The 72,089-nt window shown below is 47.0% G+C and overlaps 3 protein-coding genes across 3 annotated transcripts in view; 2 read left to right on the forward strand and 1 right to left on the reverse strand.

Moving 5' to 3' along the window:
* The window catches only part of LOC142256888 (taste receptor type 1 member 2-like), a 17,289-nt gene extending 14,653 nt beyond the window's left edge, over window positions 1–2,636 (forward strand). Inside the window, exon 5 of the mRNA XM_075328850.1 lies at window positions 1,708–2,636. Within this exon, the coding sequence (XP_075184965.1) occupies window positions 1,708–2,636 (929 nt within the window). The remainder of the gene's footprint in view (window positions 1–1,707) is intronic.
* Window positions 2,637–9,250: 6,614 nt separating this feature from the next.
* Window positions 9,251–30,898, forward strand: TAS1R3 (taste 1 receptor member 3). Its single transcript, XM_075327326.1, has 7 exons — window positions 9,251–9,259; window positions 16,045–16,274; window positions 22,593–22,893; window positions 26,803–27,543; window positions 28,059–28,256; window positions 29,795–29,915; window positions 30,000–30,898. The coding sequence occupies exons 1-7, from the start codon at window positions 9,251–9,253 to the stop codon at window positions 30,896–30,898; spliced, it is 2,499 nt and encodes an 832-aa protein (XP_075183441.1).
* A 29,685-nt stretch (window positions 30,899–60,583) lies between these two features.
* LOC142255879 (olfactory receptor class A-like protein 4) lies at window positions 60,584–61,573 on the reverse strand. Its single transcript, XM_075327327.1, has one exon. It carries the CDS (start codon window positions 61,571–61,573, stop codon window positions 60,584–60,586), a length of 990 nt encoding a protein of 329 aa, XP_075183442.1.
* Window positions 61,574–72,089: the final 10,516 nt, after the last annotated feature.

Consider the following 72,089-nt stretch of genomic DNA (forward strand, 5'->3'; position numbering starts at 1 on the left):
TATTTATTGAATTATCTATCCAATGAGAAATAGAGTCTGTCTTTTTGGGACCTTTATTAATTAGCACATTAATTTCTCTAGTAACAGTGTAATGCTTCATTTCACCTGCGGAGGTGCTGCAGGAATATTGACCATTTAAAGCTACAATACAGCTGTGGTTGTGTTTTCAGGGTGAATTTTTACCTTTTTAAAGGGTATAATTTAAAAAAATGACCTATTGTTTAATTAGTTTTGGCATTTTTTTTTAACCATATCACAATCTATCATAAAAATAAAATTAGAAATATTGCACTTTTCACAGTGGCCGCCAGGGTTTTATTTTTAGACTCTAAGTTCCTTTCTTTGGTGCAGGAAACAACACATGTACCTAGCCACAATGGTCAGACCCTTGTGTATTGAAGCATCTAATGAGCGTGTCCAAAGGTGATTGAGAAGGGAGGGTCAGCTGTGACAATGCCTGTTGTGATTGGTGGATCCTGTGTTATCAGCTGTGTGTGACCTATCACCTACCATTGTAAATCTGTCTGCGATGATAAGGAGTCTGCTGAAAACTTTCTGAAAATACAGAAAGTATGAGTTTAAAAGTGTGAAAATGACAATATTAGTATTTTTTTTTATTTAAAAAAAGAAAAATTGCCAAAAACACCCTTCTTTTTGTGTGCAGGAAACAATACATGTACTTAGCCAGAATGGTCAGACCATGACCCTATCTTTTAAGTTGAAGCATCTAATGAGCATGTAAAAAGGGGATTGAGAAGGGAGGGTCAGCTGTGACATCATCTATTGTGATTAATGTATCCTGTGTTATCAGCTATGTGTAGAGATGTCACCTGCCATTGTAATCCTGTCTGTAATGATAAGGAGCTTGCTGAAAACTTTCTGAAAAAACAAAGTATGAGCTTAAAAGTGTGAAAATTGCAATATCAGTATTTTTTTTTTTTCTTTAAAACGAAAAATTGCCAAAAAAAACCCCGTCCTTTTTTTGGTCCAGGAAACAACACATGTACTTAACCAGAATGGTCAGACCCTGATCCCTTCTTTTGTATTGAAGCATCTAATGAGCATGTTCAAAGGTGATTGAGAAGGGAGAGTCAGCTGTGATATTGCCTATTATGATTGGTGCATCTTATGTTATCAGCTGTGTGTAGAGCTGTCACCTGTCATTATAATCCTGTCTGTGATGACAAGGAGTCTGCTGAAAACTTTCTGAAAATACAGAAAGTATGAGTTTGAAAGTGTGAAAATTGCAATATTAGTATTTTTTTTTATTTTAAAAATGAAAAATTGCCAAAAAAAAACCCCTTCCATTTTTTGTGTGCAGGAACTTAGGGTCATGGTCTGACAATTCTGGCTATCGTTTAAGTTGAAGCATCTAATGAGCATGTAAAAAAAAATGTGATTGAGAAGGGAGGGTCAGCTGTGACATTGCCTATTGTGATTGATGTATCCTGTGTTATCAGCTATGTGTAGAGCTGTCACCTGCCATTGTAATCCTGTCTGTGATGATAAGGAGTCTGATGAAAACTTTTTGAAAAGGCAGAAAGTATGAGTTTAAAAGTGTGAAAATTGCAATATTAGTAATTTTATTTTTATTTTAAAAAACAAAAATTGCCAACCCCCCTAAAAAATAGTAAGTTATATTTCTATGATAGCTGACGATATACATGGGCTTGTATTATAACTGTATAATATGTTATTCATTTTTAGGTACCTGTATAAGCTGCAATGCAGACCAGTGGTCCGCGGAGAGCAGTACTGCCTGCTATAATAAGAGCAGACGCTATCTGACCTGGAACGACATTCTGACCATAGCTTTATTTGTGACAACACTCACTGGGATGTTGCTCACCATCGTCATCATTGTGACCTTCATTGTACATTTATCGAGTCCGGTGGTGAAGGCTGCAGGGGGTAAAATGTGCTTCCTCATGCTAATATCACTCACCGTTGCCTATCTTAGCGTCTTGGCCTATCTTGGAGAGCCAACGATACTCAAGTGCATCATGAGACACCCTATATACAGCATTGCCCTCACCATCTGCTTCTCCTATATCTCCATACGGTCCTTTCAGATCGTCTGCATCTTTAAGATGGCTTCAAAGCTGCCAGCCACCTACGACTACTGGGTGAAGCAGAACGGGCAGTACATCTGTCTGGCCGTCCTTTCCGGTGTTCAGGTTTTGATCTCATGCGTGTGGATTTCCATCAAGCCTCCACAGGCAACTACAAAGGACCTGAGCTCCGATGAGGTTCTTGTGGACTGCAGCCAGTTCGGATCCATCTACAACATCCTACAATACGGCTATAACGCTTTTCTCAGTCTTCTCTGTTTTACTTTTGCTTACATGGGCAAAGAATTACCCAAAAACTACAGCGAAGCCAAATGCATCACTTTTGCCATGTTGATTTATTTTGTCGTCTGCATCTCTTTCTTTACCGCTCAACTCATTGATGTGGGGGAATACGTCACCCCAATTAATGCCGGCCTGGCTTTATCCAGCTTATTTGGCATTACAGGAGGCTATTTTTTTCCAAAATGTTACATCATTTACTGTAAGCCTCAATTTAATACCACAAAGCACTTCCAAACAACCATACAGTCCTACACCAAGAGAGGGAGTGGGAGCACAAGGTGAGATCTTCCCAAGGTATTCAAGTTATTGATGAGGCAGCACTACCATGCCTGGGTGCCTGATACTCGTAACTAGTGTTGAGCGCACACTACCATGTTCGGTTGCTCGGTACTCGTAACTAGTGATGAGCGAACACTACTATGCTCAGGTGCCTGATACTCGTAACTAGTGATGAGCGGGCACTACCATGCTCGGATGCCTGGTACTCGTAACTAGTGATGAGCGGGCACTACCATGCTCAGGTGCTCAGTACTCGTAACTAGTGATGAGCGGGCACTACCATGCTCAGGTGCTTGATACTTGTAACTAGTGATGAGCGGGCACTACCATGCTCGGGTGCCTGGTACTCGGAACAAGTGATGAGGGAGCACTACCATGCTCGGGTGCTCAGCACTCATAACTAGTGATGAGCGCACACTACCATATTCGTTTGCTCGGTACTCGTAACTAGTGATGAGCGGGCACTACCATGCCTGGCTGCCTGATACTCGTAACTAGTGTTGAGCGCACACTACCATGTTCGGTTGCTCGGTACTCGTAACTAGTGATGAGCGAACACTACTATGCTCAGGTGCCTGATACTCGTAACTAGTGATGAGCGGGCACTACCATGCTCGGATGCCTGGTACTCGTAACTAGTGATGAGCGGGCACTACCATGCTCAGGTGCTCAGTACTCGTAACTAGTGATGAGCGGGCACTACCATGCTCAGGTGCTTGATACTTGTAACTAGTGATGAGCGGGCACTACCATGCTCGGGTGCCTGGTACTCGGAACAAGTGATGAGGGAGCACTACCATGCTCGGGTGCTCAGCACTCATAACTAGTGATGAGCGCACACTACCATATTCGTTTGCTCGGTACTCGTAACTAGTGATGAGCGGGCACTACCATGCCTGGCTGCCTGATACTCGTAACTAGTGTTGAGCGCACACTACCATGTTCGGTTGCTCGGTACTCGTAACTAGTGATGAGCGAACACTACTATGCTCAGGTGCCTGATACTCGTAACTAGTGATGAGCGGGCACTACCATGCTCGGATGCCTGGTACTCGTAACTAGTGATGAGCGGGCACTACCATGCTCAGGTGCTCAGTACTCGTAACTAGTGATGAGCGGGCACTACCATGCTCAGGTGCTTGATACTTGTAACTAGTGATGAGCGGGCACTACCATGCTCGGGTGCCTGGTACTCGGAACAAGTGATGAGGGAGCACTACCATGCTCGGGTGCTCAGCACTCATAACTAGTGATGAGCGCACACTACCATATTCGTTTGCTCGGTACTCGTAACTAGTGATGAGCGGGCACTACCATGCCTGGGTGCCTGATACTTGTAACTAGTGATGAGCGGGCACTACCATGCGCGGGTGCCTGGTACTCGGAACAAGTGATGAGGGAGCACTACCATGCTCGGGTGCTCAGCACTCATAACTAGTGATGAGCGCACACTACCATGTTCGGTTGCTTGGTACTCGTAACTAGTGATGAGCGGGCACTACCATGCCTGGGTGCCTGATACTTGTAACTAGTGATGAGCGGGCACTACCATGCTCAGGTGCTTGATACTCGTTACTAGTGATGAGCGAGCACTACCATGCTCAGGTGCTCGGTACTCGTAACTAGTGATGAGCGGGCACTACGATGCTCGGGTGCTCAGTACTCGTAACTAGTGATGAGAGAGCACTACCATGCTCGGTTGCTCGGTATTCATAACTAGTGATGAGTGAGCACTACCATGCTCGGGTGCTCGATACTCGTAACTAGTGATGAGCGGCCACTACCATGCTCGGGTGCTCGGTACTCCTAACTAATGATGAGCGGGCACTACCATGCTCAGGTGCTCAGTACTCGTAATTAGTGATGAGCGGGCACTATCATGCTCGGGTGCTTAGTCCCTGTAACTAGTAAAGAGCAGACACTACCATGCTCAGGTGCTCAGTACTCGTAACTAGTGATGAGCGGGCACTATCATGCTTGGGTGCTCTGTACTTGTAACTAGTGATGAGCGGGTACTACCATGCTCAGGTGCTCTGTACTCCTAACTAGTGATGAGCGGGCACTACCATGCTCGGGTGCTCAGTACTCGTAATTAGTGATGAGCGGGCACTACCATGCTCGGGTGCTCAGTACTGGTAACTAGTGATGAGCGAGCACTACCATGCTCATGTGCTCAGTACTCGTAACTAGTGATGAGCGGGCACTACCATGCTCGGGTGCTCAGTACTCGTAACTAGTGATGAGCGGGCACTACCATGCTTGGGTGCTCAGTACTCGTAATTAGTGATGAGCGGGCACTACCATGCTCGGGTGCTCGCTACTTGTAACAAGCAGCTGGACGCTTGGACGGGCGTGACTCGTGTGCTAAGTATAATGAAAGTCAATGGGGAACTCAAGCATTTTCCTCGAAGATCTTCCAGAAGAATGCTTGAGTTTTCCAAAGACTTCCATATAATTGGTATATGAGTTGAGCCCTTCGGAGCGACTTACCTGCTCGTTACAAGTACAGAGCACCTGAGCATGGTAGTGCTCACTAATCACCAGCTGGCTGGTACAGCTGCATTAAATTACTCCAAATCATGATCTCTGCAACATAAGGCTATGTTCACACATAGTTTTTTTGAGTATTTGATTGGATATGCTCCAAATTCCACTTAAAAAATGAAATATTTAATAACAGTTGGAAAACTTGTCCATTTCTATGGGAAATCCACTTAACTGCACACATGAGAAGTTTTTGGTGCATTTCTTTTCCTGAAAGGTATGCTCACCTCAAACATTCCTGCATTTTTTTTGCCATTGTCTTCAAAAATTGCTTTTAAAAATGCAGTGGTATGGCTGTTATTTTGGAAAATTATGGCAAAAACCGCAAACTCACATCGTACAAACATTCCGGGAAAGGTTTTCAAAAATACCTGGTGGGAAAGTTCATGTTTCTTCTGTACAGCAGGAAATGATGTAATCCCCTCATATATATGTACTGTCAAATCAAAAGGCTGCAAAAAATAAATTCTTAAAGAAAAAAAACTTTTAAGAAAACTTTTCAAATCTACTTTAGTAAACAAAATATTCCCCCCAAAAAGAAGCATTTCCCGATGTGGTTTCTCCAGGACTTTTTTTTATCTAAAAAACTTCACGGGAATGTAGATTAAGGATTTATACATTTTGTAAGGCATAAAAAAAAGTTATAAAAGTGATGACTCTTTTTAAAGAATGTCCATATAAATATGTGGTGTATTTAGAAAAGTCAGATTAATAATACAAAGTGACATAAAGATTGATATAACCTAAGTACTGCCAAGTTTCGTTGCTCTTTTCTGCTAGTCCATTACTAGGACAACCAACCCCTTTTCATACTGTCATGAGTGTGTCACAGCCTGATGTGATCTCGTTGGGATCTGGGTTCAGAAGGGTCACTTACTATTGTTGATTGCAGATCCATTTTAGTGCCCACCCATTGTTTAACCTGAGTTGGAACGTATTTAATTCCATCCAGTACTGAAGGGGTTAAAGTTAATTTCTATCCTGCAGTGATCCAACAGTAGTTGTAACCTCAGCTGCAGCCACTATAAGCATCCGTTCCTAAGTCCTCCCTATACCGGCTATAGTTCATACCTATGCTGTCCATTTTGAAGGAGCTTGTCTCTGCATAGCTGTGGTGTTGATTCTGTTGCAGCTGCAAAATTCCTGCTGAAGAAACCTAGGAGTGCTTTTTGTTGTGTCTTTCCCCACTCATTTGTCTTACTTTCCTCGTGTTGCCTTATTGGAGTGACAAGACTAGTGAGATTGAGTTCAGAGCCAGTGAAGGCCTATGGACATGCGGTGCATGGGGGAAGGAGCATTCTAGGGACGTTTATTGAGTGCAGGGATTAGTCTCAGGTGAATGTTAGGAGGTGACCTCACTCCTCTCTCACTAGCGCCAGGGCCTTTCATTATTGCTACCCTGGTGTTCCCTCTGTGCTGCGCTGCTAACTGGGAGTCCTCTTCTACTGGGCAGGACACCTACAGTCACACCGCGACACATGACCCATTGAAATAAAAAAGCTTATATGTGGTGCCCCTGAGGCTCAGTCGCCACAGGGTATTGCATCTCACTTAAGATGCAGTACTCGTCCTTGGTAAGGAAGAGGTTAACCACTGGTGTTTATCACTTACACAACACATGCACAGTTTAGGTACTTTCCCAGCTTAGCAGCCAGACACTGGAACTGGGCTAAAGGTGGTCACCATAAGAACAGGTTTTACCCAGCCACTAGTGAGTCATCAGGAAGGTGGGGGCAGCACAGAGGAAGTGAGAGAACACACAGTTTTTACCTCAGAATAGTCTGAGACTCAGAACAACATGGTCGCTGTAGAGAGTGCTTCAAAGCTTTTACAGTTAGAACCGGGCAGACTGGAAGGAGTAGGGGACGAAAGTGGAGGAGCTGGCTGACCAGTAGATCCTGTGGGACGAAGGAGAAACACGGTTGCCAAGGGGAGAGTTTCATTGGAACTGGTGCAGTGCAGGGTTCAGAGCCCTAGGGTGGAACATACTCTACGTTGGAGCACCAGAATCTGCCGAACAGGGGTATTCCACGTCCCTCTGGCCACCACAAGATCCCGGAGCACAGTGGCACATAGGGTCCGGAGTCGTGATTACAGGCAGGCTCCACACCGGATCTACGCCACCTGCACATGGGACAGGACCTTTAACACTGAACAGGGGTCCCTAAGTACTTCATATCATGGGGATCCACACTAAACAGCACAAGGAGGAAGGGCCCACAGACTACCGCACCAGTTCTGACCTTTGACTTACTTGGGATCGGCTGGAGTCCATCGCAGTGAAGACCGGTGCCTCCGAGCAGCCCACGAACTGTGAGTAAAAGACTTGGAACCGCAACTTCTGTGTCACTCCTTCATTGCCGTCTCCCCGCGCTTCGCACCAACGGCCACTGCTACCCCCTCGTCATCCTCCCTGCGGCCTAGTTTCACCTGCGGGAAGCTTAACTATCCTAGCTGCGACACCACCTGCCCCAGAGGACAGCGACCGCACTAACGGCTAATCCCTGGTCGCATACCGCAGGTGGCATCACAAGACAACTACTACTCCCGACACCCTTCATCCTCATCATTCTATCCATCCCTTTTGGTGTACACCTCGGGGCCACGAAGCCGGGCAGAGCCACCCATGACATCCCAGACCCAACATCACCGGCCCGGCGACGAGTGTTTCAACCCCTGCCCCGTGGGTGCTACATATACTCACCTTCTGTGCCGGTGGTGGGGAATTGGAAGCCAATGAAGGGATTGACAGAGGGCAGAGGATAAGAAGTAGAGAGAGGACAGGTGGATTAATCCGGTAGCAGATTTAAGGATGGACTGCAGAGGCACAAGAGTGTTAGTCAAGAGGCCACAGAGAACGATATTGCAGTAGTCAAGGTGGGAGATTCTGAGGGCCACATTAACATTTGACATGTAGATTTAGGGTTGAGGAAACAACATAATCTGGAAATGTTTTTTAAGTTGGAGTTGGCAGGAGGAGATATGGGTTTGGATGTGTGCTTTGAAGGACAGAACAGAGTTAAAGGTTACTCTGGGTTTGTGATACAGGAAAAAAGTAATATCATTTATTGGGACGAGAAGGTCTAGTAGGTGGGTTGAATGAGCTAGAGTTAGGTAAAGCGGGCTTTACACGATACGAGATCGCTACAGCGATCTCGTTGGGGTCACGGATTTTGTGACGCACATCCGGCCGCTGTAGCGATTTCGTTGTGTGTGACTCCTAGGAGCAATTTTGGATCATTGCAAAAACGTCCAAAATCGCTCCTCGTTGACTGGGGGTCCTCTCCCAATTATCGCTGCTGTCGCTTGGGCAAAGTTGATCCTCGTCCCTGCGGCAGCACACATCGCTACGTGTGACGCCGTAGGAACGAGGAACCTCTCCTTACCTGCCACACGCCAGCAATGAAGAAGGAAGAAGGTGGGCGGGATGTTCGTCCCGCTCATCTCCGCCCCTCCGCTTTGATTGGGCAGCTGCTTAGTGACGTCGCTGTGATGCCGAACGAACCGCCCCCTTAGAAAGGAGGCGGTTCGCCGGTCACAGCAACGTCGCCGAGCAGGTAAGTACGTGTGAAGCTGCCGTAGTGATAATGTTCGCTACGGCAGCGATCTTCACATATCGACATAACGATAGGGGCGGGTGCTATCAAGCTCGCCATCGCTAGCATCGGCTAGCGATCTCGTAGCGTGTAAAGCCACCCTAAGTTGTATTTGGTGTGAGACATCCCTTTATGTCCAAACTGGCACTGCCCATAGAGCATGGAAGAGGCAAAAAAGCATAGATATGCAAAAAGCTACTGGCACCACACTCAACCCACACGTCACTTCACTTGAGCTCACCACTGAGTCCACCGTACTCGTTAAAAAAGTATAATGGAAAATCCAAAAAGACAGATATACAACCACTCTGGCTGTACTTTAATGTAACCAGCGGGCAATAACATACACGTTAATAGCCTTATACATGGGTGAGATTCCAAATTCAATTATTCTCGTGATTAAAGAGCGAAAAAAAAAATATAGAAGCATTTTCCTTATTTTACATGCTCGATGCAGTAAAGTTCATTCTCGAGGATATGTCAAAAGTAAGAGTCCAAGTTCTTTAAGCCAAAAACACAATCTCACACGGAAGTGGTGGAGCCGCCCTGACCGACCGATTACGCCACAAAATACTTCTGTCAATACGTCAAGAACTGCAGTTACGTCTCTGCCTCACTACACCGGATTGCCTGTACATTGGCTAACATTGCAACTTAGCGCCATTGAAGTTAATGGTGCACAAAACGAGAGAGCAGATGTTTTGCTGTTTTTTTGAGTAAAGACGTCTTGTTTTAAGAAAGGGAATCTGTCAGCAAGGTTTTGCTATGAAATCTAAGAGAAGTGAAGGAAGGCTGTACAGACTTGTTCACCAATGAGCCCTATGTGCATGTATGACTTTGGGCGGGTGGTGCAACACTTGCTGGTTTCTTCAGGCCGGTGTCCATCGCCCCGCTGCCGATCCCCGTTGTAGACAAAGTAGTAAAACACGCAACACCAGATTTCTCTCTGCAAACCAAACTTGTTTACCTTATTCTACACAGCACTATGACAGACATGGCCTCACTTCTGACGGTTCTGCTGTCTATATTATTGTTGAGTACGCTCTCTTGACCTATCCCCACTATCTTGGATCTCGTCCTTAAGCTGTTGGGCACCTGCATCTCTGTTCCCCCTCTTCCTCACACAGTCAATCGCTTCTGGGCCCCCAACGGCTGTCTAGTCGTATGACTTCCCTGAGCCTGCCGGGGTAAGCTGTAGGCTATGGATCTCTCGAGATTACCTTAGGGTTCCCAGAGACTAGCCCTGACACCGTAGCCATGTCCTTTCTTACTCAAACTCCAGAACTGACTCCCAGCTCTCTGTAACCAGGAAGTCTCTCACTCTGCTCAACACTAGTTCCACCGACCAGTGAGCTGAAACTGACATTAACTGTTTCCATTGCTAAAAAAAGTCTATCTACATGACAATCCTGTATTTACTGCTTACAAATTACATCCTAAACCTTTACCTTACAATACATCCTACTTAACATTCCCCACTCTGCTATATCTGTTAAAACCTATGTCTTAATCTAAAGCTTATCTAATTAATATACTCCACTACAAATTATTATCCACATCACACTTTCCATGACCATACACTTTACATTGCTGGGGGCTCTAAAACCCAGTACAGAAGCATGATGTAGGGGCTGAAACCTTGATGATTCCAGCGATGTGTCTCTTGCTGGTCTGCATGCTTCAGTTCTGATAAAATCATAGTTTTCTTTACTGTAGATCTAGCAGTGCTCTGAATGCTGAGCCCTGTATAACCCTGCCCACACCACTAATTGGCAGCTTTATGTATACACTACATACATAGGCACGAGACACCTAATCCTGTAGTGATAGTCTCCTGCTGATTTAATTGAGACAGCAACAAACAGCCTAATAAGTGACTCATCACTGGAACCAGGGTCTCAACCCCTACAGATTACATAGCACAAACCTGCTGATAGATTCCCTTTAACTTTTTTGGAATTGAACCTTTAAGGTGGCCCCTTGCTAGTCATATACAGTACATATATTATTCTTTATATGTAAACACCGAGGTAAAGTTCCCTGTTTGCCTTAGACTATGAAAATAAAGCATTCAAATAAGCTGGAGAGCATGCAAAACTGAAATGAGGCTTAAAAAACCTGTCTGTTTTATGCAAATATGGTGAAATGATGTGCAAAGCGAGACTCAATCTACTCTGTATACGGCATCCAGTGTCCTGGCTCCTCCAATACAGAGAGTCGTAGCGGATCCTATGACAGTTATTAGTGCTCTTGTGATATTTATTAACGCTCAGCCTGAAATCAGGTAGGTGATCTTTTTGACTTATGAAGGCACCTTACTTAAAAACCTGTAAAAAATGTGCTGTATATAGGAAAATTGCTGTAATCCGGCTTCTAGTTGAGCAATTAATCAAAGTACAATTTTGGTGACTAATAAAAATCAAAACTAGGGTCATATATTTTGTGCGTTTGATTGTCTTCTATGCTTTTAATTAAGAAATGTTTATTATATATATATAATTTTGTATGTTTTCAATAATCCAGAATGTGATAATGATCAGGTCTCATTAATGCTGCTTTAAGGGAACCTGTCAGGTATAATATGCACACAGAGCCACGAGCAGTTCTGGGTGTATATTGCTAATCCCTGCATAACCCGTCCCTGTATACACTAGCATAGATAAAGAGATCCATAGAAAAAGTATTTATAAAGATCCTTTATGATATGCTAATGAGCACAGGGACTAGTGTTTAGTTGCTCTGATTAGTCCGCCCTCGTACCCTGTTAGCACGCTCACAGGGGCGTACTAATATGCTATTCAATACCCAGCATCATTGGCGATGCCGCATGGTGATTAAAGTCATACCTTCACTTTTCAGATTGGATCTTTGATTGAAGAAAAAACGTTAACAAAGGTCCTGAAGTTGGTGCATTCTTTGATTGACGTGTGCAGCGGGGCGGGCCTATATGGGTCGGATCCTTTGTGTAAATTCTGTGTCCTCCTGACTTGCCCCCTTCTCTTTATGTAAATTACACGCTGCACTGCAATTGCCGCTGTTGATGGCGCATGCGCATTGCAAGTGCAATGATGTCTTCCTTAAAATGGCAACGCATGCGCATACCAAGGGCTCTGGCGCTATTTTATTGAAGACATTGTAGAAAAGCTATGAGTGATATCGTCACATACGCAGATTGAATTTTTTTTTTATCATCTGCGCATGCGCCGATGACGCTTATAGTCAGTAGGCCCAGATAGCATTCCACTGGTAGAAGCAGAAGAGATCCAAGGTGCCACTCATTAAGAGCAAGCATTGTGCTATGTCCTTTAATTGATAAAGGGGTTTTCCAGGCTTGAGATACATTTCTGCAGATTGGCAAATCCTCCCAGTGTGAACTAAACACACTGTCAGGATTCTCTTTAATTACCAGATTAAGTAGGCCATCATGTGACCAGCAGTATGCAATCTATATACTGGCAGACACGTGCCAGCTGGATTATCATCTGATTCTTTCAATTTTCTCTTGAGAAAAATAGATGAGAATCTAGTTGACAAATTGAATACTGGCAGTCATGTGACCACCTAACGGATCTGGCAATTGAGGGGAATCCTCATAGTGTGCATAATGCACACTGTCAAAACTTGCCAAGGGGTAAGTAGAATTAATTATTAAGCTGTGTAACCAGGGATATACAGCGGCCACAGAGGGGCAAGTAAAGGGCTCCATCCTGTACTGCAGTAGGGTTAGATTGTCCCAGATGGAGGAGACCAGCCCACCTGCACTAGAGTGCCGCCATTAGAGGCTACCACAGAGCAAAGCAAAGATGCCTATACCAGTGAATGAAGAGTGCATATGCCATTAAGGTGACATTTAGTCATCCACAAGAGGCAAGGAGAAAAACCTGAGTAGTGTGAAATCTGGTACTTGACTGTAAAGGAGAACACCACGTCAATGATGGAGAAGAGACTGGTGTGAAGGACTCATCCCTAGTAATTGAATTGTACAGCAGTGCATTGCTGCCAAAGAGAGGTGACTGAGAGAGGGGCTGAAGCAAGCACTGAGAGAGCGCATAGAGAGACTGTACACCCAACGACTATGCTAGAGCAACCTGGGAGCTGCCAAGGAGATTGCCACAAGCCTGTGAACAGTGTTGCACGTGTTAGCCCACCATTGTTATTACCAACTGTATTCATGTGTTTAAACCAAACTGTTGCCTAGTGTGAAAACCTATAACCACCAAGTATGTTGCCTCTTGTAAGACTCTGTCACCGCAGTGCTTGCATCTTCACAAGTAAAACAGTTCCTAGGCGGTCTCCAATGTAAGTCCGAATTCCTTCCTTTATCCCTGAGAGGGAAACGACTCTACCATTAAAGGGAATCTGTCATCAGGTTTTTGCTACCTCATCTGAGAGCAGCATAATGTAGGAAAAGAGACCCTAATTCCAGCTATGCATCTCTTATAGCTAATCCCGCCCAAATCACAGCTCATTGTGTACATTGTCTATTGACTGTGAGTTGCTTATCAGTGGGGGGGCATGGTTGGACTACTGCTCTTGAGTCTGGTGGTCCAAGCAGTGATAATTTGCTGGTGATAAATCCTTCATTGTGTGGAAACAACAGTACACAGCCTAGTAAGTGACACATCCCTGAATTCATTGTTTTAACTCCTATATCATGCTGTCCTCAGATTACATAGCAAAAATCTGCTGACATATTCCCGTTAAGTTCCATAGAATCCTATATACTTATCAAACCATTCAAAACCACCCTGTTTCGCACACTTTTCTGTATGTTATGGGGATGTGGCACACAATTTGGCATTGAAGGATTAAATAAAAAAAACACATTTGTCTCAAGAAGAACAATTTGATGTTCATAATATAGCCAGATATTAAATGGGTTGTCCAGGTTTAACACGAAAATCTGCAGTCACTCTATGTGACTGTAGACTTGTGAAACTTCACAGCATGAACAGTGTGCACTGTCAGGATTCTCCGGTGCTAGACCGAAAAGTCATGTGACCACAAGTATGTGATATGCTTACTTCTGGCTACATTCCAAAATTGGTCTGTTGTCGCCATCATGGACTCTGAACATGGCCTGCTGCTCACCGCCACTGCCTTTCTGCTAAAAACTCTGTACTGGCCATTTTTCCCTCTGTTCTCTTAAGTGGCCAGTGCATGCCCTTCTTCCAAGTCAATATCTTGCCAGGATTTTTGAAGGTTCCTTTCCCCAATGCTCATTTCTTGAGGTTCTTTTTTTAGTCCCTGCATATTACAAAGGTGTTCTTTAGTTTGTCTACTGGGATATTGACTTTAACACATTTTCTGTCCTTGTCCATCAATCGGCTGCCTACCATGGCCTGATGTGTGTCTACGGTTGTATGAGAACTATGCCTGCCTGTCACATGTGACTAGGGGACACAGGGAGACTTGGCCCTAAGACTGGGGCTCCTGCGCTCACCCACACCCCGGAGGTACCCTTAAAGGTAGGGAGGTCTGGGCCCTCGACCTGGCCCTGTCTCCTGTCTGGCACTGACCTAGTACCCCACACACCCTTACCTACGGGTGGGCTGGAAAGAAAGTATTAAACCTCCCACAAGACAAAAACAAGGGGGTAAAGCTGAAACTCACGCACACATCAAATTTGCACAGAGGGGAGACAATAAGACACTGGAGGGGATAAACTAAAGGGGTAGGAGAAAGTCACCACAAGGAACTTTTCATATAGCGCAAACAACAAGTTGCTGGTCACCAAAAGGAAGATCGCCACGGATGGCGGGATATCGCAACAGTTAAGCAAATACTATCTTCAGTGATAACTTAGAAAATTCCCCAGACTTAAGTGGGAGAAGACCAGCCGAAGATGGTGATTAGCAACCTGGTTCTCTGAGTAGCCACACACTGCTCCAGGAGGCATTCACTCCTAACATGCCTAAGGCCTGTTTCACACGTCAGTGACAATTTTTATACGTACCAGAATCATGGATATACGCAGACCGATAAAAATCAATGGGTCTGCGCACACATTAGAGATTTTTCACTGATCGTGTCTTTGTGCGGCGTAAACACGTGTCCGTGTTTCCGCACGGAGACATGTCCGTTTTTTTCTGGCATCACTAATTTCACACAGAACGCACAGTTTGTACATACCAGAAAAACACGTACATTTAAAATAAAAAGCTTTTTAAACAAACCCGTCACCAGCGATGCTGTCTCCGGCCGCTGCTGTCTCTGCTTCCATCCCAGCTAATTATTCTCATGCATATGCAGTTATGCACTGCACAGCCGACCCGGAAGTAGCTGCAGAAGGGAGACAGCGGCGGCCGGTCACAGGAGAGTCGGAGATTCAGCACCACGGACAGCAGGAGCGTGGACAGGTGACTTTGGAGTACCTGATCTCCATATGCTATCATGGATCACGGATTGCACATGGAGAACACTCGTGTGCCATGAAATCACGGCACACGGAGGGACATATGCGTTTTTAACACGTCAGTGAAAAACGTCTGTCTTTTTCACTGATGTGTGAAAGAGGCCTAAAGCCATGGTAATAAAACAACCGACGCCCGGCACAGCAGAGGTCCTATATAGAATGCAGGTTGCCTGTTGGATTCTGAAGTGTGCACAGAGTCCAGCCTGGTAGTAGCAACTGTGGGTGCCGATCCGGGTAGCGCATGATAGGTTGTTTGTTGGATTCAGTAGTGAGGACAGAGTCCGACATGCTAGTAGCGGATCCAGACCACACATGACACCACCATGATCTTTACCTGCCTGACTACGCTTGAATTCTTCTGTTTTGATGACATGCATATGAATCCACGACCTTTAGCTATTGTTAAAGGGGTTTTTCCCAAAATTACAATCAACCTCTTATCTATGGGACAAGATTCCTAAACCTTTCCTAAATTTAAGATGGGCAAAACCTTATTCTCTGGATTTCGGAGCCAGATTCAAGGGATCCTGGTGGCCAAAACCCCCCAGTGATCATCAAGTAAGATGATAATTTGCTGTTTCTTTTTAATGTGCATGTGTCTTTCGTTGAACTTAGCTTGTAAGTTGTGTATTCCATTATTTTCAGGTCTCCAGTGAATGATGTCATATCTGAAAACCTCACAATTTGACTGCAAATTCTGACTGTCTAGTGCAAGACGAAGATTTTCAATTACTCAAATATTAGGGTCAGTGACACAGGACTTGGCGGATAACAAAGATTATTGACTCTATCATATTACCACCTATTGTGTTCAGTCAATAATACTGAATGAGGCTGCGTACGGTGACACTAGTAGTGTGTAGTCCATTGTCATCTGTTGACTCCATCCACCATCAACGTAATGATCTTCTACCTCGTCTTGTTGTTAAGGTTTAATGAGAGGGTCGTGCTGACGACCTCTGAGCCTGTGGCTTACCAAATATTTAGGAAGCCAGGAGAATTCATGATTGGAGGTTTGTTTCCTTTTCACACCAAGGTTGATGACTTCGAAAGCCATTGGAAGCCAGAACCTCTGAACTGTTCCAGGTAAGACTTGAAATAACTCCGTATGGACAGTAGATTGCCGATTGCATGATTGAGGGACCTGGTCACCTATCCCTTCCCACCACAACTGTTCTGGCTGTTGAAAGGAGCCATGGTTATAGGGTCTATGGAAATACTGAAGCCTACTTTTGTGGTGTGGTCATCTTTTCTAGCCATTGGTGGTAACCGAGTGGTCACCAGTCAATCACTTATTACCTATGCCATGGATAGATAATACATGAAACCTCAATATTGCCTTCTTAGACCAATTATCTTATGGGTGATGGTTCCATGCATGTAACCCTTATATTAGGGAGGAACTGCTGACCCTAAACAGACATCTATGGTGGCCGATAATTACTGCATTCAGTTGCAGACTGAAAAGAGAGACGATTATGTGGCACCATCTATTAAGCTTAATCATGACCACTTCTTAACTAGTTATATAGTTGGGTGCAGCTGCTTCACCGGAGACCCCTGTGGACCCGGTTGGTGGGTCTCACAGAATTTTCTGTTTCCACCTGATGGTTAAATCCTTAAAGGGGTATTCTCAAGTTTTCAAATAGCTTGAATCAGCTAGACAGCATTAAAATAAGCAAGTCTGCAATTGACTTACCTTTTCTTTTTGCTGTTATTCTGCTCCTGTGAGTGCTTTTATCTTACTTAGTGTATAACTTGTGTCCATGGAGACTGGCTGAGAGTGCCTGGCTGAGAGTGTGCAGTAGTTACATTCCAGGAGAAGGGGTTAACTCCTAACATCCCAGCCACCTCTATCCAGCCCATTGATTTATATGAGAGGGGGTTAACCCCAAACATCCCAGCCACCTCTATCCAGACCATTGATTTCTATGAGAAGGGGTTGACTCTTAACATCCCAGCCACCTCTATCCAACCCATTGATTTCTATGAGATGGGGTTGACTCTTAACATCCCAGCCACCTTTATCCAACCCATTGATTTCTATGAGAAGGGGTTGACTCCTAACATCCCAGCCACCTCTATCCAGCTCATTAATTTCTATAAAGAAGCTGGCTGCTCACAACCCTCCCTCAAAGTTTCTGAATATGATAAATCTGCAAAATCAACTGCCCTGCAGCTTTTAGTGCTGTCCTCCTAACCAAGACTCTCTTGCGATCAGCAGCTGTGTGCTTATTCAAATGCCCTGTTATCTCTATGAGTGAATATAGTAATAATAGTGTAGACTCAGAACTAACCACTGATAGCTGAATGTGTTACAGCAAAACTTGTCCTGAGCTTTGTTGTTCTGCTAATAATACAGTTCTACTATTTGCTAGAGCTATCACTCAAGGAGGAGAGCACGCCCTACAAGAAACCAGGAAGTAAGGAGACTACAGCACTCTGAGCTGCTCAAGAGACAATTTGAGAATACCCAGTTGAGAACAAATATTAGCAAGGATCCCACTTTATGACACCAATAAATTTGGGTATATTAAAAGGAGTCATTGAGAGCCAAACTTACCAGCCAGTGAAACAAATGGTGTAATGTATAGTTGGTTCTCTGTTCTGCCTAATAGACTGTGTTCTAGAAGAGTACCTGATAGAGTATATTGCCAGGGCCGGCTGCAGGTTTTTGTGGGCCCCAGGCAAAAGAGTCTCAGTGGCCCCCATACACACACAGACACACACAGATATGTACACATACAGGTGTATGTACATATACAAATTTCAAGACAAATTCACAAATACTGTATATATATAAACATACTTAAATATATGAACAGTCATACACACTGACATACATAGACAGTCATGCATGCACACAGACAGACACATTAGAGGTATTCTTAATACGGGGAGTCCAACAGCAGCCTCACCTCCCCCAATTGTCTCCCCCCAGGCATGTGGCTGTGCAGGGCGTACTGCTTGATGGCAGTCACTAACAAACATGGCCGCGCACAGTGTATACAGACTGCTGTATATACATTACAGGGAAGGCTGGGAGCATACACAATACTGGGGGGGGGCAAACAGCTCTGCGAGGTATACAGCACTGGGGTGGGGGACACACAGCTCAAGGGGGGGTATACAGCACTGGGGTGGGGGGGACATACAGCACTAGGGTGTGGGGCATACAGCCAGTGGGTGCGGACTACAGCACTGGGGTGGGTAGACATACAGCACTCGGGTGGGGGACATATAGCTCTGGGGTATACAGCACTGGGGTGGGGGGACATACAGCTCTTGGAGGGTATACAGCACTGGGGTAGGGAGACATACAGCCTCTGGTGGGGTATACAGCACTGGGGTGGGGGGGCATACAGCCACTGGGTGGGGTCTACAGCACTGGGGTGGGTGGACATACAGCACTTGGGTGTAGGTGACATACAGCTCTGGGGGGTATACAGCACTGGGGTGGGGGGACATACAGCCTCTGGTTGGGTATATAGCACTGGGGTGGGGGGACATACAGTTCTGGGGCAGTATAAAGCACTGGTGTGGGGGACATACAGCTTCTGGGGAGTATACAACACTGAGGTGGGGGGGACATAGAGCCTCTGGAGGACATACAGCACTGGGGTGGGTGGACATAAAGTTCTGGGGTTGTATATGTCGCGGGCGGGGAGGAGGGCCGCTGCGCTCACCGCGCTTGGGTCCGGCTCTGGGCTGCTGCTTGCTCGGCCGCTGCTCGGTGGCTCGAGCGGTGGGCCGGATCCGGGGACTCGAGCGGCGCTCCTCGCCCGTGAGTGAAAGGGGTGGTTTGGGGTTGGAGGGTATGGTCCGTGATGCCACCCACGGTTTGTGGTGAGATTGGGACACCACCGCTGCTCTGAACGGGGATCCCGGGAGCGATGACAGGGAGCAGCTGAGATGTTTTTCTCCCCTCCGTGGGTAGGGGGTTGGTGGTCCTGGGGCCCGGTGAGGTGTCGGGGGAGGCAGGGTTGGCGAGGTGCAGGGTCGCGGGGGCAGCGCGGTGCCTGACGGCACGGTGGTACTCACTCAGCCAATGATGAATACAGAGTCTCCGGTAAAATAAACGGCTGGATGGACGGGTCCCGTAGCCGGCTGCGGTGGTCACTCCCGGATGGGTGGTGGTGGCTGCCTTTCCCTGCACCTGCTGTGTGTCTTCGGTCCCGATGGCTTCCCACCGGTAACCCGCTCTCCAGCTTGGATGTGTGCTGGAGCAGCCCCTTTTGCCTGCAGGCTCCGGCCCTGGGAATTCCAGCTGTGGCGGCAGCTGTATTTCCCTTTCTCGGTTTGGACGGTTGCCTTCTATCGGGTCTTTGCTGCTAGGAAACCCCGGAGGTTCCAGTCGCTAATGGATTTGACCGGGTTAACGGCGACTCCAAGCCTGGTCGGGGTCCGTAGGCCCTGCCGGTTTGTGCTGGCTTCTCTTCGCTCCCCGGTTCGGTACCGGCGGGCCACCTCCCGTCCCCGGTCCTACGGTTCTGCGTCGATCGGCCTCTCCTGCAGACGGCCACCACCGTCTGCCAACCTTGCTCTTGGTGCCCGGGCCACGTACCCGGACACGGTCAGTCTGCTCTTTCTCCTCAACTACCACTTCTTGCTCTGTCACTTTCACTCTCCTTAACTCAACTCCAACTCTGCCCGAGCTTAACTGACTTCCTTTCCCGCCTCCAGGACTGTGAACTCCTCAGTGGGTGGGGCCAACCACCTGGCTCCACCCCACCTGGTGTGAACATCAGCCCCTGGAGGGAGGCAACAAGGATTTGTGTGTGACTGATGTGCCTATCTCGGGGTGTGGGGTGTGTTGTTGCAGTACCTGTGATGACCTGGCTTGTCCAGGGCGCCACATATACAGCAAAGGGAGGGACATACAGCACTCTGGTGGGGGGACATATAGCTCTGGTGGGGTAGAGAGCACTGGGGTGGGACGGCACACAGCTCGGCGGGATGCTGAGGTTGTGGCTCCTCTCTCTGCTCATCTATGAGACAGGAGAACCCTGTTTACTAGCTCCGCCTACAGATTATTTTCAATGCACCTGTACACAGTGTTCAGCAGTGACCACTGTGTGTAAGTGTGGATTTAAAGGGCCAGCAGGCAGAAAAGTACGGCTACTGGCCCAAGCACCGCGGTCCCTGGAAACCGGCCCTGGGGCCGCAATAATTCATCACCGCTCCTGCCGACGGCGAGTTGGCACCCCCCGGCGATCCAGGGCCTTGGCACTTGCCCGGGTGCGCCGGATGCTGAGGCCAGCCCTGTATATGGCCGTGATACAGATACAATATTAAATTGTATACAGAGTAACCTAATTTAGAACTGAATCCGAAGAAATGTAAAATGTCACCGCATGTGCCGCCTTTACTCTAGATGTCTTCTTTTCAAAGCGTTTACAATTTTTGCAACTTATAGACCAGTTTATTGCCCCGGCCGATTGTCCTTGACGTCTCATTCAGTTTTACGACACAGAGAACTGCACACTCGTTCAGTATTACTGCTGACTATACGAAGCTGGAACAATGAGCCCTAAAGAGAAGAACATTAGGATTCTTTAAGCACGGATAATAGGGGAAACGGCCGTGTTATAACATACACAAGCATTTTCGGAAATCAATTGACACATTGGCAGTAAACACTAGAGATATACATTTCAGTGCTGTAAACCAGTTAGGCTGTGTTAAATGTCACTGCGGCGCAGCCAACTGGAAGGTTCCCTGTATCACAACTGAGAATTAAAGGAATTGCGAAGGATTAAAAAAAACAGAAAACACCAGTCCCAAGCACAACCCAAGTGTAGGGCTATTATTGGAAGACAAAACAACAATCAAGCTTTTCAAACCTTGTTCCTTAGTGGTCTCCGGCGGCCTTTGTTGTTTTTTCTGCAGAGGCGCCATATCGTACATCCATTTGATTGCTGCAGCCACTCACAAGCATTAGTGGTGATGCTAGTGTGTTCAGCAACAAGCGATTGGCTGCAGTGGTCATGGTATTGTTACAAGTGAGTCTAAAGGGGAACAAGAGAGCACTGGAAATGTAAAAATTAGTTGTTCTTTAACCACATTTTCTTCATTTATAGTGTTTTTTTTTACTATTGTTGAAATGAGGAATTACATACTGTATATTGTGTTTCCTCAAAACTAAAGCCTGCTTTACACATTACGATTAAGCATACGATATCGTATGCGATCGTACCCACCCCCATCATATGTGCGGCACGTTCAATTTGTTGACCATGTTGCACAAACGATTATTTGCTGTCACACGTACTTACCCGTCCATACGACCTCGATGTGGGCGGCAAACATCCACTTCCTGGAGTGGGAAAGACATTCGGCGTCACATCGACGTCACGCGGCAGCCGCCCAATAGAAGCGGAGGGGCGGAGATGAGCGGGACGTAAACATCCCGCCCACCTCCTTCCTTCCGCATTGCCGGCGGGAGCCGCGGGACACAGGTAAGATCTGTTCATCGTTCCCGGGGTGTCACACACTGCGATGTGTGCTACCTCGGGAAGATTGAACAACCTCACGTTCAATTTTTAGGAATTGAACGACGTGCATGCGATGAACATTCAATCGCACATAGCTGTCACACATTACAATATAACTTACGATGCCGGATGTGTGTCACTTACGACGTGACCCCGCCGACGCATCGTAAGATATATTGTAGCGTGTAAAGCCCGCTTAAGACAGGACCTTAGATTTTTTTCTCCAATCTGTCTACTCTTCAGCTATAGATTCCTGCAATTAGGAGACTTTTGGTCACATGACGTGATGTCACAAAGGTCCCTAAACAGTGCTATCATCAGAATATAAACGGTGGGGTACCTAGGAGAATGGGGGCCCTGTGAAATTGCCCATTTTGCTCTCTCTTCCCCCTTATGCCAGTGCTGCATACCAGCCTGTCTTCTGTTCAGGTCTTTTAGTCTCCTGCAATTAAGGACCTTTGCTTACATCATGGTCACATGACTGAAGTTCTCAAAGGTCCTTAAACAATCTTAACGTTGAAATACAAACAATGGGGTCCCTAAGAAAGTGGGGCCCGGAAAAATTATTCAGTTTGTCTCTACCTAACTCTGGCCCTGACTGTAACTAGGACTTATGTTTGGAGTAGGGCTTATATTTCAAACATTCTCCAAAAATCCTGTAAAAATCATGTTAGGTCTTATTTTCAGGGAAACAGGGAAAATATAAATATATATATATATATATATATAATGCATGGATGTGTTGGGTCCTCTAGAAGAGGAAATGCTCTTTGAAGCCATTCTTCACCATTGATTAAATATCAAGGTCATCAATTTGGGAGGGGGGGGCGGGAAACAATTATTAAGACGTTTTATTAAACAGACAACATTTTTAATAATTATTGGTTTTAATAAACATTTTTTGCTGCAGCTTGAATCCTACGGGTTTTCTCCAGGCTTTGGCAATGAAATTTGCTATGGAAGAAATCAACAATAGCACCGTCTTGCTCCCGGGAGAGACTCTGGGCTATGAGATCTACGACACTTGTCTTAACTCTGTAGCTATTCTACACCCTGTGCTGCTTTTCTTAGCTAGAAATGGGACAGAAGACGTGGAAGTGAGCTGCAACCTTACCGAGTACAGAACCCGAGTTCTCGCTGTGATCGGACCTTCATCCGTCGAGATAGCCACCGTCTCCATGAAGTTTTTCAGCACCTTTCTAATTCCACAAGTAAGATAACAGTAATTTTTGGCATATATCTTTGGAATATCAAGTATAACTTTACACTACTTATCACTTGGCTCATTTTTTAGGGGAATTTATTAAGGGTTTTATACTAATTTTTGGGGTCCAAAAAGTCACAAATTTTTGTACATGTCATTTCGCTTTGGGTAAAAAAAAAAATGCTCCATGCACTGTTGTGCCTTGCATCTTTCCGATGAAGGACACAGTTGCAACAGTGTCTAAAATGTACTAGTTAAAAAAATGCAGAGGCGCGAAATAGGGTCTTATCCAGGTAAAACAGTACCAGCTGCTGCAAAATCCAGGGAGGATTTGAAGAAATGCCAAGGAGGATGGATTTATTTTGCGCTTCTGATGAATGGAATCTAAGGGGCACTTTGCACACTACGACATTGCAGGTGCGATGTCGGTGGGGTCAAATTGAAAGTGACGCACGTCCGGCGTCGCAGGCGATATCGTAGTGTGTAAAGCCTTTTTGATACGATTAACGAGCGCAAAATCGATGTAATCGTATCATCGGTGCAGCGTCGGTCATTTCCATAATTTCGGAAGGACCGATTTTACGATGTTGTTCCTCGTTCCTGCGGCAGCACACATCGCTGTGTGTGAAGCCGCAGGAGCGAGGAACATCTCCTACCTGCGTCCTGCGGCTCATGCCGACAATGCGGAAGGAAGGAGGTTGGGGGGATGTTTACGTCCTGCTCATCCCCTCCGCTTCTATTGGCCGCCTGCCGTGTGACGTCGCTATGACGCCGCACAACCCGCCCCCCTTAATAAGGAGGCGGGTCGCCGGCCAGAGCGATGTTGCAGGGCAGGTGAGTGCATGTGAAGCTGGCGTAGCGATAATGTTCGCTACGGCAGCTATCACCATGATATTGCAGCTTCGATGGGGGCGGGGACTATCGCGTGCGACATCGCAGCATCGGCTTGCAATATCGTAGTGTACAAAGTGCTCCTAAGAGTCGAGATATCACAAATACATGTGATTGTCCTGATGAAGAACTCAGATGGAGTCTGAAACACGTTGACAAATATACCAATATTCGAGATATCTCGACTCTTTGATTTTATTAATCAGCAGGGCAAACTAAATCCATCCTCCTTGGCAATTCTTCAGTGACTCAAAAGGATAATAAATGTGGAACAATGTGTGCAAGACAGTATTTTGTCTTCATGACCTCCATTAAATCCAATAAAGTAAACATATATAGTATGCTTTGTGTGCATTTGATTATTTTTACATTGGTAGTGCCTCATCATAAGCATCTTCATGTTTATTTTCCGCTTTGGATAATCTCTACTTGTTAAAGTGTCCTTTATTGACAAGTGTAACGCCTACGGCCGCTGCATGCAGGGGCAGCGAGCAGGATAGGTGGATCCACTGGACCTCAGGGGGACCCAGGCTTACCCTTTAGTGGGTGGGGCCTAACTAAGCGCCCACCGCAAGGCGGACACCAGGTACCACTCCCAGGGCAGTTACCGGTACTGTGGTAGCTGACCCCCAGGGCAGGTAACAGACATAGGAATAGATGTGTACAGGCAGGGTGACTGAGGCAGGCTGGACAGGTGGGTATGGACAGGAATGGTGGGTGGGCATGGCAGGTATGGGAAGGCAGGTATTGGAGACGGACACATGGATAACAGGACAGAGGCTCAGGACCTGACAACTAGTTAGGTATCAGACTGACTGACTATCTAACTGAAGGCGTTGCTCAGGCATCTCCCCTAATGGGAGGCTGCCTTGAATACACTATGCCTCTCAGCCTATGGCTGAGAGGCATTTCCTGGAAATAGTACTCCGGCCCTTTAGAAGGAGCGCCGGTGTGCATGCGCGCGTCTTAGGCTATGTGCGCACGTGTGCGTAATTCATGCAGTTACGCTGCGCTTTGTAGCGCAGCGTAACTGCATGCGTCCTGCGTCCCCTGCACAATCTATGGAGATTGTGCAGGGGCCGTGCGCACGTGGCATATTAGAACGCAGCGCTTCGGCTGCTGCCCGAATCGCTGCGTTCTAAGAAGTGACATGTCACTTCTTCCGTGCGCTTTGCCGGCAGCCCCTGCTCTGTCTATGGCAGGAGCTGCAGGCAGAGCGCACGTTCTCGCCGGCACCATGCCCTTCAGAACGCAGCTTTTCAGCTGCGCTCTGAAGCGCACCTTTTCGGTGCGGTGCAGAGCGCACACGTGCGCACATAGCCTAAGGTGCACTCCTGGGAACCCTGTGGCGCATGTACAGGTCCCGGGTGGGGAAGGTGGCAGAATCACACATGGATGGCTGGGGGAGTGCAGGGAAGGACGAAACATCCAGGGCGGTGAGTAAGTCAGTGTCGTCTCTGCAGAGACCCCGGCGCAACAACAAACTGATCACAAGTTGTCCCGATGCGGAGTTGGTTGACTCTAAACTCTTGAATAACAAGTCTTTTAAATTCCTGCAGTAAGAGAAATATGCAATACACAATGCCCATTGGTATTAATGGGCTAAGTACTTTGCTTTGAACTTTGACTAAAGGCCTTCAGACACATTAGATTATAGTTGGTCAAAGCCATCGATTTTGGTGAGTTTAGATGTCAATCTAACATGTATACCGGCCTCCTGCCTCTTTCAAAAAAGACAAAATCGGAAGGAAATTCAAAATCATGAACCTTTTGTTTTCCCGTCAGATAAGCCATTGACAGCAGCTTATTTCACTCTACCCATAAAGAACCCATAAAAGCTCAGTCAAGAGTTTATATGTTTGTAATAGGGTATTTCAAAGAAGACCTGTTGGCAAGTCAAAAGTGCCCAGCTTTTGCTATTATTTTATTCCTAAAGAGTCACACTAGGTACCAGGAAGTACCAAGCGATCCGCGAAAGGGGAGGGAAACCCTGTGACTAGTGAAGGGTGACCCCTGAGCAAACCTACTGCTGGTCCCTGGGGTCCCTCACCATCCTAGAGAGGTTCCGCACCTATGCCCTGAGCTGGATACCTGACCCTAGGTATCCCTAGTGCTGGGCCCTAAATAGGGAATGGGTGGGATGAGCTCTTCATCAACCCCACTAAACACTATAGATGACACAAGGAGGACACATGGAGGAAAAAAGCATGAACTACCTATCTACAGATGACACAGGTAAAAGTTCAGCAAAGTTTTCAGCAATGATACCACAGAGGAATACAAGTCACCTGCTTGCAACCAGAGCTAGAATAGACTTAATAAAATCACCAGCACCAGTCTAAGGAAGGAAGGGGTATTTAAGCATCAAGAGAATACTGATGATCAGCAGCTGGGTGGAAGGCGAGCTCCTGCTGGGTCTAAAAGGGAAACAGATGAATCCAGCAGGAAAGCCACCTATACCAATGAATACTGACAGCAGGAACAATGGAAAGTCAGGGAGCATTTTATTGCCAAAAACCACATGACTGTCTCCAGTGACACATCCTTGTCATAATGCTTCCGTGAGTAGTCCATTTTTTTTTCAAAATTCAACATATAGTTTAAAAAATATGGCCAATTTTATTTCTTTAGCAAGGGGGCGTGGTTCATAAGATCCTCAGGGGCGTGTATTCAGGCTCCTATGCATAATTACTCTGTTAACCACAACTCCTTGATAAAGGCCATAAAAAAGCACTTAATGAGAACTCCCATATCTCTAGAACTATATGGCAGATTTAAATAAAATATATAAATAAATAAAAAATAAAAAATAATAATAAGGGGAGCAGCAAGAATAAAATATCAACAAAAATAGGTCACATTTGACGTCCTCTTTAAAATGGGTTTTGTGAATTTGACATCCCCTTTCGGAGTGTAGGTACTGGTAGAAACATTGTATGAGGAAATTGCGTCCCCTTAGGTAAGGTGTCAATACTTTTGACGACATCTCAGTAGGATGTTTTCAATATGCGCTTATTTTTTTCAGATCAGTTATTCCGTGACTGCTGATGTATTTAGCGATAAAAGCATTTATCCAGCCTTCTACAGAACTGTGCCAAGTGATCAGAAGCAAGTGTATGGTATGGTGGCATTGATGACATTCTTCAAATGGAATTGGATAGCTGCAGTGGCCAGCGAGGACGATTATGGCGAAACTGCTCTCCGACAGTTCTCTTCTTTTGGCATGGCCAGTGGTATCTGCCTTGCTTATGAAGGTCTAATTCCAACGTACCTCTCCACCTCTGACACCAGTACCGTTATTGAGGAGATATTAGACAAGATTGAAAAGACTGATGTGGAAGTAGTGCTGGTGTTTGCATCATTGACTCAATCAGTCGCATTCTTCAAGGAGGTTATTGTGCGCAACATGACAAGGGTATGGATAGGAAGTACATCCTGGGTCCTATCACAAAGTATTCTTTCCCTGCCGGGCATCGAACGTGTCGGCACAGTCATTGGTTTCTTTCCAAGTGCCCATACTGTTTCGGGATTTGATATGTTTTTAAGAAATATGATCTCACAGACATATACACAAAACATCAATGATGGCTTCCAAAGCATCGCCCTAGAACCTGATAAAGTCCCAATCATCTTGAACCCACTCACAGCTTTGCATGCACACAGCGTATATATGGCGGTTTACGCAGTGGCGCACGCATTACATAAACTTCTAAACTGCACCTCTGTGAAATGCAACAAGCAAGACTCTAACATCTATGCGTGGAAGGTAAGCCATTTTACATGTTCTCTATTAGTGTAAATGTCATGGCATGGACTAGGGGAGGTCTGGCGTGAGCGAAAACACACACCAACAGGGGATACACAACAACAAACAAGGGGTACACCATAGACACTTTAACAACAGAGGGCCCTAGGACTAATAAGGCTAGTACCTGCCGCTGTACCCTGCATTCTTAGACAGTCCCTGTACAGGTTCCTCACCTGTCGCTAAGCAGGAATACCTGAAGCCCTGAAAAGAACCTACAAAGGTCCTGGCTAGTGAGTGGGCAGGTGAATGATGCTAGCCCCACTGCTGCACTGAAACAACACACCAATATTGAGTCAAGAATGGAAAATGACTCAAGTCCTGAATTTGTCACTAGTCTCACTATGCAGAGAGACGACCGTGACAGTAATATGTATGTGTACCTCATGCCCATTGCTAAAATGCCAATTTGCACTCAATGAACTGGTGAAACTAAAAGCATAAAAAGTCCCTATTTATCTTTTTTAATTCGGTAGTTGCTGGAGAAGGTGAAGAACGTGGACTTCTCCATCTTCAACACATCGTTCAAGTTTGACAGTAGTGGGAATCCTAATACTGGCTATGATATAGTGACCCATAGTACGTCTTTGATGGGCTTCTCCAAAATTGGATCCTACAACACAGAAATGGACCTGAATAGTACTCTCATTAACTGGGGAACCCCTATGAATGTGGTAAGTTGTGAAACCAATAAAAATGGCAGCTCTGGTTAAATCTCTATAGATGTTGTGGTTGATACAAATTTCCAGGTGGCCATGTTAATCCTAGATATTTTTTTGGCCAGCATTGGTTTTTTTTCCAGCAAGGAAATCAAATGATAGTGTTATTTTCTTTTTTTTTCGGGAGGAAAAAAGTGTGGGCAAATAAGTGTTTTTGTATTATAGATATTGTGATTATTTTATAGTTTGTTTTGTGTTGTCATTTTTAGCATTTGGTTTCTACTTTTGGACATGTTTTCCATTTCCTTCTATTGTGACCATAGTGTTTATGTGACAGTAACATACAAAAATACGTATAACCCCCACCGAAAAATGGACTAATACGAGTAAAAGATTTTGTACCTGATTGATAGAGCAGAAGTCCATGGCATTTTGAGGATTGTCAACTAGTCTCATTCCTGTCACCCTCGGTGATATGGTTGGACTCCTGTGCCAAGTGTTATATAGGTTGACATCTTTGGTATGTCTACTCTCCAATAACTTTTGTAGACGCCAACAGCTGCAGACCCTCATACATGGGACAAAAAGGTCACATGTGGCTTCCAAACATCTGTGTCATACTCGTCACCTGGGGGATGGTACTGTAGCAAGCTGAAGTGGACCCACTGGACCACAGGGAGACCCCAGGCCTACCCTAACGTTGGGTAGAGGACCGGGACTGTGGCAGCTGACCCCCAGGACAGAGGCAGACGCAGGAGCAGGAAGGACAGAGTCTCAAGTGCAGACAGGGACCACCAGGGTGGATCAAGGCAGGTAGCACTGGCAGGATGGACAGGCAGAGTCTATAGCACCAACAGGGGAGGACAGACAGGCAAAGACACTAACAAGGCAGATGGCAAGGCCAGGGCTGGACGGGCAGGCAGAGTCTCCAATGCCAACAGAGTAGTCAGCCTCCAGGTGCAGACTTGGCAGGACTGGAACCAGATGCCAACAAGTAGGATGGGCTGGTAGCCAGGAACAGGCAGGACAGGACTAGAACCAGGCACCCAACAGGGCGGAACAGGCTGGGATCAGGTAGGGGCAGGACAGGCTGGACCCAGGTGCTAACAGGTAGGAACAGGACTGGATACAGGACAGGATGGGAACAGACAGGACAGGCAGTAACAGGACGGAACAGGACCAGGTGAAACAAACTGACTCACAGGAACTATGGTGTTGAACAGGCAACTCTCCTAGTGGGAGATTGCCCTAAATACCCAGTGTCTCTCAGCGATAGGCTGAGAGACACTTCCTGTCAGTGGCCCTACGATCATTCCCCGAGGTCCTGTGACACGCGTACAGACTCTGGGTGGCGGGCAGCAGAGGAACCCATGTGGATGAGTGAGCAGGGACACCAGGCAGCAAGGGATCCGGCTGCGGTGATGAGTCAATGTGCATCCCTGCAAGGGAACGAGAGGAAGGGATGCCGCATTACAGTTTGGCAGGGAAAAACGGGTAAAAAGTTGGAGGTTAATCATTGAGCGCTTATCAAAAGGTCTTATTGCTTCTCAAAGGTTCCAGAGTCTCAATGTTCGGGAAACTGTCTACGAGGACAAGTAAGGAGAGTGAAGGGAACCCATTCCTGCTGTTTCGACTGCATTGATTGCCAAGAGGGAATGTTTCAGTCAAGTGAAGGTAAACCAATAATATTGTACAGAGAAGTGTTAGACCTGTATGGATGACGTTTGACTGACCAAATTTTTACTATTCTTCTTACAGATGAATATCAATGTCAGTCATGTCCCAAGGGTCAGTGGTCTTATGTTCGAAGCACCAGCTGTAGCAATCCAACCTACATGTATCTACAGTGGAAAGACCTCTCTGTTATATTTCTTCTGCTCTTATCCTTTGTCCTCCTTTCTCTGATCCTGGGAACAATCGTTCTCTTCTTTCAGCACAGAGGTAGTCCACTGGTTAGAGCCTCCGGAGGTCACATGTGCACCTTCGCTCTCCTATCTTTGTTGGTTGTCACTTTGAGTATCATCCTTTTTATTGGTAAGCCTGTTGATTTTGTGTGTCAGTTACAGCAACCACTCCCAGCTCTGGGGTTTACGTGTTGCTTGTCAACATTCTCCATCAAAGCCCTCCAAGTCATGTTGGTAACAGATTTTAAAGATGTTCCCCAAAAATATATCCAATGGCTAAAAATCAAAGGAACATGGGCCATCTTGATATTTAGTATCATCATCCAGGGCTTGTTTTGTACATGGTACATACTCACCGCACCCTCGTTAAACCAAAATGAGCAAGTCACTTTCCTCTATAAGTACCTTAAGTGTGAAATTACCAATGTTCTCAACTTCTTCTTGATGTTTGGGTACAATGGAATACTTGCTCTCATCTCCTTCATGTTAAATTGTGTAGCCCAAGCTCCCCCCGGTCAGTACAGCCTGGCAAGAGATATCACATTCTCCACGCTGGCCTATTTACTGATATGGATCGTCTTTGTTCCTGTCTATGCTGAGGTCACAGACGAAAAGCAACTTTTGCTACAAATGGTTGTGACTCTGGTGAGTTCCTTTGGTATAATGTTGGGTTATTTTGCTCCAAAATGTTATATTCTTTTGATAAAACCAGAAATGGCATCAGAAGAATATTTCAAAATTTATAATAATTAATGAATCAATTGCCTGTCACAATAAATTGGTTTCTACATACAAAAAAAAGCATTTATCTTTTTTTGGGGGGGAAAGAAAAAGGGGAGGGATGGGAAGAAGCAGTAATAGACCAAGCTCACACTTCTCAGATTTGTTGCAGATTTACATTCCGGATTCTGCATTACAACATGTCATGATGACTATGGGATAGAGGGGAAACGAGGCTCCTAAGCTGTCCCTCATTTAGGGGACCCAATGCTATCCCTAACCTCAGGGATACTCCTAATGGTGGAGATGACTGAGTCTCCTTCCTGGCCTTACTCCTGACCAGTCCTGATCTGATGATCTGATGTTCAGGGAGGGACAGGAAAGGAGTGATATGAAACCCACAGATAAAGAAAGACAAGGGAAAACCAAAACTCTGTTACACAGCACGTACACACAAAGGTTAAGACAAAAAGAGATTCAGGAGGAAAAACAAGAGGAGGAAGGAAGCTACAAAAAACAACAGGGGTAAACTCCACAACTGCACCAAGCAATAAACACAACTTTAACCAGTAAGTCTGGGACACCACAACCTCACAGACCAACATAGACAAACTATAGCTGGCATGGGTAGAAGGATTCTACCAGCATAAATAGGAGGGGAGCAGATGTGATAGGTCTCCCCACAACATGTAATCAAAGCAGCAAGCAGACCAACAGAGAGTGACTCTTGCTAGCCTGCCTATGAATTAATACACAGCAGGTCGTCGCCCGAGTCTGCCTGTGTTGATCCCAGACACTTGAGAAACCATCAAGTGGAGTATCAGAATCTGAACAGAGCCCAACCCCACCATGACAGTCAGCGAAGTTTCTGCAAACCTCTGTGTGACACAACATGAATGAATGGGATTGTGAAATGTCCTTTCACATGTCACAGAACAATTGTGTTGCTGATTTGGCTATACTTTAAGGATTTTCAATCCTCAGCATGCCCATTATCTTATGGTCCAATTGTGGAGTTTCTGCAGTTTCTGCTATTCACCTTTGGTGCTTACAACACCCTGCAAAGTTATGACTTTACATGATCTGAGTCACTGATCCTCGTGTTTTTCATGACTAAAACCTGCTTTACACCTTACAATTAGGTGTGCGATCTCGTATACGATGTGACCAGGTCGCATATGTGATCTAATGAGATCGCACGTAGGTCGTTCATTTGCTGTCACACGTGCGTTAGTAGTCTATGTTAAATTGATCAATATTGTGTGCGATCTTTTAGATCATGTGTTCTCTGACGTATTCATTGGGCACTCTTTTTTTTTTATTTAATGACTTGCCAAGCGTGTGTAATGCGTAGGGGATCAGTTTTTACTATGTCATCTGCCATTCAGCTCTGCTACATGGCCGCTGACAGTAGACACAGACAGCCATGTAGCAGAGCTGAATGGCAGATGACAGCAGACACAGACAGCCATGTAGCAGAGCTGAATGGCAGATGACAGCAGACACAGACAGAGCCGCACGATCAGAATGAACTTGGGTGAACTTCACCCGACTTCATTGTCATGCCGCAGCTCTGTCTGTGTCGCGTCCTGATTAGCGGTCACCTGTGAAGGACTCACCGTTGACCGCTAATCCCCTGAGTGACTGAATTGAACAGCGCGATTAGCGCTGCCATCACTCAGGTTACCCGCGGCTAGCTGTATTCTCCCCTGGTGACCACAACTCACCTGTGACTTGATCGCTGTCACTCGGGAGACTTGCTGTCAATGTTGGAGGATCCAGCGGTGGCCGCGAGTAACCTGACTGACATCATCAGCTGATCGCGATACTCACCTCAGTTGCTGCGTGGAGCTGACAGGAGCGGTGGTGTTCTTCTGCAGCAGTTCCTGTCACCTTCATGTAGCAGAGCTGAGAGCGTCGCAGAACATCCGTGGATTACGTCGGACAAGGATGGGTTATTAGGGGACTTAATAAAGTGGTGAACGAAGGTCTTTGTTTTTGTTTATTATTTCAAATAAAGGATTTTTTAACTGTGTGTGTTTATTAAGTTTAATTTACAGGTTAATCATTGCGGGTGTCTCATAGACGCCTGCAATGATTAATCTAGGACTTATTGGCAGCCATGGGCTGCCATTAACTCCTTATTACCCCGATTGCCAACGCACCAGGGCAAATCGGGATGAGCCGGGTACTGTCCCAGAACATTCGCATCTAATGGATGCGGCCATTCTGGGTGGCTGCTGGCTGATATTGTGAGGCTGGGGGGCTCCCCATAACGTGGGGCTCCCCATCCTGAGAATACCATCCTTCAGCTGTATGGCTTTATCTGGCTGGTATTAAAATTTGTGGGGGACCGCACGCCGTTTTTTTAAATTATTTATTTATTTTACTGCACAGCATAGACACGCCCACCGGCTGCAGTTATTGGTTGCAGTGAGACAGCTGTCACTCATCGTGGGGGCGTGTCTGACTGCAACCAATCATAGGCGCCGGTGGGCGGGGAAAGCAGGGAATACGAGATTGAATAATGAGTGGTCGGCTTTTTCAAAAGAGGAGAAGCCACCGGAGCAGTGTGAACGCCGTGCAGCGCCGCGCTGGTGATCGGGGATTGGTGAGTATGAGAGAGGGGGGGAGAGGGATAGACCGACATGGACAGATAGAGAGAGACAGAGATAGTGACCGACCGACAGAGAGAGAATAGAGAACGAGAGGGAGAGACCGACTGACAGAGAATAGTGATTGACAGACATTGTGAGACATCACTCGTTTCCAGCGTTTTAGGAAAGATGCAAGAAATGTATTTAGAAAATCGGATGTCACTAGGATGGTGTGAGTGCCGTCCCGTGACATCCGATTATTTACACGCTCCCATAGACTTGCATTGGAGAGACTCGCAGAGAAACTCGCAAAAAAACAGCATGCTGCGATTTTTTTCTCAGTCAGATTTGGACTGAGAAAAAAAAACGCAAATGCGAGCTGAATCATTCACTAACATGTGTCCGATTCCAATGCGAGATTTTCTCGCTTTGCTCTACTGCGAGAAACTCGCAAGTGAGAAGCCGGCCTTAAAGTTGTATTTTCAAAATCGTATGAGGGATGTCACACGTTTCAATTGACTAGGTTCGTGCAATAAAACGTTCAATGTCAGAGAAATGAACGATGTGTATGTGATCAACGTATTTGCGTTCAATCTTGATCGCACGTAGGTGTCACACACAAATACGTCACGAACGATGCCGGATGTGCGTCACTTACAACTTGACCCCGACGACGGATTGAAAGATCTATTGAAGCATGTAAAGCAGGCTTAAGGGGTATTTTGCACGTTGCGACATCGCTACTGCGATATCATCGGGGTCATATCGAAAGTGACGCACATCTGGCGCCGGTAACGACGTCGCAACGTGTAAAGCATAGATGCGCCGATAAACGATCGCAAAAGCGTCGAAAATCGGTGATCTGTGTAGCGTCGGTCACTTTCATAATATCGCACCAATAGGAGAAATGATGTTGTTCCTCGTTCCTGCGGCAGCATACATCGCTGTGTGTGAAGCCGCAGGAGCGAGGAACATCTCCTTACCTGCCTCCACCGGCTATGCGGAAAGAAGGAGGTGGGCGGGATGTTTACGTCCCGCTCATCTCCGCTTCTATTGGCCTCCTGCCGTGTGACGTCGCTGTGACGCCACACGATCCGCCCCCTTAGTAAGGAGGTGGGTCGCCGGCCAGAGCGACGTCGCAGGGCAGGGAAGTGCGTGTGAAGCTGCCGTAGCGATAAAGTTCGCTACGGCAGCTATCACAAGATATCGCATGTGCGACGGGGGCGGGTACTATAGCGCTCGGTATCGCTAGCATCGGCTAGCGATTTTGCAGCGTGCAAAGTACCCCTTACATTGCACCTCAATGTCATGATGTTGTTGGGCCTGGTAAGAACCAGAGCCACCCAAGATGCAGGATCAAAGATGCCAGGCACAGGCGTGAAGACCAGCTGCCTCTGAGAACAGAACTGGACGCCGGACCAAGACAGCACATATGAAATTGCTCATCTCTATTCTTCACCAAAACACTTGAACCAGTAAATGGAAGAACGGGTACTAGGAATCATTCTCTTTATATGGACAAACATTGATCCGTTAGAACATAGTACTGATAGACATTAATTGAGAAGACTGGTATTGAAGTTCTTCTTCAGAATGCCACATCCATGTGTAGGTGGACAACAAAATGGCCGTACGCCCCTTGTCTACTCCAATGTTAGTTCAGCAAGTGTAGAGTGGATCTACCCAGATTGCCATGATATCTTCATGAACAGATTCCTATGGTGCTGGCAATGGCTCTCTTTGGACCTTGTCACCAAACTCAAGTTATTTTTATGACTGTGAATTTTTATAAATGAAACAGGGCTCCAGATTATGAAGACAAGACCCAGACGCCATACTTAGCAACACTTCTAGCACTGGCAGATAGTAAGGAACCAAGACCATTCTTCCGTCACACCTCATTTTGGAAAACACAATTTAGGCTTTAGGTTATGAAGACAAGACCCAGCAGCCATACTTAGCAACACTTCTAGAGCAGGCAAGCAGTAAAGATAAAACCTGGCAGCCACACTTAGCAACACTTAGAGCACTGACATATAGTAAGGAACCAGGGCCATTCTACTGTCTCACCTCATGTTGAAGAAGACAATTTTGCCTATAGATTATGAAGACAAGACCCAGCAGCCATACTTAGCAACACTTCTAGCGCTGGCAGATAGTAATGAACCAAGACCATTCCTCTGTCTCACCTCATTTGGCAAAAACAGTTTTAACTTTACATTATGAAGACAAGACCTAGCAGCCATATAGTAAGGAACCAAGGCCATTCTACCATCTCACCTCATTTTTGGAAAAGTCAATTTTGGCTTTAGATTATGAAGACAAGACCCAGCAGCCATACTTAGCAACACTTCTAGCGCTGGCAGACAGTAAGGAACCAAAACCATTCTTCTGTCTCACCTCATTTTTGGAAAGACAATTTTGGCTTTAGATTATGAAGACAAGACCCAGCAGCCATACTTAGGATCACTTCTAGCTCTGGCATATAGTAAGGAACCAAGACCATTCTTCTGTCTCACCTCATTTGGGAAGGACAATGTTGTGTCTATAGACTTTCCAGATCATTCAGCTTAGAAACACTGAGGGCCAGTCTTAGGATCAACCTGTAACCTTTCAAGCCTTAGGGGTACTTTGCACACTATGATATCGCAGGTGCGATGTCGGTGGGGTCAAATCGAAAGTGACGCACATCCGGCGTCGCTGTCAATATCGTAGTGTGTAAATTCTTTATGATACGATTATCAAGCGCAAAAGCGTCGTAATCATATCATCGGTGTAGTGTCCGACATTTCTATAATGTAGCTGCAGCGACGGTACGATGTTGTTCCTCGTTCCTGCGGCAGTACACATCGCTGTGTGTGAAGCTGCAGGAGCGAGGAACATCAGCTTACCTGCGTCCCGCCTGCAATGAGGAAGGAAGGAGGTGGGCGGGATGTTTACGTCCCATCCGCTTCTATTGGCCGCATGCCGTGTGACGTCGCTGTGACGCTGCACAACCACCCCCCTTATGAAGGAGGCAGGTCGCCGTCCAGAGCGACGTCGCAGGGCAGGTAAGAGCGTGTGAAGCTGCCGTAGCGATAATGTTCACTACGGCAGCTATCACAAGATATCATATCTGCGATCGCGCTCGGCATTGCTACAATCGGCTAGCGATGTCGCAGCTTGCAAAGTACCCCTTAGGATCAACCTGTAACCTTTCAAGCCTTTAGGTCAATTCACATATCATATACAAATTCCAGCTGAATTCGTAGATCTCCTTGGGACCAAATTACCATCTAATGCTTATGTAGTGTGGTGGAAAATTGAAACTGGACATGTTGGACTTCAGCATGCCCAATCATTTGTTTTCAACGTGGGAAACACCTTGCAGAGGAGTCATCATTGTCTCCTCCCTCCTATTAAGAATACATAAATGCCTGGCCGAGCCATTGTTCGTGTATATGGGGGTCAGGAGGAATGGATGTTAAGGGGTACTTTGCACACTACGACATCGCAAGCCGATGCTTGCGATGCCGAGCGCGATAGTGCCCGCCCCCGTCGCACATACGATATTGTGTTATAGCTGCCGTAGCGAACAATTTCGCTACGGCAGCTTCACACGGACTTACCAGCCCTGCGACGTCGCTCTGGCCGGCGAACCGCCTCCTTACTAAGGGGGCGGGTCGTGCGGCGTCACAGCGACGTCACACGGCAGGCGGCCAATAGAAGTGGAGGGGTGGAGATGAGCGGGATGTAAACATCCCGCCCACCTTCTTCCTTTCATATAGCCAGCCTGAGCCACAGGACGCAGGTAGGAGATGTTCCTCGCTCCTGCGGCTTCACACACAGCGATGTGTGCTGCCACAGGAACGAGGAACAACATCGTAACATCGGTCCTTCCGAAATTATGGAAAGACCGACACTACACTGATGATACGATTTCGACGCTTTTGCGCTCGTTAATCGTATCAAAAACAATTTACACACTCCGATATTGACAGCGAGGCCGGATGTGCGTCACTTTCGATTTGAGCCCACCGACATCGCAGCTGCGATGTCGTAGTGTGCAAAGTGCCCCTAAGAGTTTGGATGACAACAATCTGAGGGTTATGGTAACGACTGGAAATAACTATTGGAGTCCTGAAACATCATTAGCAAGTCACATATTTGAGAGGTGTCTATTTGAACATCTCCACCAGCTGCGGAGCCCAGTACACAAATACACAAGAGCAAACAGTGGCTTATTTTCATGTCCTCCATAATCGCACGATCTACATTTTCCGCATGACCATTGAGGAAGGATTCTCCAGTCGTGCTGTATGTGTGTTACCCACCAATACCATCTGTAAATAATACACGAACTGCATGTGACTTGGTTTAAAATTGGCCACAGCAGCCTTTATTACCTATTATTTACATACTAACACAAGGGGGCGCCGTCCAACGGGCGACCCCAACAAATAACAATAGGTAACACAGTAACCAATACAGTAAATATACAACCCTGAGTAGGCCCAGTCCAGGAACCACTTCTCACCCCAGTATCCCTGGCCGCAACACACCGACCCAGAGATGAGGTATTAATCACCTACGGATTAACCCTCCAACTTTGCAGAACCCCGTGCCTGCAACATCCCGGAACCTGGAGCCACCATACCAAGATGGTGTCTCTCTGTCCAGTTACCATTGCCTTCAACCGCCTCTGGACCAGACCTACCCCCCGCTGCTGTGACAAAGAAACAACCCAGACAAAATTCCCCTCGGTATTAAACACAAGGGAGGGTGGGCGGGGATCGTTCCATATCCGGAAGTCAAGAGAGAGGGGGTAAGTCAAAGTCCTTTACTTACACCCCTCAACTGTCCCACCTCTTCCTCCAGGGAACTCCTCCTACCCACCAATCCCTCTATTCTGCCTTATAAACAAACCATTCCTGTTTCCATTAACCCCATCACTCCTTCCCTTCCCTCTAGTCATGTCGCCCCTCCACCCTATGGGTTCCATGGCTTTCTTGACCATTGAGGAAGGATTCTCCAGTCGTGCTGTATGTGTGTTACCCACCAATACCATCTGTAAATAATACACGAACTGCATGTGACTTGGTTTAAAATTGGCCACAGCAGCCTTTATTACCTATTATTTACATACTAACACAAGGGGGCGCCGTCCAACGGGCGACCCCAACAAATAACAATAGGTAACACAGTAACCAATACAGTAAATATACAACCCTGAGTAGGCCCAGTCCAGGAACCACTTCTCACCCCAGTATCCCTGGCCGCAACACACCGACCCAGAGATGAGGTATTAATCACCTACGGATTAACCCTCCAACTTTGCAGAACCCCGTGCCTGCAACATCCCGGAACCTGGAGCCACCATACCAAGATGGTGTCTCTCTGTCCAGTTACCATTGCCTTCAACCGCCTCTGGACCAGACCTACCCCCCGCCACAGGACAGGGCACGTGACTCCTTACGTGGCCTGGACCCGCCACACACCAAAAGCTTGTACCACACCTCCACGCAATCCCAGCGTCCACAAACAGCACCAAGAACGTTAAGATGCACCCCCATCGCATCACCAAAACCACCAGTTCAGCGCCACCAACTTTAGGCGCCGCCCCCCAATAAAGGCTCGATTGATACTGCCTACCGCACAAGCCACACGCCATTCCAAACCGGTCACACTATCAAAAACTACCCCACGATTAAGCCCGGGTATGTCTTCCACAATGCAACAAACCAACAAATTTTTTTTTTTTTTTTTTTTAAAACATTCATAAATAACTTCTCGAGATACCTAATCGCTGCCTCCCACTCACTGGACCAGTACCATCGACCCGTCCAGACCCCACTGGCAAAATTTGGGCGAGCCTCAGACCGTCGAGGCCCCGAGAACCAACGAATGCCCAAATATCCAAATGAGGCACACCCTCACCACAAAACCCAGAGGTTATAAACCCACAGATAACCCCAACCTGTTACGCCAACCCATTCCACTCCCAAAAGACTCAAACGCCCCCATTGGCCTTAACCCGATAACAACTGAGGCCAACGTAACACCGAAACAAGAGGACTCCCACCTCCCAATACTTCTCACCACCCCTTTTCTGAGCCCACCGAGGGGCCTCCGTGGAAGCCCAATCCAGAAGGAAGACGACCCGTAGTATTCCGGGCGCCCACCCCCGCCACCTGCAATCCAGTCTGCAGCGCTGCCACAAAATGGTACCTTAACAAACGCGACACAATAATGATCCTGGGCGTCCTCACAACATAAATTCCGCACCCGGGACCGCGTATAACAACACCAACCTTCACCACCCGCCTAATCTGATTCGGTGAGCGACAAAGCCGGCGCTCAACCCACTGCACCACCTCGGACACATCCTCCAACATCCAACCTCCGCTCCTAACCGTAGATGGGCTGACCAACCCCACAATCTCAAAGCCTCCCAAAAGGCTAACACAAACCGTTTTGGACAAGGGAAACAAAACCTGCTCGTGCTCAGATGAACATAGCCACCACAAATCACTCACCAAACGCTTCCACAAAACAACGGAGACGAACCCTTGTATCCCGCTGCCTCACACCCTTACGACCAAACCCTTCAAGGCCTGCCGCGCACTAAGATCCTGCGAAAACATCTCTCCACATCTAATCCTCAACAAGACAGCCACAGCCGCCACCCTCTGCTCCACTGCTGACGCCGGCCTAGCAGCCTGAAAACCGTTAATCACCACTGCCAACACCCCCACCAAATACTCCACCGGGCCTTCCTCACACATTGTCCCAAACAACGTTATCCGCGCCACCCACACTTCTGGATATCAGCCCCAAATAACCTCAGTCACTGGGCACCGAGCCGCTCCCCAACACAGCCACACCAGACTCCACAAGCCCTCAGGACACACCGTGCCCACCTCGTCTGTTACGCGGCCTCAACTCCCGAGACCTGCAGAACTGGAAGGAAACAAAGCAGCTGCTATTCCCTTGGCGAACCCCAGTACTGGTTGCGCCACGCATACCATTTTTTTTTTTTTTTTTTTTTTTCTTTTTTAAACGCATACAATTGCGAAACCAACTGTCGCAAGTACGCCACCCTTGGCCCCAGGATTAGCAAACCAACTATTAATCGAATTCTCCACCAACTGATAGTCAGAATGACAGCACACCTTCCTCTTGGAAAAACTGCCAACCTCCCCAACCCGACTACTACCACCGATTGGAAGCGCTACCCCACAATGCCCAACCAGAAAACCAACTGGACCCGCTGCATCCGAGTACCGCAGCTACGTTCCATCAGGCACTACCTTACCCAGCCACAATCCGCGGCCACTAAATCGCCGTAAGAAAAAACCTCCTACACCATCAGATCGTCATTGATCTCCTTCGTGACCACACACAAATGATCCGATGGCTGCACCCTTGGCGCAGCCATCGCCAGCCGTCCAGCAGACACGCCCCCCAGCGGCGTAACTCTGCACCCGTGGTTCGACCGCCCCTGCAAAGACTGCACCGCCTGAAACCGCACCGTCTTAGCTGACCTAACTGCCTCTATCGCAGCCCATAGGACCACACCATTACCCACGAATCCTACCTCTCTGACCATAACATCAAACTTTATCCCCCACAAACTGTATCACTGGCGTTGGACCCTCAGTCTTCGCCTGCGCCAACAGGCCCAAAAGAGTATCCACCACCATCTGCAATGAAACAAACAACCTCAACGAATCATCAACCCGCCAACCCGATGTAAAGAGAATGAACCTATAATGAATAAGAGGTGTAAGCTGGGACACACCACGCACAAACCACTCCACAAAGAAATAACCGCCCCCAACGGAACATAAAATGGGACAAAACCCATTAGCCCCCACCGATCAGCATAATAATAACTCCCCTCCCCACCGCAGCACCAGAACTGCTAGCTAGCAGGGTGGACCAGTAACAACCTAAATGCCGCCTCCAAATCCACCTTTGCCATCAATGCTCCACGGCTCACCGCCTTTACCAAATCCCACCCTCTGTCCAACGACACATAATAAACCGCCGACAATTCTGGAGCCAAGCAGGCATACACCGATGACTCCTCCAGATAAGATACGTTTTGAACAAGCCGAAATATATACATCTATATACAGCTCATTTCCGGCACTACCCACCAACAGAGAAACCCAATCATGACAAGGAGGGCCCCGAATGGCCCACCCATCCTGCCCAAAGCCACGTCCTGACCCCTCTTTCCACTGACAACCACCAGGTGTCCCCTCGCCCAGCACAAACTTCCAATAAGGAGGCAAAGATCCACCAATATAAATAGAAAGACGCAGAATTACTATGTTCCTTACCACAACCCAACACGTATGCTTAAGACAACCGTCCGCGCCAAATCTGCACCACCCATCATTCTATTCCCCCCAAAAAACCCTCATCGACCGTGTCGCCGGGGTTCCACGCCCCGAACAGCCAACTACCCCCCAAAAGGGGGGGGGCTGACTAGGAGCCGCCATCCACTGCAGCCATAAGGATGTGCCCGTATGCTCCTACCGCATACTGGCACGCAACACCTTCCCTTGCTGAAATTACACGGCGTACTGAAGCCAGACTAAACCGCCATATGACCTAAACAAGCCACCCCAAATGGATCCATATAACCGAACCATGCCGAACCAATTACCCAATTCCTTCCCCCGATACCCTTGCCAAAAACGCAAATGCCCGCAGCCACGTTGCAAATGTACGAGGGGTGAGCCTCCACCGGCGCTTCCCTCCCTCTACTTATCCTTCCTGGAATCACTTGGCTTAACCTAATCCAGGTGAAACTGTTCCAGGGGGAGCAGCGAAACTATTGCTACACGTTCCCCCATTCAAATCTTATCCCTCACATCCTCCAGCAAGTGAGCCCCCCCCCAGCGGGCCTTTGAAGCACCCATAACTCTCACACTTGACCACTGTCAGCCCAATGCACCACCTCATCCCCCTCTTCGCTCCTCACCACTCACTCTGTCACAGCCCTTGCCGCCTCTGCCCGAAAATGCTCCCCTGCCGCCTCATGCGCCCTCACTCTGCCTGCCGCACCTGCGCCTATTACCCACCGTTCCCGTCCATGCCGCCGGCGGTGCATGCGCACTCTCCACAACCGTATACACCACTGCAGTAAACCCCATACCTTGTCAAAACACAAACCCACTTGGCGCTGCCGTGTCCGCAGCCGCCCCCCCCACCAACTGCGCCCCAACCCTGCCGAATCCACGGCCGTCTCACCCGACCGCGACCCGGCGTATCCCGGAATAAAAGTCACGCCATCCAGACGTCTGATTCTTCCGTCGCTGCTTCCTCCTCCTCCTCGCTGGAGCCGACCGCCTCTGGCTCATGTAATGCAGACGCCGCCGAAGCGCTGCCACCACCACGGCCGTCCTCCTGGTACGCCGCGTGGGCACCATCCTCCAAGCTCCATCTTCTGTCCCGCGGCGACAACCCCGGAAACCATCCTGACCCACGGGCTGCCACCGCGGGCCTCATCTTCTGGCCCGACCCCCCCTGCTGCCTGCAAGGACAGGGGGTACCTGTGGCCCGACCTGCTGCCAGCAGACTCCCATCCAGAGCCGCCAGCCTCCTGCCCACCTGGGCCCAGAAGGCATCCGTCCGCCGGGTCCTCGCCCCCCTGGGGGAGACCGCCGCTGCCGGGAGCTGCACGCCTGCTCTGGGTGACCAGGCGGGGACCGCAGGGTCCCCGCCGTCACCCCCACGTACCGACGCCTCCCGGGCATCCGTCGCACCAGACTCGCCTGCCCTGGTGCCGGACCCCTTGCTGGCTGCAGCCCCCCGGCCACCCCCCCTCCACCCACGGGGGAAGGGGGGTAACGCTGGCCTCCGTCCTCGCCGGGCGCTCTCCTGGCCAGGAGCCGCCGCATCCAGCCCTCCTGGGCCCCATGAAAGCCTCTGTCCGCTGGGCCCTCCCCCTCCTGGGGGAGACCGCCGCGGCCGGGAGCTGCAACCTGATCTGGGTGACCAAGCAGAAACCGCAGGGCCCCTGCCGTCACCCCCACTCACCGACGCCTCCTGGGCACCCGTCGCCCCAGGCCCGCCTGCCCTGGTGCCGGACCCACCACTGGCTGCAGCTCCGCGGCCCCCCCCACCGTCCGCGAGGGGTAAAGCTGGCCTCTGTCACCGCCGGGCACTCTCCCCGTCCGGGAGCCGCCGCATCCAGCAATCCAGGCCGCGGCTCGGACCGGAAATAGGCCGCAGACAAGCCACGCCCCCCTCCCGGCTGCCGCGGCCCGGACGGAGATTCCTCCCGCGGCCGGAGCAGCAGCTGAGTACTGCCCTGCCCACGTCCTACCGCGGAGGGTCCCCGAAGGGGCTCTCACATCTCCTCCTCGCTCCCCCCGCACACGGCAAGTACCTGAGATATGAGGGAGGGGGGACGCCGCCCGCAGCTGACAGGGGAGCGAGGGGAAAGTGCCAACAGGTTAACCCCCAGCAGCCAAGGCGTGGGACCGCGCTGCCAGGGGCCCGTGCACTGCCATGATGAATTCGCTGGTCCCGGGTAGCAGCCATCCTGTCGCACGTCCGGATCGTTCCATATCCGGAAGTCTGGTGATGTGAGGGGCTGGGGAACCTCCATTATGACGTCCTTGTACAGATCTTTGTGTCCTTCTAAATACTCCCACTCCTCCATGGAGAAATAGAAGGTGACGTCCTGACACCTTATAGGAACCTCTCCAGTCAGATCGTTCCATATCCGGAAGTCAAGAGAGAGGGGGTAAGTCAAAGTCCTTTACTTACACCCCTCAACTGTCCCACCTCTTCCTCCAGGGAACTCCTCCTACCCACCAATCCCTCTATTCTGCCTTATAAACAAACCATTCCTGTTTCCATTAACCCCATCACTCCTTCCCTTCCCTCTAGTCATGTCGCCCCTCCACCCTATGGGTTCCATGGCTTTCTTTACCAATGGCTCACACGAGCGGGGCTCCCGGTGGACATGTCGGGATTTTCTCTCATTGTCATTGTATCAGTTGTCTATTGCTTGTCGCTGCCGGCTTTAACGAAGGAGGAAAACTCGACTAATCTGACATTCTTTAACTCACCGGGAGACTACAAACTGGGCGGCCTTTTCGCTATTCATAATGAAGCCGAAGAACCACTCAATGGGGGAAGAAATGAAACCGCGCAATGCAAAGAGTAAGACTTTTTTTCTTTATTTGCAAGGATACAATTTACAAAATACCATTATTTGTACAATACAAATCTATAGGGGTGTAATTATGCACCATGTACAAATATATATACACTTAATACCTTTGTTTTGACGTTTTTAACCACTTGCCCTAAAATGTAAGTCGAAGTATGAATTCAGTTTTACTAATGCTAAATGCTATATATTATGTATTATATATTGTATAAATGTATCACGCCTTCTGAATTTTACTGTTACCTTCCTTTTTTATAAGGCGATAACTTTCTAAATTCGGACAACTATGCTTTTATGAATATGCTTGAAATGTTATAATTATTTTCTGCAGATTTTTTACAGAAAATATATATGAGGTCTAAAATATTCCACTGCCGGATGAAAATCAGTGGAATCTACACCTTAAGGTTATGTGCACACAGTGCGTTTTTATGCATTTTTGAGTGTATTATATTTTTTGGATTATAAGACGCACTTTAAATCTTCAAAATTTGGAAGGAAAATGAGGGGTGTGTCTTATAATCCGAATGTAGCTTACCACGGGAGGTAGAGAGGGGTCACAGGAGATGCTGCAGGTGCTGTGTTGCGCGCGGTGTGATGCGGGCTGTGAGGCAGGGGCCGCCATTCTGAAGATGTTGACAGTGCGGGCTTCAGATAATGGCGCTCTGAGTCGGCGCGTGCGCAGATGGAGCTCTTGGCTCAACATCTCATCTGCTCAAGTGCCGCCTCCGGCCCATTGATCTCCCTGCAGCGGACTTAAGGAAAATGGCGCCCAGAGATGGCGCGTGTGCAGATAAGATCTCAGCTTGTCAATGAGCTGAGAGTTCCATCTGCGCAAGCGTCAACTGCGGGCGCCATTTCTTTGAAGCCCGCACCGCCGACAGTTTCTGGATGTTGCCTACTTCACAGCACCTGCAGCGAGCATCTAGGATACCCGCTGCACTGCCCGTAGTATCGCCCTACTCAATTACCACCCCTGCCTCCTCCAACCCCACTCCACCAAAACTGCCACCCCCCTCCGGTAAGACATAACCGGATTATAAAACAGACCCCATATCCCCTCCCTTTTTTTTCTCTAAATTTGAGGTGCATCTTATAATTTGGCGCGTCTTATAAAACGAAAAATATGGTAGTTTTGCCACAAATCTGCATGCCTATCCTTAAGGCTGCTTTACACCAGAAGATCTATCGTGCGATAGATCGTCGGGGGTCACGGTTTTTGTGACGCACATCCGGCATCGCTTGCGATGCCGGCCTGTGTGACACCTCCTAGCGACGCAGTATCGCTCACAAATCGTGAGTTGTGTACTGGTCGCTAGGTTTCATAATATCGTTTAATTTAATTGTTCATCGTTCCCGGGGTAGCACACGCCGCTCCGTGTGACACCCCGGGAACGATGAACATCGCTTACCTGCGACCCGCGGCTCTCGCTGGCTATGTGGAAGGAAGGAGGTGGGCGGGATGTTTACATCCCGCTCATCTCCGCCCCTCCGCTTCTATTGGCCGGCGGCCGTGTGACGTCGCTGTGACACCGAACGTCCCTCCCACTCCAGGAAGTGGACGTTCGCCGCCCACAGCGAGGTCGGACGGGAGGTAAGTGCGTGTGACGGGGGTTACCGACTTTGTGCGCCACGGGCAGCGATTTGCCCGTGACGCAAAAAGGAAGGGGGCGGGTACGATCGATTGTGAAATTGCACAATCGGTCGTACCATGTAAAGCAGCCTTTAGGCCAGCAAAGTCAATGAGAATTCTGACGTTTGTGCACATGTTGCTTCGTTTCACTTGCAGATTTGCAGCAGAAAATAAACCGCAGCATGTCCATTATTTCAGTGTTTTGCCAGCATTTTTCCATCCCAAATGCATGGATAAAATGCATAATAAATGCAGCAAAAATGTGGCAAAACTGCACATTTTTTTTCTGCCAGTTGATGCACACATACAGTTAGGTCCAGAAATATTTGGACAGTGACACAATTTTCGCGAGTTGGGCTCTGCATGCCACCACATTGGATTTGAAATGAAACCTCTACAACAGAATTCAAGTGCAGATTGTAACGTTTAATATGAAGGTTTGAACAAAAATATCTGATAGAAATTGTAGGAATTGTACACATTTCTTTACAAACACTCCACATTTTAGGAGGTCAAAAGTAATTGGACAAATAAACCAAACCCAAACAAAATATTTTTATTTTCAATATTTTGTTGCGAGGCAATCACTGCCTTAAGTCTGGAACCCATGGACATCACCAAACGCTGGGTTTCCTCCTTCTTAATGCTTTGCCAGGCCTTTACAGCCGCAGCCTTCAGGTCTTGCTTGTTTGTGGGTCTTTCCGTCTTAAGTCTGGATTTGAGCAAGTGAAATGCATGCTCAATTGGGTTAAGATCTGGTGATTGACTTGGCCATTGCAGAATGTTCCACTTTTTTGCACTCATGAACTCCTGGGTAGCTTTGGCTGTATGCTTGGGGTCATTGTCCATCTGTACTATGAAGCGCCGTCCGATCAACTGTGCCGTTCCCTTTCTTCTCCAAACTTTTTTCTTCCCATCATTCTGGTACAGGTTGATCTTTGTCTCATCTGTCCATAGAATACTTTTCCAGAACTGAGCTGGCTTCATGAGGTGTTTTTCAGCAAATTTAACTCTGGCCTGTCTATTTTTGGAATTGATGAATGGTTTGCATCTAGATGTGAACCCTTTGTATTTACTTTCATGGAGTCTTCTCTTTACTGATGACTTAGAGACAGATACACCTACTTCACTGAGAGTGTTCTGGACTTCAGTTGATGTTGTGAACGGGTTCTTCTTCACCAAAGAAAGTATGCGGCGATCATCCACCACTGTTGTCATCCGTGGACGCCCAGGCCTTTTTGAGTTCCCAAGCTCACCAGTCAATTCCTTTTTTCTCAGAATGTACCCGACTGTTGATTTTGCTACTCCAAGCATGTCTGCTATCTCTCTGATGGATTTTTTCTTTTTTTCAGCCTCAGGATGTTCTGCTTCACCTCAATTGAGAGTTCCTTAGACCGCATGTTGTCTGGTCACAGCAACAGCTTCCAAATGCAAAACCACACACCTGTAATCAACCCCAGACCTTTTAACTACTTCATTGATTACAGGTTAACGAGGGAGACGCCTTCAGTGTTAATTGCAGCCCTTAGAGTCCCTTGTCCAATTACTTTTGGTCCCTTGAAAAAGAGGAGGCTATGCATTACAGAGCTATGATTCCTAAACCCTATCTCCGATTTGGATGTGAAAACTCTCATATTGCAGCTGGGAGTGTGCACTTTCAGCCCATATTATATTATATATATAATTGTATTTCTGAACATGTTTTTGTAAACAGCTAAAATAACAAAACTTGTGTCACTGTCCAAATATTTCTGGACCTAACTGTAGCCTAATCCTGACAGAATCCAGATCAAGTGAACATGGTCCATATGACATCTACTGCTGTATTTCCAGTGAGACATTGGGTAGTCCCAGCATTGAGAAAAAGTCACATTGATATAGTTGATCAAATCGATATGATGTGAATGAAATTCGTGTTGAATTTTTAGGAATTCGCTGAACTTGGTGAATTCAAGTAATCTGGAAGCTGATTTCCACAAGACACCAAAAATGTCAGCCATCACTTCACACATTCTAAAACATCATTGCATCAGTCACAGAAGGCTGACATGACCTCAAGTATGGCTGGCTGGACTTCCCCATAAGCTTTGCTGCTATCACATCACATGGTATAGCACAGCCAATCAGAAGAGCTACCCTAGCCTGTATAAAAGCAGAGGCAGGGAATGCAGCAGCTATTTTAGGATGTCTCTGGTCGGCGATAGGATGTCACAGCTCACAGCTTGACAATAGAGATATGGAAAGACAGACACAAAACACTGAATAAACATTACATAGTGTGACAACATAGCAGTGAAGTACCCACCCATTTACACATAGTCATAAATGTTAAAATCACTTTGCAAATACTAAACCTGATTGCTACGGTCACCGAGGGGTGGCGAGCGTTCAGGAGTGGACCCACTGGGCCGTACACCGGACTTCATAGGAGGAACTAACCTGTAGCGAACCCCTATACAGGGATTGTCAGGCGTAGCCGCAAGGCCTAAATGCACAACAGCCAGGACCAGTGAAGTTTGATCTGACGGACTGGGGAGTCTCCGCAGCACGGAGGTGGTGGCTCGGACATGGCAGCACGGAGGTGGTAGCTTAGATGTGGCAGCACGGAGGTGGTAGCTCGGACGTGCCAGCATAGAGGTGGTGGCTCAGATGTGGCCACACGGAATTAAGTTAGAAAAACTCCATGATACCATACTAATCATATCTGCGGTCAAAGTGCCACCCGTGGGTCACATGCCGCAAGCACAAATTCCATAGAAACATATAATAAACAGGAGAAAATAGGAATGAAGAGTGCAAATATTTTATTGTCAAAAAAGGGGGGAACAAAGGGGGTTCAGGTGAATATACATAAAAACGTTGACGTGATTTAACCGGAAGAGCCCATTCTTGAGAATAGGAGAGTTCCAGGAGAAGCTGAAAAGATATCAGATCACATGGCACAGTGTGAAGGTAATAGGGAAATGCTTAAAGGGGTTGTCCACTAGTCGGACTACCCTTTTAAAGAATGCAGAGTCTTAAAGGAATTTTTTTTCTCCCTCATCTGAGAGCAGCATAATGTGGAGACAGAGACCCTGATTCCAGCGATGTGTTGTTATGTCACCACCGGAGTCTGCTCCAGCGACTTCTGCTCCGATCGCCAGGCGACGCCGTGTTACTGCCGTGGATAGTGCTGGTGATGGGAGAGGAGTTGATGCCAGCGGCACTAGTGGGCGCAGGCTCCGCTCATCCACTGGGCTGGGTTTCCTGGGGATCTGCAGTACCACTGGCTGACTGTAGGTGACGGGTGTCTCCCAGCTGAACTACCATCATTCAGCTACAGCCTATGGGATGACACCACACCCTTCTTATTTCCCCTCCTGTCTACTGACCTCTGCCAGAGATAGTTCTGAGAATTCTGGCTCCTGTTTTGTCCTGTGATATTGTGTGCTGATTATCGCTTGTTTCCTGACTACCCTTCTGCCTGCTGTTTTTGTTCCTCGCTGCCTGGTCCGGATTTGACCTCGGCGTAGTTTTCTGATTACATTCTTACCTGCTGATTTTGTCCCTGTTCCGCAATTCCTGGTTTGACCCTGCCTGACGACTACTCTCTCGGACTGCAGCCTTCCACAGGTAGTGATCTCCAGGGCCCTGTGTAATTCCAAATCCCTGTATAGGAGTTAAAGGGTTTCAGGGTTCTGGGGGTCCTGCTTGGTGAGTGGCTTCCCTCTAGCCTGTCCATTACAGCCCGTCTGAGTCTGTGGATCTAGGCAGGCGTTACATGTGTCACTTACTGAGCTGTTTGCTGTCATTTTGATTAAATCACTATTTAGTTCTCTGAATGCTAAGCTCTTTATAACCATGTCCTCACCACTGATTGGCAGCTTTCTGTGTGCACTGTGCATAGCCAGAAAGCTGCCAATCAGTGGTGGGGGTGTGGCTATACAGAACTCATAAATATGGAGGACTACATGGCAATAGATTTACTAGTCCTCCAATGATAATCTACTGCTAATACAAAAGTGATTTTATCAAACTACAGCAAGCAGCTCAGTAAGTGATACATCGCTGGAATCAGGATCTCTGCCCCTACATTATGCTGCTCTCAGATTTGATTGCGGATTCCCTTTCAAAACAGAAACAGAACATTATCCATAATGTATAATTTTCTAAACATGTTTGATACATTATCATGATCAAAATGTGTAAATATTATATATATTTTTTCTAAAAACCACAAGGGGGAGCTATTCTGCTAGATATCAATACTAAGTAAAGGCCTTAGCATAGAATAAGCATTAGTCAGAAATAATCATGTACTACATACTTACCCGGTCCTGCTGCTACAACCTGTCTGATAGGAGTTTGTATATAGAATGAAGTGATCTCTTAATACAAAGAATAATAATAAAAAAAACGGTGATTTTATTCATAATTTGTCTATGCAATTGCTTGAAAAATTTCCCATTTGCATTGAAGCAACACTTTGTCTTCATCATACCCTGTATACCATAACATTTCTTTTTTTGACCCCCAGGGCTGGCTGCAGGATTATGTGGTTCCCTCTCCGCTTTCAATTTTTCCCTCTCAATAGGCAGTGGCAGACAATAAGACCAAACCCAACTATTCTGCCACTTCAATTTTTCTTTCTTTTTGTCCCCTTAGTGATAATGGCCAAATTGTGCCTTCGGTGTGAGTATTTTGTGTGGCCACCATTATTTTCCAGCACTGCCTTACCTCTCTTGGGCATGGAGGTCAATAGAGCTTTACAGGAGCCGCTGGATCCTCTTCCATCCTCCATGACGACATCACGGAGCAGGTGGATGTCAGAGACCTTGTGCTCCTCCACCTTCTGTTTGAGGAGGCCCCACAGATGCTCAATAGAGTTTAGGTCTAGAGACGCTTGGCCGGTCCAGCACCTTTACCCTCAGTTTCTTTAGCAAGGCAGTGGACGTCTTAGAGGTGTTTGGGGTCGTTATGTTGGAATACGAAGGGAGGTGATCATGCTCTTCTTCAGTATCTCACAGTACATGTTGGCCTTCATGGTTCCCTCAATGAACTGTAGCTCCCCCTAGCCGGCAGTCCTCATGCAGCCCCAAACCATGACCCTCCACCACCATGCCTGACTGTAGGCAGGACACACTTATCTTGTTCTCCTCACCTGGTTGCCACAACACACACTTGACACCATCTCAACCAAATAAGTTTACCTTGGTCTCATCAGACCACAGGACGTGATTCCAGTAATCCATGTCTTTAGTATGTTTGTCTTCAGCAAACTGTTTTTGGGCTTTCTTGTGCATCATTTTTAGAAGAGGCTTCCTTCTGGAACAACAGCGAAGCAGACCAATTTCATGCAGTGTGTGGCATATGGTCTGACAGCACTGACAGGCGGACCCCGCACCCCTGTAACCTCTGCAGCAATGCTGGCAGCTCTCATGCATCTATTTTGAAAAGACGACCTCTGGGTATGACGCACTCAACATCTTTGATCGACCATGGCGAGGTCTGTTCTGAGTGGATCCTGTCTTGTTAAACCCCTGTATGCTCTTGGCCACCATGCTGCAGCTCAGTGTCAGGATGTTGACAATCTTCTTATAGCCTCGGCCATCTTTGTGTAGAGCAACAATTCTTTTTTTTCAGATCCTCAGAGAATTCTTTGCCATGTCAAACTTCCAGTCACAATACAAGTCACAGACTGGTGCAGAAGAGAGGACCCTGCCCTCGAGGGCTCACAGTCAGGATCTATTTATCTAAGCTCTGCCACCTTAATTGGTCCTCCAAAAAGATATTAAATATTTCTTGCCTCTGCCTGAAAAGAAGTCTTCCATATGGAAAGGATCTCAGCTAAGAGAAATTAGCTGACTACTAACCAATAAAGCAGCCCATAGCTGCTAAGAAATCCTTGGGGGTGGGACAACAGGACTGCCCCACCCCTGAGGAGTAATTTTCTCCACCGAGATCCTGATTTTTCTTTTTTTTTCCTAAGAGGGATATTATGAAGATACCAAACATGACAAGACTATACTCTTAACAATGGATGGCTGTCATATATGTGAACCTTCTTGCCTCTGCCCTAAGAGAAGTTTTCCATCTGGAAAGGATCTCAGCTAAGAGAAATTAGCTGACTACTAATCAATAAAGCAGTCCATAGCTGCCGTGAAATCCTTGTGGGCGGGACAACAGGAATGCCCCACCCCTGAGGAGTCATTTTCTTCACAGAGATCCTGATTTTTCTTTTTTTTTTTCCTAAGAGGGATATCATGAAAATACCAAAGTCAACAAGACTATACTCTTAACAATGTATGGCTGTCATATATGTGTTAACAATGAATGCATTTAATTCTGTGTTCTATGGAATTCTTTTGGTAGGAATTCTAAATGAGGTCATCCCATTATAAGCTGCACCACTTATCTTCAGATATGTGGATTTACTGGTCTCGTGATTTTCCAAATAGACATTGTTTGGATAATTCATTCTCATTATAAGGGCTAATGGTCCAGAATATGTGCTGTGCTACCAGTACGGTAGTTATGTGCTCCCTCCTGCTGCAAAAACAGTCAGAGGTTGAAGTCAGTAACCTGCAGAATACCAATCTAAATTAAATGTAGTGCTGTAAGCTAACATTGCCTGCGAGAATCAATAATGCAAAAACACAGCAACAGAAATCAGCATTAAACCAGGAAAGAAATGACAGAAACAGCAAATGCTTGTCTTATCACGGTATCCCTGTATTATATATTTATTCAGCCTATTGAAATATTAATGCTAGGAATTCAGTGAGAAAACATCCAAAGCTGCTCAGATTTATTGCATCGTATCTCAATATTTACATTGAAAAGTGAGTTTTGCCGAGGACGGCCACCGTTGGCAAGATCAGATTTGATTAAATCTTGCAGGCTGATGGGTATCCCCATAGGAGCTCATTTCCTAATTCATTGGATGCAGCAGGACTCTAAATCTTAATTTTCTTATGGTTATGATTTATTTTTTTTTTGCCTGGGATGATCAAGTATCTGGATGCTTATATATTGACAGGTTGCCGAGTCCACCTGCTCCAGGCAATGCTCCGAGGGTCAAGTCAAAGTCGTCAAAGATTTCAAAAGTTGCTGCTTTGAGTGTCTTACATGTCCGGAGGGAACCTACGTGAACTCTACAGGTTGCTATTGTACTTTTTTCTTTTGTTCTTTTGCTAAAGTTGACTTCTTGTTACGTATTGTAAGATGTCGGAAGGTATGTATCACAAAGGTGGTGTAAACCTGAATGTCCAGGGACAGGTTTTACAGATAACAGGAGAGACAAGCAGGTCTGGCTATCCATATACTTCCACCCATAAGTGTGTCTCATGTTTTTAAAATGGTGTCTGTTTGTTTGACACATGGTCAGTGTGTGGAGGTTGGAACACCTCCTGTGGGATCTGGGTGAGACATCCTGTGCGGGCGAACCCCATCGAGATATATGTGTGAAGTTTTGTGACTTTATGCTGGAAAGTCTTGCTTTATGTTTTTCTCTGGAGCAGTTTATGGAATCTGCAAATAATCCATCTGGACTGTTTAAACAGAAACCATTCTTTTGTTACCTCAATCAGCAGCTGAGTAAGTCACTCCGAAGACAAACTGTGGAGCAAAAAGCGCAATAGGGTCTTACCTGGTAAGGGAACAGAAATTAGAATTAAATGCACTCACCTATTGCGGTTGTGAAAGTCACAACCCCTGAATGCATGTATAGAAATGGCAACAGCCATAGCCCCGAGAGGAAGCATAGAAGTGTAAGGGAGAAGAAATCGGGTATATGCCATACTATCACCAAGGAATCCGATGTTAATTATGTCATCTCTTTATTCTTTGTACAGGTCAACGCGTTTCAGAGATTGCTGTCTCCTTCATCAGGAAATCAAAGAACAGTAGCATATACTGTTCTTTGATGTCCTGATGAAGGAGACAGCGATCTCTGAAATGCGTTGACCTGTACAAAGAATAAAGAGATTAAATAATTAACATCGGATTCCTTGGTGATAACATGTCATATACCCGATTTCTTCTCCATTACACTTCTATCCTGAGTAAGTAACCCCATCACAGTACACAATGTCGGGTCTGCTGTGAGGATCCGTAATGCAGGCCTGTACAAGCTCCAATCTGTAGGGCTGCAGAAGCAGGGCAAGGAAGGCGGCCCAGACATCGTCACCATTAGACGCATCTATGGGATTAGGGACAACTAGCGATCCCTAGCCTGAGGGCCAGTTTAGGAGCCTCGGTCCCTGGTTATCCCATCACACCCTGTGACAATAACCCATCGGAAATTAGAGCCCGAAAATTGACCCTGAATTTGCATGTAACAGTGGGCCTCTTTACCTATGGGTAACAATATGATATAATAATAATATTATTAATAATAATAATAATAATAATAATAATATGCAGAAACTAGCTTTGACATGACTTTAGAGTTTTTGAAAAGTGTTTTTAGTGGACAAAATTTTACATGGTTTTGTGCTCATTTAGCCAAGAATACCCAACAAAGAGTAAACATGGCCATGTAACCCTTGTAGGTTATATTTTTTTCCTGGCATCTTTGTTGAACTCATTTTTGTGTTGGCCTCTACCGGTGAACTCCTGTTCACAATACCATTCAATATGATCTTCAAGATAAAGTCATCTTGTCAATCAACATAGAGGAGAGCCAGTTTTTCCCTCAAAACTCAATCAAGTTCAACACTTCATTCATACAGACAAACCTTGCTCAGCACTGATGAGGGGCACGGACCTTGAAACACGTGTCTGGTTTGGCCAGGCCTTGGTCGTTTTGCAAGGCTAAATAAAGGATCATACATTGACTAACCGGGTTGCCACCACCACAAGTTGGCTATAGTAAATCAAAGCTGAGAATATGTGGCGAAGGTAGGACAATGCATCTGCTTTAGACATCAGACTGTGATGGTCTCATCTGTCAATAAAGAAGATATGTCAAGAATGATATCATTTAATATTTGTACCACCCTCATCATACTAAGCTAACTAATCTTTACTTCTTCCAGAATGTACATCCTGCCCTACCGGTCAATGGTCCAAATCTGGGAGTAAAAGTTGCCAACGTCCAACGTACCTCTACTTGTCGTGAGGAAACTATTTTGTTATCGCTCTGCTCGGGTTCATGGGACTCATCATGTGGGTTATTTTGGCAGTCATTGTGCTCATATTCCAGCACCGCCATACCCCTCTGTACATGGCTGCCGGTGGCCTGCAGTCGTATATTACTTTGTTGGGTCTGTTCTGTATGTGTGCATCAATCTTATTTTACATAGGAGAACCTGCAGACTGGATGTGTCTTCTACAGCAACCGATACTCTCTTTGAGTTTTGCCACCTTCCTGGGTCCCATCCTGGTGAAATCCATACAGCTCCTTTTCTGCTCCTTGTCCTACAAGTCATGCTTCTACTGGTTGATACACTCGGGGAGTTGGATTATTTTAATTGTCACTTTTTTGGGTCAAGTCTTGTTCTGCACAATGTTTGTGAGGTCTTCACAGCTCCTTTCGGTAAAGGTGGCCGCTCTGGATGTCAGTTCCTTGTCTATTTATGTGAGCTGTAAATACGAGCCGTTGCTACAGTTCGGCTTGATGTTTGCCTACAATGGTCTCCTGGTTTTACTTTCTTTCATATGTTCTTTCATGGCGGAGAAACCAGTTGACCAGTATTACATGGGGAGAGATATCACGGTGGCCATGCTCACTGTCATTCTGGCCTGGATCATTTTCATACCCACTTATGTCAGCACAGACATCGCCTCCAAGTCTCTCGTTCAGATGAGTTTTATTCTCAGCAGCTGTCTCGGGGTTTTGTCAACTGTATTTTTCCCAAAGTGCTACCTAATGATCTATAAAAAGGAACAGAACAACAGTGAATATTTTGGGACTGACATTCCAGACCACCGAGATGAGTCTGCAACAGAGTAGAGAGACATTTTGGCTTCCCGATTTCCTTCTGGACAATCTTGAAGATGTGAAGGGGTTTCATAATAAATCAAGATACACTCTGCAAACACTGTTTGATGTCTTTTATTCAGAATTAATTAAAAAATGATATCCATGATGATATTTAAAAAAATCTGCATACCAAAAGTACCAAACCGCTCAGAATTTTTTGAGGCCGACTGGAGGAAATCGTATATAATGCAACTAGTCCATTTCTTTTGACTAAAGGGTTGTTGGAGCCAGGCTGGCAGGCAGTAGTGGCCGTACGCTCAGGGGTTATCAGGCCGCAGCACAGCCGGTGGTTAACCCCATGCCTCCCAGTCTCTCCTCCAATGGAAAAGAGGTTTCTGTGCCTTGCACTCTGCGTTCCACTCTCTCGCAGACACAGTAACTGACACATGTAGAAGTTGTTCATTTCTAACATAACTTTACTTGATTCTGGGTTCTTCACCGTCAATCCAATACCATATCTATAGCCTTTCAGGGCACCGACATTGGTCCCACAGGGGTTCCTTTTTATCTCCACATCTATTGTTACACGGTATACTTTGGCAGCCGGGTGCTTCCCTGGCACCCAGGTACCTTCAGGCTCTCCCAGGCCCCTCATCCCCCTGGCTAGCGTCAAACGTGCAGAGTCTAGATCATTCAATCTCCTGAACCCCTTAATCCTACCCACAGGGACTTGCATTCTGCCTGAAAGGGTCCACAGCATACTCTTCCTCGGACTCCTGCTTCTGGCCAGCACTATACCTACCCTACTCCAGAGGGAGCAACTGACCTTCAGCTGCCAGGGGGGTTTGTTGGGCAACAGCAGCAGGGGAACAGTCTCCTTCCCAACCGGCTGGACTATACCCCACAGGTGGCATACTTAAACATAATCCTCCGGTTCCAGGATCCCACGTGTCCACTGGGCCAGGATTGACCAATAGGGTCTAGTAATCTACTCTAATTGGGGCTTCACTTCACACCTGACACAGGTGTGTTATCCTTCTCACTCTCGGGGATTCTCCTGCACTTTGCTTCCTGGGGTTTCCTTATTGCTCCACCCCACTAACCGATTACTACCTAACAGCACCAGGGAAGCAGCTGAGCACCCCGTGGCCATCTTGTGGCCACTTTACAGAATACAATACAATTACACAGTGAAACAGTCAAAATATATAATACAGTCTGCAGGTCTGTGGTGGGCCGAGTCGTACACCCCCCCCACCCGGTTATAGAATCTGAATCCGGGTAAGACAATGTTCACACTGCTAGTCAGTGCCTCCATCATGCGGTTAATCACTTTTGACAGCAAGAATAGTATAGTATGCAGTTATAGAATCTCTGACAAAACACAAAGGACCACTATAATTCCCATTTATCTTAAGGGGGGTTGTCCCTCAAACAAAGTACATTTTGTTTAATAGATCTTGAAATATTAATACATTCCAATTGGATGTGTTTAAAAAAATACCCCTGTGTTGAGATCATCTCATAAATCTGCCCCTGCTATGTACAGGGTGTGAGGTAGTGACCACCTATATTGTAAGTGGCCACTATGAATCGCGGTGGCGGAGGTCCTCTGCGATGTAAACCTGGAATGTTTACTCTGACACTTGTAGTTCCAGAAGTCTTGTTAAATATATTATGGGCCAGGTGTACGAACTGTCAGCATGCTGGGCGGTTCTGGCTATTCACTTACCTCCACCCATGGGTGTGTCTGGTCTGATATATGAGATTGTTTGTTTGGTCACATGCTCTCTGTGTGCTTGAAAGCTATTTACTTCCTGGAGACACCATGTGAGGAGTCCATTTGGGTTTAGAGCCGGCTGCAGACTTCCCTGAAGACACACTGGCTAGGAGGTCAGGTGTGTATGGAGCCTGTGGTCGCTCTGTGCTTAGGAAGCTGGAATCCTTCTGAGGATCTGGACTGGCAGGAGTCAGTGTGTGGTGCAAGTTACAGTTCCTGGTTGGTGATCCCAGTGAGGCAGTCTTCCTAAGTGTCCATTGTAGCCATGCTCAAGCTCCAGAAAAGATAACCTCACAAAAGGGGTTTGTATATTGACTGGGGTCAGTAAGTGGACAATGCTATACCTCCACTGGGATACTGCTGTGAGGATTGTATACGGAGCCATGCGGGTGTACCAGCGGAATGAAACAGACTGTATGTCATATACCCTGTTTGTGTTACTTTGTAGCCACAGGATGACCTTTATTCAGTTGCTGCGATGCTGGTTTATGTGTGTGAATAAACCAACTTGACTGTTTAAATAGAAAACTGTTGCTGTGTGCCTTAATCTAACAGCCAAGTGATTATCCCTCACTACATTCAGTGAGCATAGCCTCAAATGGGTTATTTACTGTGTTCAAGCATGTAGAACAGTTACAGCTCATGGCTGTGTATATACAGCTCCTGGCTAAATGAATAAACATAAGTGGATACACGGAAGACACTGCCAGGACTCTTAGCTGCTCATTTGTGTGAAAGAAGACATTTTCCTGTCTGTTTTTTTCATCACAGGAGTCAATGTTTCTGTCATGTCACCCCAGTCCTGTGAGCTCACCATGAATCAAGTCAATGGCAGTAGTAGTAGTGGTAGTAATTGATCTCTTATGTCACTGACTTGATTTATCATAAGCTCACAAGGCTGGTGAATGGCAGAAACACTCCCTCCTGTGATAAAACAGGCATGGAAATGTATTCCCTCACACAAATAAGCAGCTGAGAGACTGTGCAGTGTCATCAGTCTATTCACCTATGCTTTTTTAACCTGGCAGGAGCTGTGTATGTGCAACAGTGAGCTGGAACACCTCTACATGACTGAATAAAGCAAATAATGCAATACATAGCAGGGATACATTTATAAGATTATCTTAGCATAGGAAAAATCTTTGGAAACACATCTAATTGCATAACTTATGAACATTCCAAGATCTATTGATTAAAATGGACTTTATTTGTTGGACAACAACCTTAAATGAGGTTTTACATAACTTTACAAAACTCCTTAGCGTAAATAAACCATTATAAAAGAATCGATGCCACTCCAGTAGTCTCCACTGATTCCAAAAGCTATGCCATTCCATTCATTTAGAAACCTGATTGCTGCTCTTCCTGATTAGCAGCAAGTTCAGATAACTGATGGATAAATCACCACCACTTGTGGTCTTGGTGAAGACCATTGGAATGAAAACCCTTGTGTACTGGGAATTGAAGTTTCCACCAGTTATTTAATTAAACAATAAACAATTTTCTGAAAATTCCTTAAGGAACCTTTTAATGTCCACTTGACTTGATTGGTGTCGTGGTCTTCTCTTCTTGAGATTAGTGACAGGCTGGACTCTTGTTTTTCATTAGAGGCCATACACATTTAATGTGTTTTTCTTTTGGCAGTAGCAGGGTTAATGTCTGTTTTCCTTGCTAGCTGCAAGCTCATTAACTCTGCCCAGGTCTTTTCTCTGAGTACCACTTCCGGTCTGGATATATACCCTCTGCTCCCAGCAGAGGGTGTCGGTTATTCAGATCAGTCTGGAGGTAGGCCTGGAGCTGTGACATGTCTGTTGCTGCTGCAGCCTGCTGTTTGGGTGTGTTATAGTAGCCTGTTTTGTTACATTCTCCTTTCCTTAAATACCCCTACCCGTACACCTTTTGTAGTTCCCTGGTATTGGTCTTAGGTATGCGTGTTTGTTGCTACCCTGTCAGACATTATTTGTTGGTAGGGTTCTTTACTTCTGTTCTTGCCCTTCCCCATGGGTGGTGCATTGTGGAGGGGGTTCTTACCATCAGGGACAAGGACAGGAGATAGGGAGATGTTGGGGGCCCAGACCTCCCTACCTTTATGCTTACCTCTGGGTAGAAGGAAAGCCTAGGGTATGCTTAGTCTGAGGACTAGCGTAGGGGCTCCCCGGAAGTCCCCCCCCCCTCCTTTCTGTCACCTCATGACAACTGACCAGTTATTTAGCGGAAACAAGAGGATATCGGGTCTGTAAGATATCTAGAGCTACTTATGATGAAGGAAACAACATAGGAAATAGTATCTAGAGCTACGTATGTGGAAGGAAACAATAGAAGAAATAGGTAAAATCCAACCAGTCTGCTCCCCCTTTTTTTTAGAAAGGAAATGCTAGTTGCCAACATTGGTGTAACTATTGGTACAAATGTCTTAGTTGGTCGTAGAGTCTCAGGTGGATCAAAAGGTCTATCTGTCTCATTTACAATTACATATAATATATATATAATATAATATAATACATATAATACAAGTAGACCAGTGTTAAAAATAATGTTGAAGGTCCAGTTAAAGATTTTAATTTGCAACCCAGGACCTTCCAGTTACCCTAAGTAGGGAGTTTAAAGATACATAGGTTAACACAGGTCTTAAAAGTTAACAACAGCAACGTTACTACTACTCTTGGGCGAGTTCCCTGTTGGATTGACTTGGCGTTTCCATTGCTTCAAAAGTAAATAAACCAGTTTCCTTCTCAGCTTGCTATGCCCGATGAGTAGCACCAGAGGGCTGAAGCCCATGAAGATGTAGGCTCCGAAATTAGCAATGGTCAACAGGAATGATGTGGAGAATGAGCCTCTGGTAAAGTTGTAGAAGTTGGTTGCCACAATATTGGATCCCCAGCAGAGGACGAAGAGAATGACCAGTGTTAAAATAACCAAGGCGGCTTTGCGCTCTGAGGCCACGCGTTTGATGGTTTTCTGTGCCGCTATGGTTTTAGAGTGCTGTTGTAGAGTATATAGGCTGCTTATATTAGTAATTGCCATAAGAATGACTGGTATAACTTCATGAATGACTAACGATGAGGTGACAAAGACAAGGTTGACATAAGGAGTAGGGAAATTCCATACGCAGCCAAGGACAGGTTTAGTGCTGGTGCCTATCAACTGCACCGAAAAGGTGGCATTGGCTTGAATACGGTCTGTGTACAACAAAGCAGGTATGCAAAACAAACAATTAGATATCCACATTATGGCCAGAACTTTCACTGTGGTCCAGAAGATATTTCTTCTTATATTTACATAATGGTTTTTGATGCTTAAATAATGGAAAACGCTGATTGAAAATGTTCCCCAAACGCTCATGGACCTCAGCAAAGTCCAAACAAACATGAACACTTTGCACAAGGTGCGCGAGAAAAATATGTCCATACCGTTCTGGAAAGTGACAACCAAAACGTTCCTTAAGATGGAGAGTAGTAGGAGAACAACTGTAAGGTGGGACAATATCAGGTCAGAAGCCGGCATTCCCTTATTATCCAGAGCATTGCTGATTACAGTCATAAGGACCAATGTGTTACCCAGTATTCCAGAAGCCACCAACAAACCATAAAAAGCCAAGTCGGTAGATGGCAAGGGCATCTTACTTTTCTGCAATGTGATGTTGTCCAAAGTTCCTAATATCAGCGGAAATTATGACAAAACCCAAGAAGAAAGTATATGTTAAATGCAAAGTAGGAAAATCTGGAATTTGTCAATTATTTGAAAAAATGCATGTTCAATATCAACTAGATCAGTGTTCAACACTCTTCACCTTAATATCTGCTTCTTTTTGTGTTCTATGCCAGTAGGGTAAAACCTACTGGTTCCACCTATTCCTGGTGATCAACGAGTGCAGCTCATAAGTTACAAAAGTGTTATAGATGGATTTCTCATAGCTACTGAATAGATCTACTCCACAACGGATAATATCTGTCTATTCATCCATCACTATCTAATTTTCAAGATATATGCTTTCTCCTTTTCATCTTGACATGGAAATTGTCCAACATGTCTAAAGGCCGCTTTATACGCAACGACATCACTAACGAGATGTCGTTGGGGTCACGGAATTCGTGACGCACATCCGGCATCGTTAGCGACGTCGTTGCGTGTGACACGTACGACCGACCGCTAACGAGCAAAAATACTCACTTTATCGTTGCTCGTTGACATGCTGTCCAGTTCCCAAATATCGTTGCTGCTACAGGTATGATGTTGTTCGTCGTTCCTGCGGCAGCACACATCACTACGTATGACACCGCAGGAACGAGGAACCTTACCTTACCTGCGGCTGCCAGCAATGAGGAAGGAAGCAGGTGGGCGGGATGTTACGTCCCGCTCATCTCCGCCCCTCCGCTTCTATTGGGCGGCCGCTTAGTGACGTCGCTGTGACGCCGAACGAACCGCCCCCTTAGAAAGGAGGCGGTTCATCGGTCACAGCAACCTTGCTAGGCAGGTAAGTAGTGTGACGGGTCCGAGCGATGTTGTGCGCCACGGGCAGCGATTTGCCCGTGACGCACAACCGATGGGGGCGGGTACGCACGCTAGCGATCTCGCTAGCGAGATCGCAGCGTGTAGAGCGTCCTTTATTCTCATGTAGTAAAGTAGATTAAAAAGTATAATTAGAAGTAAAGTTACATAAATAAGAAATATTAAAGAGAGCAACATTAAGACATGTCCATGGAGTCATCCTGCATTGAAGAAGACATCTGTCCTCCAAACTGGACTTTAAGGGGATTTTCTGGACATTTTTCAGCCGAAGAACCTTCTTATAAACTACTGAAAACCACTGGCCAATTTACCAAAGCACAAACAGAAATCAGTTTTAATAAACTCAAGGACGATTTCATGGTGGATAAATCAACATCCCCTGTTCTCACACTGATAACCAGGTCAGTATTGTCCTTGAGTCGGGGAGTCTTTACATGGGAAACTCCAGAATAGCCAAACAGCAAGACTCTGCTGAGGGGTATTCTTACAAACATATCCTCTAAAAGGCTATGTGCAGACTAGAAAGTGCCTTTTTCTTAAGAAAAAAACTGACCCTCTGAAAGAATCCCACACCCGCGGTAAAAAACGCGATAAAACCGTGCTTGCGATTTGCCGTGGATTTACCGCGGATTTACCATGGATTTTCTGCAAGTTGATACCCGCGGTTTTTACTATTATCTATGGCAAAAACCGCAGGTACCTGCGGAAATGAAGTGACATGCTCATTAATTCCGCAGCTAAAATCCGCGAGGAAATCCGTGGGTATAAAAAAAACGCAGTGTGCGCACAGCATTTTTTAAAACCCATAGGATTTGCTGGGGAATGACTGCAGCAATGTTAGACGCATATTCTGCAGCAATGTTAGACGCATATTCTGCAGCAATGTTAGACACATTTTCTGCGGTAAATCCGTGATAAATCCGCAGAGGACCTAAGACAGAGAAATGTACAATAGAGTACTTCTCCCTGTTAATTTGTACCTACCGTATTTCCCCCCTTACCCTTCCTTGTAAATAAAGTATTTTCACTCTTAAATTGAAATTTATATAAAAATAATTGAAAAACAATATAGTGTACATACTGTATATGTACTAATAAGAATATAATATGGGAAGAGACACAGTCAGCAATTTGATCAGATATTTCCCTATTTTCCTTATCAATTTCTCTCTATATTAATGGATCTATCTATTCAATTTCAATGTATTCAATATATACTAATCTATGTAACCATTCATTACCTATGTCTATTTTCTATTTATCCTTTTAATAGCTATATATTTATCTATCTATCCCTCTATCTATCTATCTATCTATCCATCTATTTATCTATCCCTCTATCTATCTATCCATCTATCTATCCCTCTATCTATCTATCTATGTATCTATCTATCCCTCTATCTATCCCTCTATCTATCTATCTATGTATCTATCTATCCCTCTATCTATCTATCTATCTATCCCTCTATCTATCTATCTATCCCTCTATCTATCTATCTATCTATCTATCCCTCTATCTATCTATCCATCTATCTATCTATCCCTCTATCTATCCCTCTATCTATCCCTCCATCTATCTATCTATCTATCCATCCCTCTATCTATCTATCTATCTATCTATCCCTCTATCTATCTATCTATCCCTCTATCTATCTATCTATCCCTCTATCTATCTATCTATCTATCCCTCTATCTATCCCTCTATCTATCTATCCCTCTATCTATCCCTCTATCTATCCCTCTATCTATCTATCTATCTATCCCTCTATCTATCCCTCTATCTATCCCTCTATCTATCTCTCTATCTATCCCTCTATCTATCCCTCTATCTATCTATCCCTCTATCTATCCCTCTATCTATCCCTCTATCTATCTATCTATCTATCCCTCTATCTATCCCTCTATCTATCCCTCTATCTATCTCTCTATCTATCCATCTATCCATCTATCTATCTATCTATCTATCTATCTATCTATCTATCTATCTATCTATCTATCCCTCTATCTATCTATCCCTCTATCTATCCCTCTATCTATCCCTCTATATATCTATCTATCCATCTATCCATTTGTCTTTCTCTATCTATCTATGAATATTTTAACTTGAAAACTCTTATGGGCACTTTGCACACTACGATATCGCAGGTGCGATGTCGGTGGGGTCAAATCGAAAGTGACGCACATCCAGCGTCGCTCTCGACATCGTAATGTGTAAATCCTTTATGATACGATTAACGAGCGCAAAAGCGTTGTAATCGAATCATTGATGAAGCGTCGGTCATTTCCATGAATTGGGAAGGACCGATGTTACGATGTTGTTCCTCGTTCCTGCGGCAGTGCACATCGCTGTGTGTGAAGCTGCAGGAGCGAGGAACATCTCCTACCTGCGTCCTGCGGCTCATGCCGGCTATGCGGAAGGAAGGAGGTGGGCGAGATGTTACGTCCCGTTCATCTCTGCCCCTCCGCTTCTATTGGCCGCCTGCTGTGTGACGTCGCTATGACGCCGCACGACCCGCCCCCTTAATAAGAAGGCGGTTTGCCGGCCAGATCGACGTCGCAGGACAGGTGAGTGCATGTGAAGCTGCCGTAGCGATAATGTTCGCTACGGCAGCTATCACCATGATATCGCAACGGGGGCGGGGACTATCGCGCTCGGCATCGCAAGCATCGGCTAGCGATGTCGTACTGTGCAAAGTACCCCTAAAAGCCCCGTCACACACAGAGATAAATCTTTGGCAGATCTGTGGTTGCAGTGAAATCATGGACATATTGTTCCATTTGTACACAGCCACAAACCTGGCACTGATTGTCCACAATTTCACTGCAACCACAGATCTGCCAAAGATTTATCTCTGTGTGTGACAGGGACTTTAGGCTATGTGCACACACTGAGTATTTGGTTGCAGAAATTTCTGCATCTATTCTACATCCTTTGGCAGGAAAACCGCAGCACAAAAACCCTCTTTTTATGCCTTTTTGCTGCCTTTTTGCATGTGTTTTTTAATGGCTCTCAATAGAGGAAAACGCAGGCAAAAAGTCTAAAATTGACGTAATGTAAATTATTTTCTGCACCAAATCTGCAAGGAAAAAAACTCAACATGTGCACTGCACTTCAGGATTCTCATTGACATAAGGATTTGATTGCAGTTTTGTGACAAGACTACACAAAAAAAACCCCTGCAATAAAAACGCACTGTGTGCACACAGCCTTAAGTGTTACATATATTTACAAAACTCCTCAGTATTGATAAGCATAATCATTGTGACGATCACTTACCTGTTAGAAGGTGAGCCTTACTCCAGAGCCTGAGCTATGAGACATCAGTCACACTGTGAGACAATTGTCATATTCGTCTCAGGGACATCATTTCTGCTGATAGATCAGTTTTCAGCCCATTAATCCTGAGCATTGGATGCTTAGCAACTCGATGACTATATCTTGAGGTCGTGTGATGAATGTAATCCCTGGCTCCTGAGAATCCTCACCTTATACTTATACACCACAAGCAAGGCTCATTACTTGTTTGTCATTCTGTCAACATTAAAGGGAATCTGTCAGCAGGTTTAGGCTACTTCATCTGAGAGCAGCGTGATGTAGGCCAAGAGACCCTGAACCAACAATATATCACTTAAGCTGGTGTCACACACAGCGACAACGACAACGACGTCGCTGCTACGTCACCATTTTCTGTGACGTTGCAGCGACGTCCCGTCGCTGTCGCTGTGTGTGACATCCAGCAACGACCTGGCCCCTGCTGTGAGGTCGCCGGTCGTTGCTGAATGTCCAGCTTCATTTTTTGGTCGTCACTCTCCCGCTGTGACACACACATCGCTGTGTGTGACAGCGAGAGAGCGACGAAATGAAGCGAGCAGGAGCCGGCACTGGCAGCTGCGGTAAGCTGTAACCAGCGTAAACATCGGGTAACCAAGGGAAGACCTTTCCCTGGTTACCCGATGTTTACGCTGGTTACCAGCCTCCGCTCTTGCTGCCAGTGCCGGCTTCTGCACTGTGACATGTGGCTGCAGTACGCATCGGGTAATTAACCCGATGTATACTGTAGCAAGGAGAGCAAGGAGCCAGCGCTAAGCAGTGCGCGCGGCTCCCTGCTCTCTGAACTGTGACATGTAGCTGCAGCACACATCGGGTTAATTAACCCGATGTGTGCTGCTGAAGCGACCGGAGGTAAGGCCGCGGGTGTGTGTGTATGCTCTATTCCAACAAAATTCCCATACTCAGATTTTACCGGTAGTAACATTTCTTTACTAGGAAACATATTTATAATACAATCAACTGAACTATCTGCACACATGAGTATAGGGAAGCCCCTGGACTTTCACTCCTTCCGGGTATGCAGCAAGAAAAAAACAGAAGGGAAAACAACAACAAAAAAAATGGCGGCAACTTTCCCTAACTTTCCCTACAAACACGTACCAGTCTATCCCGGAAGAAGATGCCGCTCCCACGTCGCAGGCCTGGAGTCTCACGGTGATGGGTCCTGGTGCAGCGCTGAAGAAATGAAGCTCCTCGGTCTTTTCCTTCTTTTTCTCCTTCCCCCGCAGGTGACGGATTCTAAGTAGTCTTTTGGTTCCGGAGCACGCCGGGCAGAAGAAAGCAGGTCACAGTCCTTGCAATTACCCTCAGATGGCGGTGCTCGGCAGTCTGATTAACTCCCTGAAGAAAACAAAGTTCTGCAAACCGGGAGTGACAGAAACTGTTTCCACCGGGTGATTTCTTCCTGACTTTTGCGGCAAAACGAGCCCTCTCTTCAGGGAGACCACACGCAGGTCTCTCCTCACTGAGCTCCGGAGCTGAACAACCACTTCCCGCGTCTTTTCTTCCTGGCTTTCATACACTAGTTCCTGTGGGGAATTTCCCAACTCTGTGTTTGTCGTTGTACAGTCTGACGCTGCCCCCTTGTGGGCAATTGCTGGAACAGTATTCAAAGCCATTTCTACAGAAAAGATGCAGTCGGACTTGCTGACCCCATTACATACCCCCCCACTTAAAGGTTGGCAGTCCCTGTCAACTACCGTCGGTTCCCAGGCAGCGATGACTGCAGACGTTACAGGGGTTGGTTGAGAAGTGGGCCATACATACTGGTCCCTGTAAGACCGCCCGGGCGGGATCCCAGCAGTGGTGCGGTCAGTGCGTCTCAAGGGTCGGTTGTTCCCCACCCTGTCACTGTCTCTACACCCCACTCCAGTCAACGCTCCGGGGAAAGAACTGGGTTGTGTAGGGGGGTCACTGATCTCAGAGTCAAGGTGATCACTATGCCGGGAAACGTCTGTGACGTCAGTCGTGTTGGTAGTGTCACCCCCTCCGGGTACTGTGGTAGGGGAGTCAGGCTGGGATCGGCAGGGCCGCAACATATTTCGGTGCACAGTGCGGATGCTGTGATTGTCTTCACCCCGCACTCGGTATACATGCCCGTTGGGGTAGGGGCGTTCGATTACCCGGTAAATCTCAGTCTCCCACTTGGCTCGAAGTTTCCCTTGGGGCTTCTTGATACGGAGCAGGACCAGCTGTCCCAACTTCAAGGGTTGCTCTTGCACGGGGAGTGGATCAGCATGTATCTGGTCCCGGATTTGTTTGCTCACCAGTCGGTGCACCGTCTCCATCTTCTGTCGGTGAGCATTTAGCCAGGAGGGGTAGTTATGGCAGACGTCAACTCCAGGGCGAAATAGGTTCAGGTCATGGACCCCTTTTCCGGGGCGACCAAAGAGAAGGGTGTGTGGGGTGTAGCCAGTCACAGAGTGGACCTGGTTGTTGTAGGCCCATACTAAATCAGGAAGAAATTGAGGCCATTGGTCTCTCTTATCATCGGCCAAGGTGCGAATCAGCTGGAGTAGGGTCCGGTTGAAGCGTTCACATGCACCGTTCCCTTGTGGGTGGTAAGGAGTGGTCCTCGACTTCTGGATCCCATACATCTGGTGCAGCTCTTCGATGACTCGGCCCTCGAAACAAGCCCCCTGGTCGGAGTGCAACCTCTCCGGGCACCCGTAGACATGGATGAACTGTCGACAGATGGCCCGAGCAGCCGATTCAGCCGTCTGGTCTTTGGTAGCGACAGCGACAGCGAATTTTGTGAAGTGATCCACCATGACTAGACAATACTGATAGCCACTGCTCGCCGTCCCAACCAGCAGATAATCCACCATCAACAGCTCAAGGGGTCTGGATGTCCTAATTGTCTGAACAGGTGCACGCTGCTCGGAGGACTTGTGTAGTTCACAGGTGCGACAGGTCTGGCAGACGTCTTCAACCAGCTTGCGGAGCCCCGGACAATAGATAGACTGTTGAACCCACCGAAAGGTCTTGTCCATTCCGAAGTGTCCATTCCTAATGTGGGCCTGAGCCACCATCTCACGGGCCAATTGTTCAGGCACTACAACTTGTGTACATTCTTCCAGCATGTGTGACAAGAGAACCTTCCGGTATAGCACTCCTTCTCTCAGAATCAGCCGGTCCCACTGGCTGAGCAGGGTCAAGGTCCCAGTAGACAGTCGTGCCCGTATATCGGCGGGAGGCTTCTGCTGCCGTTTCACCCATTGTTTGAGTAGAGCCCAATCAGGGTTCTGGTCCTGAATCCTGCACCACTCCTGAGGTGGCAAGGCGACTCCCACCGGAGTTCCAGCTTCGCCCACAACGAACTGGCGATGATCCACCATCTGTTGGGCGAGCTTTGCAAAGTCAGGTGTCTCGTCCCCTTCTAATTCTTCATCCCGGTCTCGGTTGAGTAAGGGGTATGACACCCTAGACAGGCTGTCCGCATTTTGATTCTCAGCTCCAGCCCGATACTTGATCTTGTAATTGAACTTGGAGAGCCGAGCCATCCAACGCTGCTCCATGACTCCGAGCTTCGCATTTTCTAGATGAGCCAACGGGTTGTTATCGGTCAGGACTAGTACTTCGGTCCCCGTGAGGTACCCTGCAAATTTCTCCGCCATAGCCCACGTTAGGGCCAACAGCTCCAGCCGGAACGAGCTATAATTGGTGGGGTTCTTCTCGCCCTCATGTAGGGACCGACTGGCATAGGCTATGACCCGTTCCTTGCCGTCTTGGACCTGTGAAAGTACTGCCCCTAGACCCTGTAAACTGGCATCGGTGTGTAGTTGAAAGGGCAGGTTGTAGTCCGCATATGCCAGGATGGGGGGAGACGTTAAGGCACCCTTTAGGGCTTGGAAGGATTCTTCCTGACTGGGCCCCCAGCTGATGGGTCGTCCTCTGGGACTGTGGGTGGTCCCTCGAAGCAGATCATGCAAGGGTGCAGCAAGCTGGGCGAAGTTTTTGACGAACCGGCGGTAGTAGCCGGCCAACCCCAGGAAAGCCCTGACCTCTTTGACGTTTGTGGGCTGCGGCCAATCCCGTACGGCGGCTATCTTCTCTGAAGATGGCTGGACGCCTTCGGCTGAGATCCGGTGGCCCAGGTAATTAATCTCGGGCTGCAGGAGACGGCACTTGTTGGGTTTCAACTTCAGGCCATGTTCCCTCAACCTACTGAACACACGGCCCAGCTGCTGCAGGTGTTCTTCAAATGTGGCCGAATAGACTACAATGTCGTCCAGGTAGATGAGGGTGAAGTCGAAGTTGAAGTCTCCCAAGCAGCGCTCCATCAGCCGCTGGAAAGTCCCCGGCGCGTTGTTCAGACCAAAGGGCATCCGGTCAAACTCGTACAGGCCCATGGGTAAGATGAAAGCAGTCTTCTCTCTATCTTTCTCATGCATAGGTACCTGCCAATATCCGCTGGCCAGATCCAACGAGGAGAAGTATTTGGCTTTCTTCAGGGCTGTCAGGGATTCTTCGATCCTTGGCAGAGGGTACGAGTCCCGGATGGTGCAAGCATTCAAACGGCGGTAGTCCACACAGAATCTCAGGGATCCGTCCTTCTTCTTGACTAACACTACCGGCGCCGCCCAGGGGCTCTGGCTTTCCCGTACCACTCCCGCGTGTAGCATGGAATTCAGGAGATTTTTCACTTCTTGGTATTGCTGGGGAGGAATTTGGCGGTACCTTTCACGGATAGGAGCAGTGTCACCGGTGGGGATCTCGTGCTTGATACTGGTGGTGCACCCAAAGTCGGTGTCGTGCCGGGCAAAGGACGCCTGATGCTCTTGGAGTAGCTCTTCCACCTGAGACACCTCCCGTTTGGAGTATTGGGATACGTCCAACTGACACTTCTCTCGGAGTTCTCGCCCTACGTTGGTGTCACCCGCGACAGCGGCCATGGTAGAGACCGTCACTGTCCAATCTCCCTCTGTAGACGGTACAAACTGGAGGGGGCTCATAGGGTTCACCTCTTCGGTTAGAGCGTAGACTTGGCCGAGCTGTGTCCCGGCTTTTAGGTCAACGCTCACATTAGCCGTGTTGCCCAGCCTGACAGGAATTCTTCCCTTTCTCACTACTGCTAGAGTTCGAGCGACTAGTGGGTTCAGTTTCCCCTCCCTCGGGGAGCGCGGCTCAATCAGCACCTCCACGCCTTCAAACTGTCTCATGGTGCCAAGGGGTAGTGAGATAACTGTCTCTTTTCCAGCTGGTAAGGTGATCCTAGTATGGCGGGGTACGGTGACCGTGGCCAGCGGCAGCTGTTCTTCGGTCATTCGTTGGAGGTTGCAGGTCCGGACCACTTGTTGAAAGGCACGGCGGGTGGCCTTATGTGCGGTCACTCCTTGCCAGTACTTGGGCCCCTTCTTGGTAAACAACACCAGATTCAGGTCTTTCAAGATGTTCATCCCAATAATCATGGGCGTTTCTGGTTCAAAGCCTTCCCTGACCACGATTATCCCTCTCTTCCCGAGATCTTGGCCACAGATTTGGGTGTTCATCCAGGCAACTCCCGACACCGGAATGGGTAAATTATTGGCTGCTTTGATCTTGATGGCGGTATCAGGGTCATAGGCAACTCGCGGCTTTAGACATTCTTCGTAGAACTGCTCGGAGATAGTGGATACCTGAGACCCAGTATCCATTAACCCTTGTACGGCGATCCCTTCCAGTAATACTTCCAGGGTGGGGCTATTTGATGCAAGTTTGTTCCGTGGCTGGCTCTGTTTTCCTACACCCCTCTCTTTGGCATCCCCTGTCGAGTGAGCCTCTTTGACAGGGGCGTCTAGTTTAAAGGCGGCCTCTGTTGTGGGACCTGACTTGCTGGTCCTGGTAGATCGGACTGTGGAGGAGCTTGAGAGTTCTGGGGGCAACGGTTGGCTTTGTGGCGGGGATCGCCGCATGTCCAGCATCTTCCCATCGGCCGGCTGGGTTGTTGTCTCGCTTGCCGTCCCGCCTGTTGATCTAAGGTGAGCTGTAGCACCTGTTTCTGCAACTCTGCCACCATCTGTTTCAGTTCCTCCGTGTTGCTGTTCGGCGTCCCGATACCAGATATGGACCTGCAAGCCGCGGTATATGTCTGTGTCTCCACGACAGGTCCCCTTGAACGTTCTATAGCTTCTTGTTTGGCCTCAGCGAACGTAAAGGCCGGATTTATCCGGAGTAGATCTTGCAATGAGCGGTTAAGGTACGGGTCTCTCAATCCGGTCACAAACTGATCTCTCAATACCAGGTCACGGGTACCCGTACTAGCTATCTGTTCTTCTTTTCTACAGGCTTGTTCTAGTAGCACTTGAAGGGCAT

This window comes from Anomaloglossus baeobatrachus, chromosome 11 (genome assembly GCF_048569485.1).
Source record: "Anomaloglossus baeobatrachus isolate aAnoBae1 chromosome 11, aAnoBae1.hap1, whole genome shotgun sequence".
NCBI lineage: Eukaryota > Metazoa > Chordata > Amphibia > Anura > Aromobatidae > Anomaloglossus > Anomaloglossus baeobatrachus.

Excerpts from the sequence above, each read along its gene's own strand:
- TAS1R3 (XM_075327326.1), top strand. Across the intron at positions 22,894-26,802 it reads GCACCTTTCTAATTCCACAA|ATCAGTTATTCCGTGACTGC; the intron begins GTAAGATAACAG and ends TATTTTTTTCAG. Across the intron at positions 28,257-29,794 it reads GGGGAACCCCTATGAATGTG|GTTCCAGAGTCTCAATGTTC; the intron begins GTAAGTTGTGAA and ends TGCTTCTCAAAG.
- LOC142255879 (XM_075327327.1), bottom strand. The coding sequence starts at position 61,573 with ATGCCCTTGCCATCTACCGACTTGGCTTTTTATGGTTTGTTGGTGGCT.